Here is a 72,089-nt window from a genome sequence, read left to right as displayed (position 1 = left end):
CGCCGTCATCAGCGTCTCTGCCGCCACCGTATGTCGCTTGGTGGGTGGCTGGGTTCTTTCTACCATTAAAACATGTATGGGTGTATTTCTGTCGAGTAGGTGTGGTGTGGGGCTGTTTGGCCGGAAACTACAAGAATAGCCACCACCACCACCGTGAGGTGGGGGCTGCCACCATACACCGCCATGTATGTGTGTGTTTAGTGGGTGTGTACGTTTTTTTAGTTGAGATTTACCATTGTAAAGTGCACTACAAATTAAAATAATGAAAAGAAAACTGAAAACCACCACCGTAGGGTGGTGGCTGCCGCCACCGGTCGCCGTGTCGGGTGGCGGTGTGTTTTCCTTGTGAGTTTGATTCGTTTGGGGGTGCTTGAAACCCTAATGGGCCAAAGTAGCTCAAATGGGCCTAATAAAGCTTAACGGACCCTAATAAAACCCTAATGGGCTCAATGATATTCTAGTGGGCCTAACAAGCCCAATAAAGCCCTAATTGTCATAAAAGGCCAATAAATTGATAAATGAGCTAATATTTGGATTGGAAAACCCTAATGCCAATAAAACCTTAATTTGAGAAATTAATCGGGACACTCGGGAATTATTAATAACTTGAAATATTAAATAATGAGCATTGACAAGATTAATCTAAGCGATATTGGACTTAATGGATTAAGTCCTTATTGGGTTAAGTAGGAAACCTAACCCTAATTGTCATTTTATGTGAAACCCTAATTTCACTTGGGTATATTATTGGGCCTTTATATTGAGATAATAATGGACCATCCAAGAGCAAGCAATTGAACTAGAATTATTTAATGGGCCTAGGGTAAGGCCCATGTAAAGGGTTTAGGCCTAATTTGGAAAATTGGGCCATTGTTTGGGCCTTAATGATTATATGATGTTGGGCCTTAGAATGAGGCCATGTATAGGCCTAGGCCCAATTTGGAAAATTGGGCAATGTGTTGGGCTTTGATTCCTAATTGACTTTGGGCCTATGGATTGGGCCTTGGGCTTAAATAAGCCAAGCCTGGGGTAATGTAGTAATTATCCAAGTATGTATTATGGTTATGAGTTGGGACACAATTATTAATTGGGTGTTGTTTTGGTGTTGACAGTTCGGGAATATGTCATTCAGTAGCTGGGGTTGAGCCTGCGAGACTTTAACAGTGTGGGATTGTGTCTACGGGACTTCAGCAGTGTGAGGTGAGTTACCTTCCAGTAGCGGTGGGTCTACGGCCACAATGCCGGCCCACCAGTAGGAGTTGTTATTAGATGATTGTCTTTATGATAATTATCTATGTTTGCTACTACCTGATATGTTATATGCTAGCATGATATGTTGTATGTGATAGTAGTCGAGTTCGGTTGTTAGGACCGAAGGGTAGTCAGACACCCCAGATACGTCTGACAGTATGTGATGATGTGTTTGCATGCTGGCTTGTTATGTTATATGTGATAGAGGTAGTATGAGGGGACCAGTCCCCGTGTTCGGTTGTTAGGACCGAAGGGTAGTTCAGGCACCCCAGATATGTCTGATAGTATGTTTATGTTATTATATATGTGATAGTAGCAGTAGGGGGTGGAATAGTCCCCAAGGGTCGGTTGTTAGGACCGAAGGGTAGGTCAGCACCCCAGAATGGCTTGACACGGGTAGGTCAGCACCCCAGAATGGCTTGACATGGGTAGGTCAGCACCCCAGAATGGCTTGACACGGGTAGGTCGGGCACCCTAGAATTGCCCGACAGTATGTATGATACGTGATTGTATGGTATGTGGTATGATGGGGGAACTCACTAAGCTTCGTGCTAACGGTTTTCAGTTTTGGTTTCAGGTACCTCGTGTTTAAAGGAAAGGAGCCGGCTTGATCGCAGCGCATCACACTATGGTTTTCCGCACATGAGATCTTTGGGATTACACTCTGATATTATTTTATGATAACACATTTGATTATTTCTACTTTGGTTTTGACATGACATGATATTACAGATGTTTTATTACACTGTTGGTTTATAATGACGTATTTAAAAATGAAATTTTTGGCCTGTATTTTTGGGATGTTACATTGCTTCTCGTTTGTCAATTGCTGCCTTTACCAGCCTCTGTTTTGTAATTTGAAAACTCGAAACGTAGGATTCTCACACATGTAAATTAATATGGAATTAAATGCAACTACCATGAAATTAAATGCAACAAAAGGGTACAACTGTCATTTGATTTAATAAACTTAACTGTAATTAATGTTTCCTTAATTTGTGTGTTTTTTTGTGGACAATAATTCTTCTTTCTTCTCTTTTTCCTCTTTAGCTTTCAAGTGCTAGGGTTTGGATGTGAGTCATTAGAGACACGAGACTTCTGGTGCTTGCTTTCAAAGACAAATCAGGGAGGAATATTGTTTATTTGTTATAATAAACAAAAGGTATGTTTTTCCATAACCCTTTCATAATTTCGAAAATAGGAATTTACTTTTAGGATTCCTGATATTCAATTGTACGTTGCAAATCGTAGTGAGAACATAGATCCTTTAGGTTGCATGTGAACTTAGGTTTTAAGTTTTTCTGCCAAAATAAGATTTTTGTAACCTATAAAATCCATCAAGTCACCCATAGTGTTATAAAACTAATTGAGTGATCAGTAACATATATGAAACAGGAAACACCAAACAATAAGTCTTTGCAAGGCACCAAATCGGTCATGAAACATTTTTACAGTTGATCTATGGTGCATATATGAAACACGAAACACCAAGCAATAAGTCTTTGAACCATGTGTCATTTTGGACATCATTTCTCCTTATGAACACTACAGTAAGGACCTCTACCTAGACATAAAAATCCGCTTATAAATACATCGGCTATCTCTCATATGTCCTATCATTGTATAATATAAACTCGAGTCTTACGTTTTTCTCTCAGTTACCATGTCTCTTTCACTCGATATATCACTAACTCAACCATCAAATATAGATGATTCTTGAGAACCTATCAAAGCTTTTATTAATTGTTCGTTGTCTTGTTACTATATATTTCGGAGTTTGTTTGTAGACTAGCCGAACTCCTAGAATCCACTAAAAATGTTTTTCATATAAGTTGTGTTAAACTTTTATATGTACGAGTTTTACTTGGATTTAAGTATATGTTTTAGATTATTTCTCAATCGATAAAAACTAAAAAGATGTATCATATTAAAACGCATATGTTATTGAAATAGAGTGCGTTCGACAACAAGATTTTAAGAGCTTTTAGGAGCATTTAATATACCTTTTAAGAAAAATTCAAATATAAGAAAAAAAAATTGTTTGGAGAGTGCGAGATTAAAGTTTTTGTTTTAAACAAAAATCATCCCTAATAAATGAAAATAATTTTGTCACATGTCAATCTCTCATTAACTTAGACACGTGTCATTTTTTGGTATTTTTGATTAAATATTTTATCCATTTGTCATTTTCTTATTTTTTTTATCTTTTTTTAATTAACACATCATATTTACACCTCAATTAATAATTACCTTAATTGAAAATAATCAATAAATTATAATATTAATACTTATATAGTATTTAATATGTTTCCTTTTAAATTTTAAATTTTAAATTTTAAATTTCAAATCTAAAATTTCAAATTTAAATAAAATTTGTTTACATTTTTATATTTCATTTTTGTTTTATCAAACTCGTATAACATACGAGTCTCACACCTAGTCTTTCAATATAAAAGCTACTTAAAGTAAAGTTTAAGAGAAAGTTCTCGCATGATATAATAATTTCATTACGTTACCGTTAAAATTATTAATTATATATTTATTTTTTTAAACAAATATTATTTTATGTAATTTTATGCATTTCAAAAGTTTCAAACTATTTTTGTCAAACATTTATATACAAATAGGAGTTATAATCATTTATCACTGTATGGCTTCCAACTATCAACTAAGTATTGTTAAACATGTTATTGAGTATGGCTACGCATTGAGTACAGCTAAACGCATCCCACTATGGCCTTGAGTCTAAGAGTATTCACAATACAGGTAGTATAAGAGGTGAATAAGATGATGAGTAAGATTGAATAGGAGTTGAATGAAGTGTGGGTGATAACATGAAGTATAGTTGAATGGAATGGTTGAATGGTTCATTAGAAAGAATAAAATGGTAATTATAATTGAATATGTATTTAATGGGTTGTGAGTGATATTATATACATATTTAATGGATTAATGGTCGTGACAATTTATTAAAATCTATAAAGTTTGATGGACTGTGAATGTGCTAAATGTTAGCACCTAGAGGTTGCACAAACAAAACAACCACCAAAACTGCCTCATAGGTCATACCTTATAAGATTATGATATTATCCATCGTTTCCCGTTACACCTCATTCCATCAACAGCTGTCGTCAACGACATACACTGATCCAAACGAAAAAAACAAAATCGAACTCAACAAGTGAATGCATGTTTCACTGTGTGAGAGAGAAACAGAAGATTGGCATAAGTGTTTTGGTCAAAACTTTCGTCTGTGATTGATCAATTCAATGATATCAATTCAATCATATATCTCTTTAGTTTATGATGTTTTCGTCAAAACTTGATTTTGTTTTGTAGCTCTAATTTCTAAATAATACCTATCGACATTCAACAACTACGATTTAAAGGTCCATTGCTCATCTATCGTCAACTTTCCCTCTCTCTTCTCGTTCCGACATGAGCTTCCCGGAGTTCAGGTTGCTGGCGATGGTGGCCATCGTCTTCGCCGGAGCCATGGAAATTTCTCACGCATATGACCGGCCTCCGCCGCGGGAGGATCTCTTCGTATCACTCGCCGAAGATGCTGATTCGACCACTCCACAACAAGTACTAAATTACTACTTCTATCATTTCCCTAATTTCATCATCGAAAGAGAATATTATAATAAACGCCGTAATAACAGATTCATGTGTCGTTGGTTGGTGAAGACAGAATGAGAATTTCATGGATTACCGATGAACATACTCCAGCCATGGTAAACTACGGTACATCTCCGGGGAAATACGAACGTTCTGCTAACGGGACCATTTCGTCCTACGAGTATATAAATTACACCTCCGGTGAAATACACGACGTCGTAATAGGTCCATTGGATCCAAACACCATGTATTATTACTCTTTTGCCCCTGGTTCAACCCCTGAATACTCTTTCAAGACTCCTCCGGCTCAATTTCCGATCAAATTTGCTATTTCAGGTTACACAATTCTTACATCTTGTTTCGTCCTTCTGCAACTTGTGTTGTTTTGGGAATTAATTGAAAGTTTAAACGCATGCAGGTGATCTTGGACAAACCGAATGGACGAAAACGACGCTTGAACACATCTCACAAGCAAACTACGACGTGTTTCTGCTACCCGGAGATTTATGTTACGCGGATATGGTGCAACCCATCTGGGACTCATTCGGCCGGCTGGTGGAGCCGCTAGCGAGCAAACGGCCATGGATGGTGACACAAGGCAACCACGAGATGGAGATAATTCCGGCCACTCACCCAACTCCGTTCACTTCCTACAACGCCAGGTGGCATATGCCGTTCGAGGAGAGCGGGTCCACGTCGAATTTGTATTACTCTTTTGAGGTCTCCGGTGTCCACGTCATCATGTTGGGTTCCTACACCGATTTTGGACCTGGGTCGAACCAATATCGATGGTTAGAGTCTGATTTGAAGAAGGTTGACCGGAGCAAAACACCATGGCTCATCGTGATTATTCATGCTCCATGGTATAACTCAAATGTTGATCATCAAGGGGAGAAACAGTCGGTCGATATGAAGGAATCTATGGAGGGATTGCTTTATGAAGCTCGTGTTGATGTCGTTTTTGCAGGACATGTTCATGCTTATGAGCGCTTTGTAAGCCAACTAGATCTAAACCCTGAAATTATCGTTTTCTATCGATAAACAAACTGATCATGTATGTCACTTGTTATAAATACTTGCAGATTAGGGTTTACAATCAAAATAGTGATGATTGTGCCCCGGTTCATATCACAATCGGGGATGGAGGCAACCGTGGACGCTCTGCTGGGAAGTGAGTTGACTCAAGTAAAAATGTCGTCTTTTTTTCAACACACGTGTTTAAATATTGACAATTTATGAAACATGTTTTGTAGGTACGAAGAACCACAACCAACGATATCGGTATTTAGGGAAGTCAGTTTTGGGCATGGGCGACTTGAGATAGTGAATTCCAGTTATGCCAAGTGGTCGTGGCATAGAAATGACGACGATATATCAGTTCAATCCGATTCAATCTGGTTAAAAAACCTTGCTTCTGATCCAGCTTGTAATAAGTTGGAAATATAATATCTTTATGTTTTCATACCCAAAATGGATACTAAATAAAATAAACTACTATATTCTAATAGAAGAATATGATCGTATATCCTTTTATTTGACATTCGTTATGAGCATTTTGGTTTCAATACATTCTAAAAAGGATAAAACTATAAATTAGATGTTAACATAAAAACTTCTATGAAATAAAAATGATAATAAATTTCATACGTAATTCATTGGATAATAAGTTCATCATAAAGCGACTCCACTTCTAGGTCATTGTTAGACCAGACTTTGATCCTTAATCGTCTTTCCCAGTAAGTTGCTTCATGTTGACATGTAGTTTAGCCTATAATAGATGATTGTTCAATAAAATATATTAATAAAGTGTTTAATAATAATAATAATAATAATAATAATAATAATAATAATAATAATAATTGATACAAGCATATATCTTAATTAACATGTAATATGATTTGAGTTCACTTTTCAAACTAACAAATTTTAAGCTTTGACTATTTGATTAATATGTGAAGATAACAATGTTTTAGGTGTAGAATATTATTTTATAAACTAAAAACACTTCTCCATAAAATGTCCTCTTTGGGGAATTTTCAATCTACATCTTGAGTTATTGGAACACATCGAAATGGTTGTATATCACTACAAGAAATACAGCTATTAGCGGCGACACTAATATCGGTGATATGGACATTTAGCGGCGACCAAGATCCATGTCGCCGCTAAAGGGCCATGACACGGATCCGCCCTTTCACGTTCTAGTAAATTAAAAATGTTCGATCATGTTTCTAATCCAACGGTTGAGGTACTCGTGGAACGCACAAAGGCAATACCGGCGACACAAGTCGTCGCTAAATGTCGAATAAATTGCGCGACAATAATTCCCTCCGAAGTGTCGCCGCTATTGATAGAGGTCACCGTTAAAACCCCAATTGTCGCCGGTAAAAGTGTCATCGCTAAAGGTCGACGAAGTTAACCCAAAAAAATTGACGCCTTTTCCTTTTCTCTTATGTTCGCTTCTATCGTTGCTGCTGCGTTTTTTCTTTGCATCTTCTTCGTCAATTCACAAGCATCGTTGTTAGGCAAAACCGAGATTAAGGAATTTCGGCCACATAGAAGAAGATATTGGCGGGCAAGTAGAGATAGATCGGTGAGGACGAATTTCCGGCGACAATAGGTATTTCCAGCTTAGTTTCCTTTTCCTTTTCTCTTGTAACATCAATTTTTAGCATATTTTAGTGATTAATTGCAAAAAATTGTCAATTTTAGTTTTTGATTGAGTTTCCCGGCCACCATCGGCAACTACCACCACTACTACACTATTTCTTTGATTTCCGCCACAACATGTTCTATTTACTTCTATTTATTGTGAAATTTGAGTTTCATTGCAAAATATGTGTAGTTGTATAAATTAGGTGAAAATTGGCATATGTATGTGTAACGCTTGGTTCCCGGTACGTATTTAATTTATAATTTATTCATTTTCACATAGCAAATCGACGAGTTGGAAGCCACAAACTCTTCGAGTAGAGATTGTCAGAACTACGTGATTTAAGTGACCTACTCGAAGAGTTGAAAGGCCTCAACTCGACGAGTAAATCGGCTGGGATGAAACCTTAATTTACAGGGTTTTGCACCCTATTTAAAGGACTTAACCTTTTCCCTCAGCCTCTCATCAGCCTTCCTGAAACCCTAAATCACATTGTGAGCTCCTTGGTGATAAACTTGAAGTTTTGAGTGGATTTGTGTGTGTTTTTGTGCTTGGTAAAGGAGTTGGAAGAACTAGAAGTCATCGAGTTGGAGGAGAAGCATTCGATCTGGGATTTCGTCCGTCTTTGGCAGCTTTCTGAGGTAAAAAGTCCTTAACTTAATGATTCGTAGCTTAGATGCCTTTTCGTTTTGCTTTATGGGTCTTTTTGGCCCTATTGTGGGAAACATGGTAACCTTCATAGATCATATACTAAGGATTCCCATTTCCATTGATATTTGGACCTTAGAATCATGAAAAGGGTCTTAAACTCATTCTTGTCCAAGAAAAGACCGTGTCCATGGAAGTAGGTTGCTATATCTCGAGTTTGGGTCCGTTTGAGGCATGTAAAGCCATCAAGTTGTCAACTTTACAGAAATAGGTTATGGGAACAATATGGATCTGTATTCTGGAACCTTAGATCTGAGGAAATGGCTGAATAGACTAGAAATGCAAGGGACTCGGGGAGTTCATAGAGGAACTCGACGAGTTTGGTCGAACATTCCCGATTTTGTTCATGGAACTCGGTAAGTCCACAAGGGAACTTGATGAGTTGTACTAGGAAGTCCCGTTTCTATTGAGAAGGAGTAATTCGGCGAGTTAGAGGAAAACTCGACGAGTTAGATCGCGATTTCATGATTCTGATTCATGAGAACTCAACGAGTTGAGTCAACTCGGAGCGTTGACTTTGACTTTGAATTGACCAGAGTTGACCTTAAGGGTTATGAGTATGGAATGGTATCTAAGGGGTTCTTTTGGTTCAAGGAGTGAGTAGAGCTGATTTCGGGCATAGACGTTTCAGCTATCATCCGACAGTAAGGGGAGTTTCCTCCTGGTTTGAACGAGGCGAAGGCACCAAGGCCGACCCGTACATGTTATATGTATTGATTAGTAGCTAAGTGTGGGCAGGGCCCGTATCTCATAAATAGCTTAGTGTGAGTGTGACAACCCGAAACTCTTTCCGTTTCCATTACGCGATTTCCGTTAATAAAATTTCGAATTAGTTAACTTTTCCGTCAAACTTTTTGGTTTGGAAAATAATATAGTTATATTTAATTAAATTATTTGCATGTCGGAAACAAAAATTGCATGGAAACCCGAATATCTCGAAAAGTCAAACATTTCCGGTCTAAGTGAGATTACGACCGTAAACGTGTTTATGGCCGTAAACTCGTTTACGACCGTAAACCTGTTTACGGTTAGTAAAGAGTGTACCCCCACCTCACCCCTATAAATACGATACCTCCACCTTCATTAGAACTTTTCTGGCCAAAAACTCTCTCCTTCTCTCTCTAAGAACCTTGACCGTAAACACCTCAAAACGCCTTCAAACTTTAGAAATCATCGAGAAACCACGTTTGGAGTCACTTTGGAACGTCTGGAAATGATTATCTCTTCGAAATTAGCACTAGTGTTCTTGAGTTTACGGTCAGCCTTCAGAAACCGTAAACTCTGTTCTTGAGTTTACGGTCAGCCTTCAGAAACCATAAACTCTGTTCTTTGGTTTACGGTCAACCTTTAGAAACTGTAAACTCACCGAGCCTTCAGAAACCGTAAACTCACCAAGCCTTCAGAAACCGTAAACACCTTTTAAGTGGTGCTTTTGGCTGAAAACCCACTTTCATCGATTCGATCGAGTCCCGGTAACATTCCTCAACCGAATACAAGTGTTATTATGACACTCTATTTATCGAAATCGCTAATTTAGATATATAAACGTATTTATTTGATAATAGGATTTCGTTAAGTGCCACGTGCAACAACTCGGGAGTCTTCATTTCAGTCAACAACTCCACGCAACAACTGTGAGTTCATACCCCTACATTTTTCCGCATTTTTAATGTTATCAGGGGGGGGGGATACAAGCTAAGCATAAACATTTTCTTGAATATACATAAAACTTATGCAAATCTCATACTTTAAATCCCTTTTGTACTATGCTGAGCATAAGGGACATTTTCACAAAAAAATGCATAGTTTTTCCGGACACGCTATTCGCTACGTTATACATGCAAACTATAATCGGTGTAGTTTGGGATTTCTCTAAAACTTATCAGGCATAGAAACTTTCACTACTAAACATATGCATTGGAACAGAAACCGTTTATAGTTTACATCACTGCTTCATCATGATTTTCATAACTGTAATTATCACTATATATGCTATACATATGGATTTTCACTACGGTAGAACGCTACTGCACTACATGTAAACTAGATTGTACGATACTGTGAGGCGCTACTTCACTACTGTACCCTTAGGTGTACATGGATAAATCCTACCACTGTATAACCAGAGTCTCGTGGATGGAGAACGTGAGATTTTTTAATAGATCTATTCAGGACTGACAATCCCACATCTGGACTGCTAGCTACAGTTGGGCGGGCACACCTGAGATGTACAAATGTCATTTCACTCAACGCCTGAAGAACGTTGGAAAGGTCACTAGTCATATCAAGCATGGTTATACGACTCGCATTACGTATAAATCACCTTTAGTTTACCAACCCGACTTTCTTCAGCAGTTTTATTTATACCAAATAGAACTAAACACACTATGCATACTGGCCGAGCCAGGGTCTTCAAAACAGAATCATTTATGCTACGGTTTTACATATTAAATACTTATGCTTCATGATTAGCTTTAGCTAGTCACATGAGGTAGTATTTTCGCATATCACTACGGTTTTTCAGAAACGAACATGCATGGTTGTATACGAAATCGATAACGCTACGTTTTTTACTAAAGAAAATATCGGATTTTCTGGAAATTACACAAACATTTCGGGTCGTTCATCAACAAGTTTTCATTACAAATTACTGCTTATGAACTCACCAACTTTATGCTGATATTTTTGAAACTGCTTGTATTCTCAGGAAATCAGTAGACAGGTACTTGCTGGATTTCGAGGAACTGAAGCATTAAGAGTTTTTAAGTTTTTACTATGCGAAACTATTGGATGTAATTCAAACTAAATTTCAAACAAATGTAAACGTTTTATTTACTAAAGTATTCAATGTAATGGTTGTGTTGCTATGATTGTTGTTATTCATTGGTTGTGATGCTATACATGACGTCCTCCGCCCCGAAACGTTTCCGCCATCGGTTTCGGGGTGTGACAGATTGGTATCAGAGCCCATGTTTATAGTGAACTAGTATACCGAACCTTACGTGGTATACAACTATAAACAATAAGGGGCCAAAGTGCTCTACACTAAAAGTATACTTTCAAAATATAAGTATTTTTTTATAAGATGTATACGGGCATGCATACATAATAGGATTCGTATAACTAGTAGAGCAGAACAAAAGTATTTGGATGTTGGAACGCTACGGTTAAACATGGGCAGTTATGTAATCATGTCTAGGGTGAATATAGCCTGATCAACTATATTCAGTTGAGACATGACCAACATGTGTTTGGGAGTGACTGTGAGGCTATAGCAGGCCTAAAACTTACTAGAATCATCTCACATAAAATACTATAGGAGTATTTTCGCTAGAGCCAGACTTAGTACGCAGATTCACTCTAAGTATTGCTACCTTTCCTTCCTTAAAGTGATAACTTACTTGTGTTAGTAACCTTTCTATGATTATCGCTCGGTAGAATACTTTCATTATCAGGATGATATATATTTTATTCTTGTATATATCTCGAGGACTTACCATCATCTTCTTCCTGATTGTTTCTAGAACAAGACGCCTCCCCGACCAAGACCCATCAAAAGGAACAACGACACTCGGTCACCATCACCACCTCCTCAGTTTGACCCTGTCATGTTCCAGGCAGCAGTTACCGCCGCCGTGACAACAACAATGGCACAAGTGAACGCTGGTGGGGCTGGAGGTGGAACTGAACCACAAAGACAAGATGGAAGTCAGGGACATCAAAAAGAGTGTTCCTACAAGGACTTCATGACTGCGAAACCCAAGTTCTTCGATGGAAATGGAGGTGTCATCACCCTGACGCGGTGGTTCGAGAAGATTGAATCCATCTTCGAAATTTGCGTATGTTCTGAAGCCAACAAGGTGAAGTTCGCCGCCTGCACCTTCACTGACAGAGCCTTGACCTGGTGGAATGGTCAAGTCAAAACCCTAACCCTGCCAGTGGCTAATGCCATGGTTTGGGAAAGACTGAAGGAGATCATGCTTGCAGAGTACTGCCTGAGGCGCGAAGTGAAAAAGTTGGAACACGAACTCTGGAACTTGAAGATGAAATGATCCCACTGCTATTCCAACCACCCAATCTCCTACGGTTGGTTATGCTGGAAAGCTACCCCTGTGCAACAAGTGTAACTTCGATCATCACGGGCCCTACCATGAGTTGATCTGCAATAATTGTGGGAAAAAAGGACACACAGTTCGATACTGCAAGACACTGACTCAACCAACCAAACAGGCTCCGGGAGCGAGCGCTGGTCAAACTTGTTATGGATGTGGAGAGACTGGACACTTCAGGAGAAACTGTCCCAAGGCAACAACTGGTGGCAACACAAGGAGAGTTCTGGTGATGGGCCAGGAAGAAGCAGTTGTTGATCCTACTGTTGTTACGGGTACATTCCTCCTTGTCAACTCTTATGCATGCATTCTCTTCGATTCTGGTGCGGAGAGGAGTTTTGTTAGTCATTCATTTAAACATCTAATCAAGTGTAAATCCCAACCTTTTACCGAGACATTTACCATCGAGATGGCTAACGGAAAGAAGGAGAGCACTAATGACGTATTCATAGGCTGCACTCTTACTCTAGACAATTATTCGTTTCCCATCGACCTTATGCCTGTGTCCATCAAGAGCTTCGACGTCATTTTCGGACTGGTTAAGCTCCAATCATGCTGATATTCTTTGCTTCGAGAAAGCTATCCGCCTCAATCTTCCTTCTGGCGAAACCCTTATGATTTATGGTGATAAGCTCAGTTCGAACCCCCGTATCATTTCGTGCATCAAAGCTCATAAATATCTGCGGAAGGAGTGCCTTGCATTCCTAGCTCATGTTGTCGACGAAATGCGAAAAGTTAGAGACCTCGAGAGCATCCCCGAAGTCTGTAACTTTCCTGATGTCTTCCCTGAAGATCTCCCAGGAATCCTTTCCGAGCGTCAAGTGGAGTTCCGTATCAACTTGATCCCCGGAGCTACTCCTGTAGCTAAATCTCCATACCGTTTAGCGCCAGCGGATAGAGCGATTTTAATAGTTATGGTTATTTTAAGATACTTTGAATTGATACTATGACTTATGTTTTTGTTTGGAGTGATTTTAATAGTTATGGTTATTTTAATAAATAAAAATGAAAATTCTGGTCATGATTTTTGGGATGTTGTTGTGTGTATATTTGATATATGTAAGTGAATCTATATAAGTTTTGTGTAAATATGTCAATGTATGTGTGTTTGGTGTATATGTGGTATATGAATGTGAAATATGTGTATTTGGTATAAGTAGGATGTTAGTATATTTGTATGTGAAAGTATGTGTATTTGGTACAAGTAGGATGTTATTATGTATGTATGTGAATGTATGTGTGTTTGGTGTATATATGGTATATGAATGCGAAATTTGTGTATTTGGTATAAGTAGCATGTTATTATCTATATTTGTGAAAGTATGTGTATTTGGTATAAGTAGGATGTTATTATGTGTGTATGTGTATTTGGTGTATATGTGATATATGTATGTGAAAGTATGTGTATTTGATGCTCTTATGTATTATGTGAAAGTATGTGGTTTTGGTATAAGTAGGATGCTATAATTGAAAAAAAACCAAAAATAAAATGTTATAAAATTGTTTTTTCTTAAAAACGTTTTTTTTTTTCAATATTTACCAATTTGATTTTGATTTTAGGTCAATTGTTTTTAATATAATAATAAATTATTCTAAAATGCAACTAATAAGCTATGTTAACAAAAAATTTCTTTAACGAGTATATATAAAATAAACAAATATATATATATATATATATATATATATATATATATATATATATATATATATATATATATATATTAATCTAGACGGTAAAAAAGAACAACATAATAACTCTACTTTTATGGTGTATATATATATATATATATATATATATATATATATATATATATATATATATATATATATATATATATATATATATATATATATATATATTGTTTAAAGTATAATGTTATAACTGAAAAAAAAAAAAACAAAAAAAAATATAAAAAGGTACAATAGTAAGTTGCATGTCTTCGAAAACATAAAGTAAATCACTACAATAGAAAACAATAATATAATATAATTGTTTAAATTACAATGCTATAATTGAAAAAAAATATTATAAATAAAAAAATATAAAACGGTACAATAGTAAGATGCATGCCTTAAAAAATATAAAGTAAACCACTACAATAGAATACAACAACATAATATAATTGTTTAAAGTACAACGCTATAATTGGAAGAAAAAACAAAAAAATGGTATAAATAAAAAAATATAAAAATATACAATAGTAAGATGCATGTCTTCGAAAACATAAAGTAAACTACTACAATAGAATACAACAACATAATATAATTATTTAAAGTACAATGTTATAATTGGAAAGAAAACAAAAAATGTTATAAATAATATATATATATATATATATATATATATATATATATATATATATATATATATATATATATAAAGGTACAATAGTAAGATGTTATAAAAGTATAATGTTACAAATAAAGTAGGATGTTAATTTTTGTAAAAAAACCAAAAAAAAAAACAATGTGGATTGTAAGAAAAAAAAACAATGCTAATTCCGTACGCTAAACTCTAAACCCGAAATTATGTTTCGGCAACATCATATCAATTGATAAAAGTTGGACTAGTAATCCACATCGAAACTATCCCGAGTTCCAAGTAGGACTCAAAGCTTTTAACGAGAAGTCCAAGTCACGCATTGATGGTAATGGTAAAATCGTATGCGCGTGTCAAAAATGTGATAATCGTTACTTCAAGAACCCGACAGCAGTGGAACGTCATATATTTATAAATGGTTTCAGTAAGTCGTACACAACTTGGATCTATGATGGTGAATCTTTAATTCCTCCGGTCGTCTTGCAAAGTAACGAAATGGCCGATTTAATCGACAATGTGATGTGTAAGTCGATAGAAAATGATACCAACCTCGATGAAGAAACCTCGAATACAAGGGGTAGTGGTGTGAATGATGATTTTGCATAGTTGTTAGAAGAAGTGGAAACTAAATTGTATCATGGTTGCACCTTTTCTTCCCCTGAGTTTCTAGCAAAGTTAATGCATATCAAGGTGAACAACAAATGGACCGATAGTTCATTTGATCAACTCCTTGAGTTGTTGCAACCAAATTTCCCAAAGGCAAAAAGGTTCCCCTTTCACATTATCTAGCCAAAAAGAAACTGAAATCAATTGGTGGTCTGGGGTATAAGTCGATACATGTGTGCAAAAATGATTGTTTTCTCTTTTGGAAAGAACACGATTCATTCCAAGTTTGTCCTGTTTGTAAAGAGAGTCGATGGATCGATAAAAACACCAAGGGTAAGAAAGCAGCTCATAAGGTGTTACAGTACTTTCCTGTGACCCCTAGACTACGACGTTTATATTGTTCGAGGCACACTACCAAAAATAAGATTTGGCATAGTACCGGATGATCAGAAGATGTTGTGTTGCATCATCCTGTTGATGGGGAACATTGACGAGATTTTGATAAAAAATACCCTGACTTCTCGAGTTAACCTCGTAACGTACGCCTAGGTCTTTCAGCTGGCGGTTTTTATCCATTTGAAAACATGTGTAATCCATATAGCACATGGTCGGTCATGCTAACTGCATACAATCTGCCACCCTGGCTTTGTATGAAAGAGTCATCATTCATGTTGACTTTGTTGATTCCCGACCCAAAAGCTCATGGTAAGGACATGGATGTTTTCCTTAGGCTGTTGGTGGAAAAGCTTAAATATTTGTGGAAATCAGGTGTACGTTTTAAACATGCGGCGACAAAAACATTCTTCACGATGAGAGCTATGTTGTTGTGCACAATAAACGACTGGCCAACTCATAGTAGTCTATCAAGTTCGAGTGGGCAATGAAGACACTCTTTCGTATCATGCAACAAATAAGTCATATATATATCGGTCATCGTCGTTTCCTAGATGCTAATGATCCGTTAACGGGATGGAAGAGACAAGACCCGCTCTGAGACACTTTAGTAATGACGACATACAAGAGAAACTAGGTCGTCTACTAACTTGTAAACCGGGTAAGCATCATGAGCATGGAGGTGGGGAGCCAAAGCGGAAGATGGCGAGTTGAACTGGTCGAAACGAAGCATTTTCTTCGAACTCGAGTATTGATCTTCTCTAAAGCTGAAACACAACATAGATTTCATGCATGTTAAGAAAAATGTGGACAAGAGCTTGTTAGGTGTAACATCCCGAAAATCATAGGGGAAAATTTTCATTTTGTTTATAATCAAAACACTCATATAACTTTTATTCAAACATTTAAAAGCATTTCAAAATAAAACAATTATCAGAGTTCATTCCCAAAATCACGTATTGCGAAAAACACATGTGTATGCGCTGAGATCAAGCCAGGCCCTTCCCTTTCGAACCAGAAGTACCTGAAACCATAACTCACAAACTGTAAGCACAAATAATAGTGAGTTCCCTAAATACCACATACCATACATATCAAACGAGTCATGCATATCATGCATATCCAACAATCAATAAAAGTGTTATGTGCCAACCATAGTCTTGCCATTATGCTACCAGTCGTATCATGGTCTTCCTTGCCAGGCCAGGGGCCAAAACTCTAAGACTTACAGACAAGTGTTAGGAGCCACCTTCTGGTCTTCCATGCAAGCATCACAAAGACAACTAGCATGCAATTTACACTACTTAACTAATTAACTGCCAGAGTTCACAGTCTCGTCCTGCATACAATTTTCCAGGAGCTGCCTCCTGGTCTACCATACAAAATGCCAAGGGTCACCCCTGGGTCTTCCTATGATACATAAACCAAATGGACCGACATTGGTGTCTTCGACCCATACAACATTGAGGAGACTCACCTCGAATGCTGAAGCTCACTGAAAGAAATCCCTAGCTTGTAACACCCATAGAAATAAAGCTAATTTAAAACTTTTTAAATCATTCAAATCCAATAATTATTACAAATTTGTTTTCAAAATGTTTTCGAGTCAGAGTATCCCATAATCAAATCATAAAAATATAAGGAGGTGCACGATCACGCCTTCGCCTTCCCCCAATCATCAGAAGTACCTGAAACAAAATCAACAATTGTAAGCCCTAAGCTTAATGATTTTACCCCAAAATACCAACGACATACAATCAAAACCATATCATAGAAAATAAAAAACATGCATAATGAGCCATCAACCTGACTGGACCGCCTCGCAGGGCCATCAATATATCTGGAGCGCTCTCTGAGCCATCATCACGTCTGGATCGCCTCGCATGGCTTTCAGCCTATATGGACCGCTCGCCAGGCCTTCGTCCTAACTAGTATGCCCTAACCAGGTCTGCAGTCTATCCGGTCCGCCCTGAGTATGTTGGCGCAAGCACAAAGCATGACCGCCACAACCTAACCCCCAATCAAACAATCATGTGCACATAAATATCATACGCTAACTAGTATGTACAGATAGTCATACAGATCTAACAGATCACTAACACAGTATCATCCTATAACCACGATATCGAACTAACCGGTTACTAACATAGCATCATCCTATATACTAGGATACCGAACTAATAGGTCACTAAGCATATCATCATGCAGTAAACTCAGATACAAATCTGAAAAGGGCTGACATTAGTGCCTTCGACCCTGTTAGTATTGTGAGGACAACTCACCTAACAAGTAGCTCAGGATGATAATATCAAACTCCCCCAAATACAGCTCCAACTCAAAGACCTACATCCACCAATGATCCACTTCCATAAATTTCCAAATTACTAAAATATCCCCAAACATCAAACTGGTCAACCCTTAGTCAAAGTCAACGATCAAGGTCAACAGTCCATGTTGACCCAACTCGTCGAGTGTATCCCACTGACTCGTCGAGTTCTTTCAAAACTCGAGAAACCATGAAAACCCTAGTTGACTCGCTGAGTTTCCATACAACTCGTCGAGTCCATGTGGTGTCCAAATGTCGGGAAAAACCCTAACTAACTCGTCGAGTCATCTTACTGACTTGCCGAGTCCATGCAGAAACAAAAAACGACCAATCTTCATCCGACTCGTCGAGTTGACCTTGCAACTCGTCGAGTTCTTTCAGTCCATTTCTCATTCAGATGCTTTCACGTGAAACCAAAGCTTTAAACTGTAGATCTAGGCTCCTAGGGTGTTGTTATCATGTAAAGTTGCTAACTTTACATGCATGCAAGGCTCCAAGAAGCTAAAACCCTCATAACTAGCATTATAAGAATGTTTTGGACATGAAGGAGGGCCAAAGCTTCATAAAGCTTGAGGCTTTATGTCCATAAGGGCCTAGAGGAGTCCAGATCTGGAACTATGCCCTTGTGACAAGCTCAAATCTGAAAGCGACTCCATTTTTACACCAAAATGCTCATATTCTCACATAAGAAGAGATCTGACCAATGGAAGGCCAAGGTAAAGGCTTTTAACCTTCAAATGCAAGCCAAAACAATGTATATACTGGATCTAAAAGCTTCTTCTCATGCCAAGCTTCTTCCCAAATGCACCAAAAACACACTTTAGCTTCTCACACACTCAAGAATAGTGTTTAGATCGATTATGGTTTCTTCTGGCCGTCAAAAGGTGGTAAGGGGCTAGAGGAAAGGACTTAAGGTCCTTTAAATAGGGTGTAAACCCTAAAAATTAGGGTTTTCATGCATAGCCTCTACTCGTCGAGTCAGGGTCCTCCAACTCGTCGAGTAGAACACGCGGGCTGACTATGTTCGACACGACGAGTTGGGACCTCCAACTCGTCGAGTTCCCCCAATAAAATGAATATAAAGTTTCTAAAATTATACCTGGGAGTCAGGTTGTTACATAGTTGCTGCCTTGACGACTCCCAGAGCTTAAATGAGTTGGAAATGAAGCCAAGAGTCTGGATCTATAAGTCTTCCTTTAAACCACGAGCTAGCACCAAGCACCCTGTTAGGTGCATTTTGTGCACCTTTTGCACATCTTTTAACCCCTTTTATGCATCTATTTAGCGCAATTGTTCTTCATTTGTCTTGCATTTCATCATATTCATGTTAGTCTCTAGAACAACCTTATTTACACATTTTCATGTCTTTTTCAGGTAAACTGGAGCTTGGAATGCACTTTGGGAAGTGTCGGGAAGCATTGGTAAAGATTTTGGGATGATCGAGCGAAGAATGAAAAAGTTGAAAAAATCAAGTTTGGATTTGGAGTCAGATAAGTACACGACCCGTGTTGGATTTACACTGCATAATGGACACGAGCCGTGTTGACCAAAATGAGAGTTGTTGACTTCACTGAACACGACCCGTGTCAGTTTAGGCTATTTCGAAATGGGTCATGTTGGCCCAACTGAGCAAATTTGAGCATCGAACTTAAGGGTTGGAATCGAGGATTGAAGACCAAATTTCACTCAACACGACCCGTTTTGATTTTTTCTATTTTGACACGAGCCGTGTTCGACCCAAAAGCTGCCTTTTGGTAGTTTTTCCTATTTTTCATATCTCGGGATTAGGGTCATTTGGACAGGGGGACAACATATCAAAGCACATTTTGAGAGGGGATTTCGAAGGTTTTTTGCAAGGGTTGATCAGTAATCATTTGGAAACATTATTTCTAGTATTTGTAAGTTGTAATTGCACATTATTTCCATCTTTTATTCTTGTGATCTAGTTCTAGCCATGTGTGGCTAGAACCCTAGTTTCTCCAATTTCATGTTTTGACTTCTTGGTAGTGACTTTAATCATATAACATGATGTTTGTTCTTAATTTCTATCTAGTGAATTTGATTTAGCTTTAATCGAATGTTTGATTCTAATTGTGATTCTTATTGGCCATTTAAATTAGGGTTAGGTCATTCAAGTTATCTCTTTTACAAAATCCGTAATTGTTTTGTGAAATTGAACAAGTAACAAGCATTAAATTGATCTCTATTGAATGAATTTAGTGTAAATCTTATTCATACACTTTTACACTCTCGAGCTTGTGAGGAGTATTGGGTGTTGTTGAGAACATTTACATAAAGCTTCATGCAATCTTTTAATCTAACTCTAAGAGCTTGTGTAGATTAGGTTAGTAAGGTTAGGGTTAATCAAAGAGCTTGTTTTGGTTAATTAATGTGGTGAATGGGAAGTGTTAGAGCTTGATAACACTTTCAAGTACCAACTTAGATAGAACTGAACAAATATTGTGTCATCTTTGAATCACATTGTTAAGTTGTCATACATGAAGTTGGAGTCCTTACAAAATCTGAATTTAATTCACTCATTTAGCTGATTACGTATGTTTTTAATTTGTTTGTTTAGTCATTGCATTATAAACCCCCTCTTTACTGTTGGTGACCATAGTACCTTGCGCAAAGAGGCATAAACTAATTATCTCGTGTCTCTGTGGATCAAACCTACTTGCCTTGTACTACCTTTTAGTGCAATATAGTGGGATTCTTTTAGAGTATATCGTACTCCTTTATTTGTTGGGTTTGACACACCTAACAAATTGACGTCGTTTCCGGGGACGCGGTGTTACTAATTGTTTATGCCTAGATCTTTTCGTACAGGTACACCACTTCGAATTGATTCGGAGATAGAGAAAATTGCAAAGAAGTTAAGGAAGCAAGCTAAGCTTCGTAAGAAGCAACCGGGTTTCGGGACTTCTTCATCTTCTAATCCTCCAGTAATCAACATATAGGAGGATATACCCCTCTCAAGTGTGTTCGCATCCAAAACAGAAAGCCTATCACTCTCATCTCAACCATCCTCACCCAAAAATACCACTCCACCATCTTCACCTACTCATAACATCCCAAATTCTACACCCACAGAAACTTCAACCACTACTCACACCATGGGAGATAACCATGGAGGGAATCCACCTCCAAATCAACTAGTTGAGCAAAATCTCCGACAATGGTTGAGGCAAGAGGTTACTCAACAACCTCTGTGCATCACTTACCCAGTAGCCATCAACCTAGAACTAAAATCCGAGCTCATCCACTTACTCCCAACCTTTAGAGGCTTGGAAAATGAAGATCCTCACAAGTTCCTCACTGAGTTCCATGCTGTGTGTGTGGGCATGAAACCACACAATGTCACAGAGGATCAAATCAAGCTTAGGGCATTCCCCTTCGCGGTGCAAGATGCAGCAAAAGATTGGCTTTATGACCTCCCACCGAGGACGGTTACTACTTGGGTAGATCTTGCATGATTATTTTTGGATAAATATTTCCCTGAGATGAAACCTTCAGCCCTACAGAGGGAAATCATTGGAATTAAGCAACATAAGAGAGAAACTTTCCACACATATTGGGAGAGATTCAAGAAACTTTGTGCCCGCTGTCCTAAGCACGAAATTACTGAGTACCAACTTCTCCAATATTTCATTAAAGGAATGACTCCAATGGAAAAAAGGCTTCATAATGCTTCAAGTGGCAGATCTTTACTCGACAAGACTCCAACCGAAATCCGCAACCTAATCAAGAACATGGCTGGAGATTCTTAACATTCAAGCCATGATGAAGAATGGTACACGGATGCACCCCAAGGTGTAAAAGAGGTCCAAACTCCTCAATTTAAAGCTCAATTGTCCGAGCTTATGAAAGTGGTTATGATGCTAGCCAAAGACAAAGGTGTGCAGCCCACACCCCGCCCGTGCGATATTTGCACTCAAGTGGGGCATCCAACCGATATGTGCCCACAACTTCAAGACAAGGATTATACGGGAGCAAATGCTTTAGGAGGATATTCTGGGTCAAACCAAAGGGGATTTGAGCACCCACGAAATGACCAAAGATGGAACAACAATCAAGGTTGGGGAGGAAATCAATAGGGAAATTATCAACCAAATCAACCACATCAATACTAACAAAGACCCATTTCCTCAAAATCAATAAAGACCACCTTTTCAACCTCAAAATTTCCAACCAAGGCATCCACCACAACCACCTCCACAAGCGGGTTCATCAAGCATGTCACTAGAAGATATAGTCAAAATCCTTACCACTAGCACTTAAAGCTTCCAACAAGAAATGAAAGCAAGCCTTAAAAGCTTGGAGCAACAAGTTACACAACTTGATCAGTCCGTGAGTAAGATGGAATCACAAGGCAAGCTACCATCTCAAACCAAGAAGAACCCGAAACACAATGCATGTGCCATTACCTTAAGAGGTGGGAAAAGCTATGAAGGTCCAAGGATGCCGGATGAAGAAGAGGAAGAGAAAGAAATTGTGGTGGAAGAAGCCGTCAAATAAGAGGAAAGGAAAAATACTTCAAAGTCAAAGAAGCCAATAGAGACCGAAGTGAAAGTCACACCAACTCCATTTCCTTCAAGGCTAACAAGTACAAAGAGAGAACGGGAAGATGACGAAATCATGGCAATGTTCCGAAAGGTTGAAATCAATATCGATTGGAGTTAGAGGGTTGTTAGACAAAGACACTTATACACCTATTTTAGACCTTTGTATGTTTTTCAAGCAACCTTGTTCCAGAACACTGAAGGTGGAGGATATCAAGAAAGCAAAAGTAGACATTATTGCAATCTTGTGCAAGTTAGAATTGATTTATCCTCCAATGTTTTTTGACATTATGGTTCATTTACTTTTGCATTTATCTGATGAAGCGATTGTCTTAGGCCCGATATGTATGAGATGGATGTATCCCTTTGAAAGGTATATGAAAAAACTAAAAAAACTATGTTAGAAACAAGGCGAGGCTGGAAGGTTCTATAGTTGAGGGTTACATTGTTGAAGAAGCTTTATCATTGTGTTCGATATACCTTGGAAATGTATAGATTCAATTCAGTCGTCCTAAAAGAAATGAAGATGTTCTCATTGAAAAAACACAGTTTTGGATGTTTGAGTCTAAATGTCGACTGGCCAGCACAACTCAAATCAAAACTCTTAATTTAACAAAAATGTGTAACATGGAATGGTTTGTATTGAATAGCTGTGAAAAAGTCAGGCAGTATATCAAGTAACTATTCTTACCTCTAACTATATTCCTTAAATTTCTTTTATCTTTTTACATCTATATCTTTTTGTCATCAACGTAGTAAATTCAAATCTGAACATCCCCAAAGTGATGAAAAGAGAGAATTTCCTAATTGGTTTTGTGAAAAGGTAACACAAATTAAGAAACAAATTTGTTTCATTGATCTAAAGAATATATAATACATATTACTTTATATTTGCTAGGCTCATCAAATGAAAATAGAAAACTCTCCATAATTCCACAAAGAGTTGTCGGCTCTTGCAATAGGTCCGCAAATGAATGCTTATACTTACACTGTATTCATAGTCAACGGTGTTAGGTTTATGGTACTTAGTCGTGACGCACAACGCATAACACAAAACTCTGGGGTTTTAGCGGTGGGTGAGAAATGCGAGAAATATTATGGCCAGTTAGAAGAGATTATAGAGTTGCGGTATACACATGATTATTCAACAATACTATTTAGTTTCAAGTGGTTTTGATACTCGAACATGAGTTATTTCTAGTGATAATTTCACCATTATCGACACACGACGCGAAGCATACTAAGATGATCAACTCATATATGCTTCACAACCTAAACAAGTGTTCTACATCAGAGAGCCTTCTCGAACAAACCAAAACAATAACCATCACTGTGTTGTCAAGCATGTTAATCATCAAAGTATTTGGGATCTACCATCGAACGACGATCGTGTCCAACTTGTTTACAATGACTCTATTCAAAATGTTGCAACGACTCATACGAAAATGTTGACAAGGTCGACGTAGTTCAAAATATCTCTTCATCCAATGCTCCACTTTTTATCGATTTCAGCATGTACTTTCAAAACATTCCTAGAGTCGTTGTTGATGTAGAAAGTGCAACTGAAGTTCCTCCACCAACTGGTATAGTCAATGATGTTTTTGATTGCGAGACTGATTACGATGCGACCGATTCTGATTATGATTCCGAAGCAGACACTGAAGGATATGAGGAAGATTCTGATTAGAATAATTCTTATGTAATGCTTATTTGTAATATGAACTTTATTTGGATTCCTAGTTTAAATAGAAATTTTTATTCCAATGTAAATTTTTATTCCTATGTAATGTGTATTTGTAATAAAAATTGTATATGTATATCTTATAATTTTTCAGAAAATAATGTCGATATGGCTTTTGTTTGTGTACACCATGGCTGTTGTTATGGGTCGTGGACACGAGGGCGATGGAGTTGAGGACCCACCTTTCCTAGTTGGTAGAGGTGTTGGTCATCATAAGCAGGACAGTAAGTCCTATTATGAATTTTTAATAACTATTTTTATCCGGTTATTATAAATTAAACATCGTTTCTAATAATTTTTAATTATATTTGTAGTTGAGCAACGTAGGAAAGTCCAAGGCAAAGCCAAAAATATTAAGCTAGAAAGAGCGCTCTTACAAAATAAGGGCAAACCAATTAACATGGATTATGATAGGGATATGACATACGATCCCGTAGGATAGCCGAAAGACATGTTTGCACGAGAAGTTGGAAAAATAACGTGGCAGATGGTCCCTTTTGATAAACGGACTTGGAAAAAAGTTTCCCTTGCAATAAAGTATACAGTAATGCAACATTTAAGGGTAAATTATTTATATAAAAATATTTTATATGGTTAATTATGACTGATTTTTACTTGGTTAACATTTTTTGTAGACAAAGTTTGGTTTGGATCAGATGTACCGGGATCCAGACGCTCGTATGTTGACATAGAGTTTTCAAGCAGCTTTGTTAAAAGGTTACCGAGAGCGTAAAGCTGATGCAAAAGAATATTTTTTTAGAAGTCGGAGTGTATGAGGATATCCCGAGAGCATTAGTCAACCCTCCAGATGATATGGATGTTGATAATTGAAAGAAAAAAATTGAGTATTTCCAAACAGATGAACACAAAATTGCTTTAGAAAGGAACAAAAAAGTCAGTCAAATGCAAACAACCGTGAATCATGGGGGTCGATCTTGTATAACAGTACTTGATATAAGAAGGTAACGTACGATATATGTAATTATTTATTTAAAATATAATCTAATTTTTAATGTTAAACAGAACCTTAAGAGAGTAGAAACATTTTGCAAGGCTCATACCGAGAGGGATGGTGTATTTGTTACTGTCGAGGCGGAACAACAATATGTAAGTATTTAATTATAATTTTATCATATAAATAAGTGTTTATTTATAGGTAATTGTTACCCACTCTTTGGAAATACAAAATCGGTTAGTGGAAGCGCTCTTAGAACAAACGCATGGGCCAGAAGGTGAAAGAGAGTTAACACCCGCTCAAGAAAGAGTTGCTTTCGAGAAATTATTAGGAGAACGACGTGGCCATATCAGAGGCATCGGCCAGAAACCTTCTACTATCCCACCGATTTCACAGCCATCGCAACCACCACCACAACCATCACAGCCATCACAGGTAAAACAAGATTATTTAATTTCAATAAATACATGTTTGATTTGGTAATTTTTGTTTGTGGTGATTATTTTCTAAAAGCTTTGGTAATTGGTTTTTTGTCCCAAGTGCAACAAATAGCAATGTACTTTTGTTTTTTTGTCTTAGTTTAAAAATAACGATGTACTTTGGAATCACTAAATGCATGTTGATTTGGTAATTGTGCTTTTGTCCCAAGTGCAAGAAATAACAATGTACTTTGCTTTTTTTATCTCTAGTTTAAAAATAGAAATGTACTTTGACATCATAAAATGCATGTTGATTTGGTAATTTGGTTTGTGGTGATTATTTGCTAAAAGCTTTGTTAATTGGGTTTTTGTCCTAAGTACAAGAAATAGCAATGTACTTTGGTTTTTTGTCTCTAGTTTAAAAATAGCATTGTTATTTAGCATCATAAAATGCATGTTGATTTGGTAATTTTGGTTTGTGGTGATTATTTGCTAAAAGCTTTGTTAATTGGGTTTTTGTCCCGGGTGCAAGAAATAGCAATGTACTTTGGTTTTTTGTCTTAGTTTAAAAATAACAATGTACTTTGGCATTGATAAATGCGTGTTGATTTGGTAATTGTTTTTTTGTCCAAAGTGCAAGAAGTAGCAATGTACTTTTGGTATATCTTGTATGTAAGTGCAAAAAATAGGAATGTACTTTGGTAGTTTTTGTTTATGTTTGATAATTTAACTTATAAATTTATATATGTTGTTATTTATTATGTAGTTAGAAAATCTTCGGGCTATGCTCAACGACCTGACATGTAGAGAGAAGTTTTATGCGTTTTTTCAATCGGGAAATAATCAATGAGGAAACGATGGGAACGAAGATGGTGGTTTGTCGGATAATTAATTTGTGTGTTGTACATTAGACTTGTCGTCACACTTTGCTACTTGTTATAATTGTAAAACATTGATTGTTTATTTTGGTATGAAATTTATTATAACAGTATTTTGTATTCAATCGGATGTTGTTATGTAATTTTTTTTCTGTATTTAATGTTGTTATGTATCAATTTTTTTATAACCAAAATCGTTGATTAAAAAAATTAAAAAATGAAAAATGTTATTACTGTACATCATCATTAGCGGCGACAGAGACATTGTCGGCGACACAAAGTATTGCCGGCGACAAGAGAATTAGCGGCGATAATTATCTTTACCGACGACGTTTTGATCAATAGCGACATAGCAGTAGCGGCGACTTATTACCAACGATGTGTCGCGTCACTGCTATTACCATTACCGATGACTTGGTTACTCTTTACCGGTGACTTTTGTCGCCACTATCTGTCTTTTTTCTTGTAGTGGTAGTATATAGTTAAAATACAAAAGAACAAACTCTAAAAAGATTAAATGAATTAGATGCGGTGATGATATGTACCTATAATTATTTTCACCCATCTCTTAGATATTGGATCAACCCATGCTATCTATTTCATCATCGTTTGAGTTGGTTAAACATCGGCAACACTTCCACTTGCATCGATAATATATCGAAGATGGTAGGATTTTATAGGAAGATCTTGATTGTTGGTATCATTCCAAAATTATAGGTTTTATTTTTGGTTTATTATTGTGAATTAGTAAATTAATTCATTTGAAATTACCAAACTACCCTTATTTATTTATTTATTTATTTAATAGTTTAATATATTTTGAATTTTTATTAGTCTATACATCCACACAACATTTGTTAAGAATATGAATCAACTCGATCCTCCTATATATACTATACAAAAAATATCCTTCTTAAATTCTAAAACTATACAAAACTATACAAGAGAAAAACTTGGATACTTTCCTAAAAAGACCCCTTATTTAAACTAGACAAAACAAACTCCTAAAATATGAAAAGTGATTAATCCAACACGGTGGAGGATCTCTCGAGCTTAGGTCATGACGACATGCGGACCAAGGTTTTGAAAACCGGAGACCGAATCGGTCGTCTTCCTGATTTGATGGTTCAACTGATCGGACCAGTCTTAAAAACGGAAAAACCAAATGATGTCATAATTATATTATTATTAATTTTAATTAAATAAAAAATACAAAAAATGAAAAAAAAATTGACCGGTTTTACTGGTTCAACTAGACCGGTTTTTACCGGTTCACATGACGAACGGTTTTTTGACCTCTAAGAATCAGATATGGACCGGTTCATGGTTGAACTGGTCGGTTCGGTCTGATTTTCAAAGAATGGCTACCAACCATCTATAGTGGAAGTCAATATTACCTCAAGGACGTTTTGTTGGTTATTCTCATGATAAAAGCATAAACGCAGAAGTTTAAACTTTAAATCTTTAATCTCAAATCTGATTAAAAGAAACTTAAACAAGAAAAGATGATTACATACCTGATTCATTATGATTTTCAGATCTGGAGACTAGGATTGGTTTTTCAGTTGATCTCTAGAACTCTCTCTAAAATCGTCAAGATAGAGACCCACGAATTTCAGTTGATCTCAAGAACTCTTTCTTCATTATATGTATATATAGATGGAGATATACCCTAATGTGAGATATAGAAGGGTTATACATGATCTTGAGTCAAATCAGGAACTCAACTATAACATCCCAGGTTTCAGGTATTTTCGAATCTTTCTCTTGGTATTTTAATAAGTCAATTTTGGCCCGTGATGTTGGATGGATTTATCCCTAGTGGCAAATTGGTAATTCATGGAAGTTTTAGTTGTACGTTGGGCGTACATATGGGTACGCTTTGCATACTAGGGCACGCCTTAGTACGTTGGGCGTACACATATGTACGCAGGGCGTACGCATGTCAAGACGAAACCCTAATTTTTGGGTTTGTGGGGTATTTAAGTACCATTGTGGGTCATTTTGACTCACTCTTTCAGCCTCCAAGTCCCTTAGACGTTTTGAGAGAACTCTAACCCCCATGGTGAGCATCTTGAGCTTATAGTGTGATTTTTGTGTGCAAATAGGAGAAGATAGTGCATCAAAGGAGCTAAGGAAAGAAGCCAACTTGTAGATATGGGATTATCATCTTCTTGGGAAGCTTCTAAACGTATAAAGCTTCTACATTTATGCTTGGGTTGTTTAAATCTTGTTTTGGTTGCTTTTTGGTATCCTTCTTGTCCCAAAAGTCGTAATATTGTGCATGCTTTATTTTGGTTGAGTTGGGTTGTCCTTTCAGACCCTAGTGTCTGTTGGATTAGTGTCTAAGTCCATAACTATTTTGGTATGTACTTGACCCGATGGTGCATGGTCCTTTTAGGTTGCCTTCACCAAAGCAACTTGATAGGATGAATTATGGAGAAAGAAGATTAATTATGATTTATTAATATATTATGAGAATAATATATTAAAGGAGAAATCATATTGTTTAATATTAGTCAAGAATTAATTGATAATTAATTTTGTGGCTAAAAGAGATTAATTAAACTTAAGGGACTGGAACTGTAATTATAAGATAATTGCATTTGGGCTATGGATTACCTTGGAATAATAGGTTGGACGAATTCTATGGGGAAACCCATTAGAAATCGTCCAAGGGATATTCTAAAAGAGTACATGGGCTGCTTAGGGCTTAAGTAGTGAGATTAGGGTTTTCTAGTTGAAAACCCTAATAGCCTACATGTATATATAGTACCCTTAAGCTCCAAAAACGTGGCTAAGAGTTCCAGTAGGGTTTCTGGACGTTTTGGGCAGCCTCCTCTCTCCTTATTCTTCATCCTCTTGCTCTTGGTGTTTGTGAGCCATTAGAGGAGTGACACTTGTGACTCTAAGCTTTCTAAAGCCATTACAAGGAGGATTTGAGATTGTTATTGCTACATAGCAATCAAAGGTAATTCTCTAAACCCTAATTTCAGTTTATAATATGTTAGATCTAAGATTGTAAGTCTTGGATACATTGTATGTACAATAGAGAAACCTAGATCCAAGCATTAGGGTTTGCATCAGCACATAGGATGTTCTTATGGCCAAAACCCATCAGTGCCATGGGTTGATATCTCGTGACAATGTTGAACAAGAAGACAAAGACCATGCCACTGGAATTGCTTGCCATTGGGTTCAAAGGGGGGGGGGGTGTCCTAGCCCAATGGACGTTGTTATGCTAGTTGTTGTTGTCTAGCCGAGTCGCTGAAGTGAGTGACATTGAGGGGGGTCGTAGCTTTCTAGCTATACAATTGGTCGGGGGCTAGTGTCGCTTCCCTGATGAGCCCATGGCATGGCGAAACCATTTAGCGTGTCTAACATGGTAGGGCTGGTATCGGGGTTTTATGGGGGACCTCGATACGCCGCAAGGGCAAGGATTAATGATGAACTTGTGTCCGTGACAAGTGGTATCAGAGCCAAACGACGAAGGTACATGCCAATACGATCTTTCATATTCATGATGTCCGTAGAAGTATGGACTTGCTGGTGGGTTGCTGTGAAGGTACATGCCAATACGATCGTGACAAGTGGTATCAAAGCCAAACTTGGTAAGTATGAAAAGCATGCTTCTAATCACCCTTCCACTACTCCCCTGACCCTCCCTTTGTTTGGGAGCATTAGAACCATGGGAATTTTTCACAGATGACAAACCACTGCTTATCTGAATATGGTAGTTATTACTTAATTACTTATTATTATTATTTTTTCTTTTTAAATTAATAAAAGAGTTAGCCATAACTTACAAGGGGTATTTCCTTTTCTTTTCCCTTCAACAACAAAATCTTTTTTTTCCCAATATCAGGAGTTCTAGAAGAACCTTCACAAATTTATAAATATGTTAACAAATTAATTTGGAGAAAAAAGGAGTGATGAGTAATAATATATAATATACCCCGTCCTTCCTCCAGTACAACACTTCCAGAAACATGCTATTGATCATCACGTTTATGGACCTGAACATATGTTGACTTTTCTTTACCACTTCTACCCTTCTCACCAGTATCCCTTGGGACATACTGTTTTAATAACATTAATACCCATTAAAACATGTTAAATTTTTAATCTTTATTATGTAAAAAGATTCAGATACCATGATGATGATGTACCACTAACCCTTTTCATTAACTTCCCATTAGGCAATAACCTCTGGAATTTATTAAAATATAAATTGAGAATATATATTTTATTCTGAAGGAGTATAAATATAATATATCCTACCTGAGATTCACCCTCTGCTGCTCTTTTCTGGCGAATAAAATCCATTAAAGGAGTAACAATAGGCGCCTCCTTTAGCATTACCTTGTAAACCAAAGTTTAACTCAAATTAAATGTTAATTTAGATCTTATTATTATTATTGTATTTATTATTTCAAGATTTAAAACTAACCAACTCTTTCGGCTTCCTTTCTTTCCAATTGTATCTCTGCACTAGGAAGATTCTACGAATATCCCTGGAAATATGTCTAAAATAACGATAATACCCCTGGAAATATGTCTAAAATGAGGTTCAAGGCATACCAATTGCGACAAGTTGACAGTCTCACCTGGAAATATGTCTAAGATATGTCTAAAATGAGGTTCAGGGGCATAACAGTCAAAATGACGATAATACCCTCTTTTTGGAAGATATGCAAGGTGCTTATTTATCAGATCATTCAGGGGCAGTCACTAAGTTTAGGCACTATCTTATATTTTAATTTTTTCTTTTCGTTTAGTGATTTTAAAATAAGAGTCTATTTTCCTTCTCATATTGTCTTTGAGATGAGTTGAATATCTTCATGTATTTTTATAAATATTTTTTTATCAACAATGTTATAAAAATATGGGATTTTTCGTTGTCATTTGGTGATTTATTTTGTTTAAAATAAATGGTGAAAAAAAATCATTTCCAAACACATCCAACAAGGGGTGTTTGACACTCATGCTAACTATCACTCTAATAATAATAATAATAATAATAATAATAATAATAATAATAATAACAATAACAATAGCAATAAAAATAATAAGAGTAATAAGAATAAATTTTATAGCATGGATAAAAAGGGGGAGAGAGAGATACTTGCAACTGGCTCTGAATAACATCTAGCTTCAATTCCTGAAACAGATTACAACAATAAACACAATCATGTACAACAATTGTAATAATCACAATGAGTTTTTTAATTTTAACATTCTACTTTACAAATTTTAGGTTGTAGGTTTTAGGTTTTCAGTTTTGAATTTTGATATGAGTTTTTTAATTTTAGGTTGTAATAACCTTTGATTTTTTAACTTAACAGTCTCTTCTGTAAATACAAGTCTTATTTACCAAATGTAAGTAAGTTGTTCAACATATGATAGGTTATAAATCAACAGTGGGATTTCAAATGTGCAAAAGATGTAAACGCCCTCATCAAGCACTGTTTTAAATTCTATAGCAACTTATCATGTAACGCATGCATAGCAGTCATTATCTTTTCTAGGATATCCCCCACTGCCAATTTCTGCAAGATTTCATTCATTTTATTTTACCAATATTATTAAATACTCATATCAAATCAAGCCAAACAGATGTTACAATACATATCTATATATATACAAGGAAGCTAAAGCCAAGTAAAATGGTTAAAAGTATCTCTCACTCTAAATATTATGGACATGAATCCTCAAACATACATATATGCCTTCACAAGATCATGATTCGATAGTATAAAAGATGACAAACAAGTAGCATAATTATGTTCTTAAAACATTTATAGTACTTATACAGCAAGAGCAGATAGGATTTCATCAGTTTCATTGAATGAGTCAATCCTTGAGACTACTTATCATACAGAAAAACTCCTTTGTCAATCCCTACTACTTCAAAGAAATGAACAACCCCTAAGCTTATTGAAACTCATAGATTACCCCCTAACCTTAATGAATTTGATAATTTATCCAAACAAAGCTCATGAAAAATGCATATTCCAGCAGGATTTCAGGTGTTTGGTTTGCCGGATTCTATGGGATTTGACTGGATTTGGAATTCAACTCCATTCCAATCCTGCATTTGGTTGCAAATGAGTGCGGAATTGAATTCCAACCTCCTTCGCCCATCAATTTCAACATCTCATCTTAAAAATCATGACATGTATATTTCTATTCTTGTTGATGTGGAAGAACCATAACTTAAAGACTGCCAATTTGGTAGAAAGGTCTCTTGGTGAAATAATGACTTATTTTTCTAGAATTATATTGATTATTTCTAACTTTCAAATTTTAGTTCAAGTACTGTTTGGCTTTAATGTACAGTGCTCTATTTTTTAATTTTCCTTTACTAACGTCTGTTAATATATCTTTATGTAAAAGTTCATAAAATTTTAAAACAAACACATAAAAATATTCAAACAAGCTCAGATTCAAAAATTTAATAGTATAAACAAAAGACTAAACTACCCCTAACAACAAGCTGAAAAAGTAATATGAACAACATGCAATCCTAAAATACAACAAAAAGAAAACAGTGATTTATACTAATAACATGCTGAAAAAGTAATTTACTAAATAAATAAATAAATAAAAATACCTGGATGCTGAAAAAGTACAATTTTTTTGTAAAGGATTGGCCCCTGAACATGTATTTGACATCTAATTGGCCCCTAAACAGTTTTCTTTGTCAAGATTGGCCCATGTACAATTTTTTTGTCCCAGTAAAGTTTTGGCCCCTGTAAAGTTTTTTTGTCCCTATACAGTTTTGGCCACTGTAAAAGGCTATTTTTCTAGTAGTGCCTATAGACGAACGTTGGCAGTTATGGATTTAGTGCCCTATAGATGAGCATTGGCAGTTATGGACATAGTGCCTAATAGATAACATTGGCAGTTATGGATTTAATACCTGTTAGATAAACCCTAGTAGTGATGGACTCCGTGCATTTCCTTACGAAAATCCTTAGGAATTAATGAATGAAGAATATATGATTCTTAGGGAAGATTCTTAAGATTAAGGAAGATAACAGGGATTGGAAATTGGGTTAATTGTTTGATGATTAAACATAATAAATATATTATTGTGGGTTGAAACCCTATGTACTTACCAGGTTTCCCAACATGACCCACTCAGTTTATTGTATCACATGTATCGATGTGAAGATACATTACACTAAGAGATTAAAGGAGATATAAATCATTAGTGTAAATGAATGTAAGGTCTGTTTATGCTTATGTTTCTATATTGACCATGACATCTCAATGTTTTAATATAAATAAAATACATTTCTTCGGAAATGCTTTGATAATATCTTTATCATGTTTTCTGGGAACAAATTCCGCAATACTATTCTTTAAAAAGGGATACTCTGATTTTAAAATAAGCATAAATAAAATTTTTAAAAATAATCGTGAATTTGGGGATATCACACGCCCTCTCCAACAAAAGCACCTGATGCTACTGGTGTCTCTGCTCCAAATCCTGACTATGTTGCATGGCTTGAGTCAGATCAAAAGGCCTTTCTTATTATTCAAGCTTCCTTAACTGAAGTCGCCGTGGTTGAAACACTAGGCCTTACTACTGCTCATGAGTTATGGAATTCTCTCCAAGAAGCTTATCGTCAAGATTATAAAGAAATAATGAAAACACTCAGGGACACACTTATACAAATTCAAAAAGTTTCGTCTACTATCTCTGAGTTTGGTGCTAAGTTTAAGGGACTTTGTGATCAACTTTCAGCAATTGGTCATCCTATGAACGAAATTGACATATGTCATTGGTTTCTCTATGGACATGGAGCATCGTTTGAAACATTTTCCACCACTTATCTAGAAATCAAACCTACTCCTACGTTTCATGACCTGATCTCACAGGCAGAATCACAAAAATTGTTTCTCACCTCAATTCATGGCCTTTCCACTCCTGTTGTCGCCTTCACTACAAATCGACAGTCATCATCAGGATCTCACTCTCATGGAAACACCTATGTTGGTCCTTCCTATGGTCGTGTATATGGTTCTCAAAATGGTGATTGAGGTCGCGGACTTCATCCTCCACACTGTCAACTTTGCAGGACCAATGGTCATTACACAATCTCCTGTCCAAAATTGGCTTCATATTCTCGCCAAGGTGCCACTGCAAATACAACTTTGGCTCAAGCTTCTTAAACCCAGTGTCATGTCACTAATGAATCACCTGACTAGTATGTTGATTCAGGTGCAACAACCCACATGACTTCATCTCCAAATATTTGGACTTAACCACATCTTATGTTGGACATGATTAGGTTGTGTTTGGAAATGGTAATTCTTCTCTTATTTCACATATTGGTAATAAATCATTTTCTCAAGACCTTAAACTATCAGAATCTCTTGTTGTCCCTAATATTATCAAGAATCTTATCTCCATTAGCAAATTAACTAGTGATTCTCCAGTTGATGTTTTGTTTTCTAAACCATTCTTTTTCCATTTATAATCAGGCAACAAAGGAAATCATAGCAAGGGGAAAATTTGAGAACGAACTGTACGTACTCAAGCAAGGACATCAAGTTTTTCTTTCTAGTTTAAAGTCTTCTACATTACGTTCCTCTTATGAGTTATGGCATAATAGATTAGGATATGTTGCATTTGATACTACTCAATTATTAAATAAATTGGGTGCTTTATCTATTACATCTTTATTACCAAAACCACAAGTTTGCTCTTCATGTCAGATATCCAAAAGCAAACAATTGCCTTTTCAACTTAATACTTAAAGATCCTTACACGTACTTGATTTAATTCATTGTGATCTTTGGGGACCAATACATGTTCCTTCTAAAGAAGGATACCGATATTATTGTATATTTGTTGATTATATTTCGCATTTTACATGGTTTTATCCATTAAAGTTGAAGTCAGAATTTATCACCGTTCTTATTGCCTTTCTAGCATTTGTTTAAACACAATTTTCTTGCAAAATGAAGTTTTTTCAAAGTGATAGGGGAACAAAGTTCGTTAATCAACATGTTAGAACTCTTTTGATCGAAAATGGCACACATCATCGCTTATCATATGCTCACACCACACAACAGAATGGCCAGGCGGAACGGAAACATAGACTTATCGCTAAAATAGGACTTACTATGCTTTTTAATACAAGTTCACATGATTCACTCTGGTTCGATACCTTCAGCTCAGCCACCTACATCATCAACCATCGTCCTTCCAAGATTCTTTATTACAAGAGTCCACTTGAGCTACTTTATCATTCCATACAAAACTATAATGCTTTCAAGGCGCTTAGATGTCTAGTTTTCCTTATTTATGTAACTACTTTACCAACAAGTTGGCACGATGAAGAATCTCATGCATTTTAATCGTATATAGCTCTCAATAGAAGGGATATCGTTGCTTGGATTATTCATGAGGTCGTATCTACACAACTCAACATGCTTTTTTTTTATGAACGAACTTTTCCTTTCAGTAACATTACATTTAAATTTGATCGAGCAATAATGCTTTTCTTGAAATTTGAAGACTTTGCTTCATCATCTCTCCCACATAAAATATTAGATGCTTCACCAACTCCTTCCACATCAGTATCTATCTCTCCGTTTTATTTATGTCACACACCTGAAGTTTCCATTCATGTTTATGTTGTCCAATCATCGCCATCAGCTGCTACTGAACAATCATAACCAATAGATTTTGTTGAACAACCTTCATAAACAGCTCTACAGTCTCTAGTTTCTCCTATTTCCACCTGTATTCACAGCTACGTCCACTCAGCCCTCTTCTTCGATTCATCATATGCTCGCTCGGTCCAAAGCAGTCATTTTTAAACCACAACATCTGTTGGATCTTGCTTTTCTTGAAAAATTTCCCTTACATCAAGTCTTATTTGCTTCTAAAGAACCATGTGGGTTTAAGTCTGTTGCAAAGAGTATAGGTTGATTGTCTGCCATGGAAGACAAAATGAATGCTTTACGTTCCAATAATACTTGGGATTTGGTCCCTTGACCAACTAACTCCAATATTGTTGGTTTTAAATGGGTATACCACACAAAATACAACTCTGGCGGAATAGTACAACGCCTTAATTATCGTGTGGTAGCACAAGGTTTCAGTCAACTTCCCGGGATAAGCTATACTCACACTTTCAACCTTGTAGTCAAAGCTGCTACTGTTCGTATTGTCCTCTCTTTAGTTGTGATTCATAAATGGCCCTTACATCAGTTAGATGTAAATAATGTTTTATTAAATGGAAAGCTATCTAATACAAACTATATGGAACAACCTCCAGGTTTTGTTGATCCACACTTTCCTAATCATTTTTGTTAACTCAAGAAAGCTCTATACGGTCTCAAATAGGTGTCTCGTGCATGGATTTAACGACTAAGCTCGTTTCTTACAATCTTGGGTTTATGTGTAATAGAACTGATACATCTCTTTTTGTGTTTAAATGTGGTTCTCATATTTTATATTTACTATTTATGTTGATTACATCATTCTCACAAGGAATCACTATTCTCTTATTTCCAAATTCATATCCAAAATCCATGTTGAATTTGCTGTCAAAGACCTTGGGAAATTAAACTATTTTTTAGGACTTGAGGTTTCCTATACAAATAATGGTTTGTTTCTCACTCAAGCTAAATATGCCCATGATATTCTTATCTGTGCTAGTCTTCTAGAATCCAAACATCCATCCACTCCCTTATCCACCACAAATTCTTTCGTCTTCATCGGTTCTCCATGTTTGGATCCTTCAATATATCGTTCTCTTGTGGGTGCATTGCACTATTTGACCATTACTCGCCTGGACTTGTCCTATGTTGTAAATCAAGTCAGACAATTTCTTCATGCACCTACAACCGATCACTTTCAGGCAGTTAAACACATTTTACGCTATGTCAAGGGCACTCTATCTTATGGCTTACATTTTACTTGTCCACACTCATCCTCGTTCATTGGTTACTCTGATGCGGATCTGGCAAGGTGCATTGAGACTCGTCGTTCCACCTATAGTTATTCTGTATTTATTGGTGGTAATTTAGTTTCCTGGAATGCCAAAAAGCAACCCATTGTGTCAAGATCAAGTTTATGATTCAGAATATAGAGCCGTGGCTAACACATTAGCTGAACTTGTGTGGATAACTCATCTCTTGTGTGAACTTTATGCTTTACCTCCGGATTATGCAACACTATTATGTGACAACAAAAATGCTTTTTTCTCAGTCAAAATCCTATCTCACACAAAAGGGCGAAACACATCGATATTGATTACCATTTTGTTCGTGAATTAGTGGTCTCTGGGTGATTATACACATGTTTAGTTCCCACATCATTACAACTTGCTGACATCTTCAACAAAAGTCTCCCGCATCCTTTATTTGAAACATTTAAAGACAATCTACGTGTTGGGCCACCACCTCTACGTTTGAAAGGGAGTATTAAAGATATTAGAGATAATAAGGGGTAAATGTTAAGTTATATTATCTCATATATATATATATATATATATATATATATATATATATATATATATATATATATACACACACACACACACACACACGAGATCTTCAAGGTGAGTTTTCTAAATCCTTATAGATATGCATGTTTTAAGATTTTCACATAATAACGAAGTCTAAAAGAATAGTTAAAAAGCTGAAAAATTCCAACTTTGATATCAACTTCGGGAGATTGTAAGTCATTGAATATAAAACCAAAAACAATTAAATTATAGTCTAAAAACTCTAAACTATACGCTGAAAAAAAAAACCCACATGCCAATAAGGGGATAATGTCATAAAAAGCCTTAAGTTTGGCAGAAAATGTCGGTTTACCCTTCAGCAGATTTTTGGTTCATTTATACCGCAAACTTGTCAATTTTTTATTGGTTTTGCCCTTTTACCTGCAATAGCAGGTTGCCATAAATTATTTTTTGCGAAAAAACCCTTAAGTTTACAAATATTTTGCAAAAAAAACCTTTAAGATTATAAACATATAAAATATAAATATATATATATATATTCAAAAGTTTATAAAACTAAATATTTTTCTACTGAAACATATTTTTAGCTTTATGTACTGTAAATTTTATATTGGTTCGATATAAAGTTTTTATACTGAAATTTTTAAAAAGTTACCTAGTTTTATTAAAATTTGAATATATTTATTAATTAATACTTAAACTTTTCAAATCAACAATAAAAAACGTCTGATAGCTAATAACTAACTATGCTAAAATAGTTAAGCATACGAATAATATGACATTAGTTACATTCAATTAATATTTTTTAAAGGAAAATAAAAATATTTTATATGTTTAAAAAGTATGCATTTCAGAAATAATAAACTATCATATTTTTTATAAAAATAAATATATTTATATAATAAATTAGACAAATATATTTATATTTTATATGTTTAAAATGTTTATATTTATTTTTGATGTTTAAAATTTTTATGATATATTTTTTTAAAAATATGATAATATTATTATGTATTTAAACATATAAAAAATATGATACGTTATTATTTCTAATATACAAACCTTTTAAACATATAAAATATTTTTATTTACCTTTTAAAAAAATTAATTGAAGGTAATTGATGCCATATTATTGATATGTTTAACTATTTTAGCATAATTAATTATTAACTAATAGTTATTTTTTAATTTTGTTTTGAAAAGTTGATGCATTAATTAAGAAATATATTCAAATTTTGATCAAACTAAGTAAATTTTTTAAAATTTAAATACAAAAAGTTTATATCAAACCAATATAAAAATTACTGTATGTAAAGTTAAAAATATATTTCATTTTTGGTTTCATAATATAAGTTCAATAAAACTTATATTAATTTGATATAAACTTTTGACATTTAATTTTTAAAAAACTATTTAATTTTATCAAATTTTGAATATATATATATATATATATATATATATATATATATATATATATATATATATATTATATGTTTATAATCTTAAGAGTTTTTTGCCAAATATTTGTAAAGTTAAGGATTGTTTTGCAAAAATTAATTCATGGTAACCTGAAAACCTGTTATTGCAGGTAAAAAGGGCAAAACCAACAAAAAAAATGATAAGTTTGCGGTATAAACAAACCAAAAATCTGCCGAAGGGTAAAACCGACATTTTCTGTCAAACTTAAGGCTTTTTTGACATTAGAAAATATTTGTTTTTTTTTTCAAATCCGGTCCAAGCTGAGGAACAAACTGGACTTGACCCCGGTTTTGTACTCGGAACCATTTTGCTTAATTCATAGAACCGAGAATCGGCCGGATTCTAGAAAGAGGTCTAGATTCAAGTCGGGTCTACTCCATATGTACAAATACTCACCAAGTGCATGTGATCTATGATGTTATTAAGATTTATACATGTTAGGCCCCCCCCCCCCCCTGATTTTTTTAGCGGAAATAGTCCTTATATTTTAAGATTTATACATGTTAGGCCCAAAAATATAAAATTTTGACTGTCCCCCCCCCCCCCCCCCCCCCCCCCCCCCCCCCCCCCGCCGTTTACCAATTTTTATACAAATTATATTTTCGGCCCCCAAATGAAAGATCGAAGCTCCGTCACTGGAGCTTTCGGTATTGAGTTTAATAACACCCATAATGATCATTTATTTGTTTCTTGTTATTTAGACTATACCGATATGTCTTATTTTTATAAATGGGCCATAAATACGTTTTGGCCATTCATATTTTTATTCAGGACGCCTCATTTGCTATCTATCGAGTGATCAAAATTTGAGTATGCTGTTTGTGGTCATTTTAGTGATTAACCTTTTATTATATTCTAATACAACAAATTACAAATTATCATAATTTATTAAATACTTTTTCAATCCATTCTTCTAATACAAACCTAACATGTAATACAATCTTTTATTTTAAACAGACATGCACGTCACTGTCTTAGAGAAAGAAAATTCCAGCTGTTACGGAAAATGATGGTAATGAACATTAATGTTTGGACTATGAAACACCATGTTCCCATGGGGTGTGTGTGAGAACAAACACGACGACTCCCAATTACCAAAGCATATTCCATCTACGATACTTTCCCAAGAATCAAGAGTTTTGTACGATGATGATGATGAAGATGTCGATAAAAAATAGTAGTATTTAAAAAAGTACAAGATATTCTAGTTTAAGCATTTCAATACTATTATTCGTACATGTTATCGTTGGATTTTGCTAATATAGAGAATTAAATCTCAAAAACAATCAAAATATTGATTGAGTTGTATACAAATCTTATGGGGTTAATTTATACTATTTATTTTATTTAATTCGAATTGTTTTTAGATTTATTTTGATAAAACTCTATAAGATTTTTAATATCATAACTTATCGATGTCTCATAAACAAAATTAATGGATAATGCATGAATAGTTACATTATAGTGTAAGCCATGTCTATAATTTAAAGGGTAGGATTTTTATTTGGTTCATACAAGTAAGTATTACAGATTTTTTTTTAATCGGTAAAAAAGTTTATTTAATTAATACTTTACTATACTACGATAATATGATATAAATATTAAGACAAAATGAAGACTCTAAACAACTTAAGTATAAAAATTGTTATAAACATGTCCCGATATAATAGTGGGAAATGTAATTATATGATAGAGGTTTATGGGGTTTAAAACACATGCAAATAACAATGCCTGTTGGTATTATACAATTTTCCCCTCACACTGATAGGATATGACTGTGTGGTGTTGGATCGTTGGCTATGGTTACACCCATCTTTTAACTAAACCCATCCCACGTTAGAGTTCTATTTATAACGAGGTAAAAATCTATAAAAGGGGTCTCAGTGTTCAGCTCGAACATCAAAAAAAAAAAAAAAAAGGTAAACTGCATTACCTAAGTGGCCACACAAATTCGTCTATTGCCCAGCAACAGGAGGTTAATCATAGAGTACTATTAATATTTTAGGTATGTCAATTTTTAACTATAGATCTAATTTTTATAATTTCGCACATTAACCACTCGGCTTCCATTAATTTAGGGGCGGATCCAAGGGTTATCCCGGAATACCTTTCAAAAAAATTTCGGCAGTGTAATTTTTTTAGAAAATTTTCGTTTTATGTAGTGTATACAACGCATCCCTTCACTTATAAATACAAACAAACAACTAGTCTACTGGTTAGGGTGTTGGCTTATTGAAACAAAGGTCAAGGATTGATTTTTGCTCCTTACAAATCTTTTATTTACATTTCTTTTATTTTCTCAGCTATTCTATTCTTTTATTTTCCTAGCTAATCTATCTCGCATCGTCAAACATATGTAAACTCAATTATTTTTTATCTATTATATAAACTTGTTATCCTTATAGTTCATTTGATATTTATTTTGAGCCCCACATCGATTTAAGTATCAAAAGATACTTCAACTTAATGTTTATATAACAAGACTTGAAGTTAGCTAAGGATTCAATTAAGGTTTGAGTTTAAAACCAAAACCAAACTGGGAAACCCAAGTACAAACTGAAAACTGAAACACCGAATTGATGAGTTTGGGTTTGGTTTGATTTTAAAAGTTTCAAAACCGAGGCTGTCGGTTTTAGGTCAAAACTAACCCGCCCCGCCCCATGCTCAGCCGTTGCGATGATACCTCGGAAAAACAAAATTGGGATACTCATTTACTTTGAGCATGGCTCCGCTACTGCATTAATGGATATTTTGATGTACCTCTCATGTTAGTCGTGAGACCGATGAGCAGGAGGAAGATGGCATGTACCCCTTTGTCGTAAACATGTTAATTTATGTTTACTTAATCAAATATGAACTCAATATAATTGGAAGTTTCAACATTTGAATTCAAAATCCAGAGATGTTAAAATTCGGTATCTAAGATCATAAGGTTTTATAACTAGAAAAATAAGTTTATCCACTATTTTGAATAAAAATGGGAATCCAAATTGTGTATCCATCGTATACAAACAAATATATTTCTACCAAATATATACCTAATTTAGTATGTTTTACATAATTTTTATTTTAGGCTTAGAGCATCCACATCGTCATCTTTCAAATCCTTTTGCAATGCCAAATAATCAATTTTACATGTTATATATACACTTTTCTTTCGACTGTTGTAAATCTTTCAAACAATACAGGTGGCTCATCCTATTACATTATTACTTTTTGATTAATATATATATATATTAATTGCAGATGGACTTTCAATATATTTAAAGTGGAATAAGAAATATCAATGACACAATCCATATCATTTGCAATATGTAATCGAAAGACATAATCCATCCACCGGTGTGGATGCTCTTAATGTCATTCTCACCCAAACATCGATCCTTTTTGCTTTAAAAGATCCAATATGTTTTTTAGCCTACGTGCTCAAACTTGCAATTTACGGGTTAAAATGCCATTCCACTAAAAATGAAGGATGGTATCATTATGAGGGTAAAAGAGTCGATCCATCTACGGTTTTGGAAAGCTTATTAAATAAGAGCATCTCCGTAAGAGATTTTGTATAGCTTATTATTGTAGATTTTTTTTATTCATAGCCTTTATATATAACCCATTTTTATTTTAACCATATTTCATTTTACCCTTCTAATTATAGTTTAGTCTTATATGTTTTTTCTTTTTTTTTTCTTTTTTACTAACTAACTATTGCTATTAAATATTTAATGACATCTCCTTTATAAAATATAAATTTATGAGGATAATACAATATTTTAATGTTTTTATTTTATTTTGTAACTATAATATAATAATTATTTATATTTTTTATATATGAATATTTAACCAATATATTTGTATTAATATGTGTAACAATTGGTAAAAATAGGTTATATGTTTTTAGATACAAGGGAAGTTACTCATAATTGCACATGAGTTACTTCAAATTACTTGAAAAATAAAGGATCGTTAACAAATAGACAAAAAAATTCACAAAATAAATATTATTAATGCCCTAAAAAATAAAATTTTTGCATCAAGTATACTTGCCTAAAACAGCCCTACGCGCCGTCATGGCCGGTTTTTTCCAGCGATTGCTCCGATGCTCCGATTTTCATGTAAAAGGATTTTCCGAGTTCCTGTTGTGTTGATCGACAACCATGTGTGCTCAAATTGTCTAAAATGTGTCCTGGTTGAAAATAAAAAAAGACACAAAAACGACCCAATCTTTTAACAGACTTACTATACGCTTTGAGAGTGTGTTTCTACGGCCCCTCTTTTATATTTTTACGATTTCGGGGGAAAATACTTGAAATCATGTTTTGTTTCCATAAACTGGTTTTATTAACTTAAAGTTTACATGATTAATGTCTTGCATAAAATGTTAAAACTGACAAATCGTCATAAGATTTTCTATAAATGAGTTCATGCAAAAAATATCAAAAATCTACCTATATATATATATATATATATATATATATATATATATATATATATATATATATATATATATATATATATACACACACACACACACATATATTCTAACACATGTATCTTGCGGTACTTTATATCTTGCAATTATTTGGCATTTTAAGGTTTGCCACGACGTGATGGGAAGCACCATGATGTGGCGAGTTGAGATCAGGCTATGTATTTCATTTAAGTAGCCACAGCATGGCCGTATAGGCCACGACGTGACAACTGGCAAGTGGCAAACCTTATTTTTCAGGGTTTTGCTCCCTATTTAAAGGAATGAGGATGCTAGGGTTTGCTCACCTCAACCTCCATCAGCCTCCTTAAGACCTGAGAAACCCTAAATCCTTCCTTCTCTTATTTTGAGCCATTTTGGTGTTCTTTGAAGCTTTAGAAGGAAGAAAAAAGAAGAAGTGAGCTAAGATTCAGCAAGCTAGTATGCATCCTTATTTTTTGCATTCTTCTAGACCTTTGTAAGTGTCCAAGACTAGATTTTTATCATGGTAGATTGCTAGATCTTATGTTTTGTCCCTAAATCTTTATGTCTTTGTGAGTTGGAGTGATGGGATCTGATAACGTTTGCAACTTTATGAATCTATGGGATTAGATTTGCATAGAAAAACCCTTAATTTGAATCATTATGGCTTCAAGACATGCATTGGACATGCATGTCTACAAAGCACCAACTATTATATTGGTTTTGATATTAGAAATTGATCTTAAGTAAATGAGCTATGGACTTTTTGGAATAAGTGCTTAATGGGGAAAGTCATGTCTTATTTAGCCCATTTGGAACCTAGGGTTAGAGGTTTTGACCTTTTGGGTGGTCTTAACGGATAAAGTTGGAAACTTTATCCTTCTAGACCGAGTTTTGGACCAGAGTTGAGCTTTGGAGCTCTTATGATTGAAGGAACGATTTAATCCATTAAGCTACTGAAAACCTAGTGCCCACGGCGTGACATTAGGTTGCCACGACATGGCGATGGGGAAAACCGTAATTGGCTACTTGTTAGAGGACCACGGCGTAGCCATAGGTGGCGACGACATGACGGTTAACTAAATTCAATGTTAACTATTGACTCTGGCCATTGACTTTTTACTTGAGTTGACTTTTGGTCAAGCATATAGTTTGGAGGAAGAGATCCAAGTTTATTTGGTTTAATTGAATAGATGGTGCGTAGCAGTGGTATTCTATTGGTGAGGGCAGTAGCAATTGAGCATTTTCTGTTAAGTGAATCTTCTCACTACATTGGTGGGTTGAAGGCACCAATGTCGACCCACTGATTTTAATGTGTAGGATGTATGTGATTACGTGACTATTACTTATATAATTGTACGTTATATACATGGAGCTAATTTAGGCTTGAAGTCCTTATGGACTCAGGGTTGATACGGACCTATGGATTGATATGGACCCGACACAGCTATGTGTTGTTACATGGATTGATACTGATCCGGGGGTTGATACGGACATGACACATCCACATACTGTTATTATTTGTTCATGTATTTGATGTATGGGGTAGTTTGGGAAACTCACAAAGCTTCGTGCTTACAATTATGTTTATGGTTTTAGGTACTTCCAGTACAAAAGGGAAGGGTACGGAGTGATGGCATAGCATCTTCCCCCTCCATGTTTCCGCATTTATGATTTTTGTTACTCTGATGTTTTGGATCATTTGTATCGTGGTTGTTTCTGAGACATATGATGTAATGAATTAATGATTTTTAAAAAAAGAAAAATTTTATCAGTGTTTTGGAATGTTACAAGTTGTTATCAAAGCCTTGGTTTGAGGGATTTGGGCACACCTTTGGGTGTGTCAGAACTCATATTGAAATGATAATCTTTTCAAAAGAATAATGAATTTCTAAAAGATTTTTACAAAATGGAAAGGGGTGCAATGTGTCAATCAGCCAAGCTCAAGTAAGTGATTCCCAAAATACTCATACTTATGTGTTATGATTAGTATTCCTGATATATGAATTTCATGCTAGAGTAGGGCTAAGGATATCTTCAAGAACCGTATGATAGAATTGCCTGATTTGTGTGATGCCTTATAGCCTAAGAGAATTGGATGTTATGTGTTACTAGAGATTGATATCGGCTCAGTTAATTGCTAAGTTTATGCTTTAAAAGTTGTATACAATTAGGATCATATAGCCCCAGAATGATCGATTTAGCCTCATTTCTTATTCCTTGTTTGGTTGCGGACTTAGGGTAGAATCATTATTTGACAGTCTATGTGATCCCATTTTGTGCACAACTTGCATGCATAAGGCAACCATCAGTGTTGTATGAGATTCTTAGTATTGTAGAGGCGATCGAAATTCCTAGGATATCCTAGGAGATGCCATAGTTAGATTTATATGTAGTTTAGCATAGGACTGGTTTATGGATTAGTGTGGTAACTTATAGGATTCAAGATGGTTCTTGAGGAAAGTACAAATATGTGTGGAAGGTAGTATTTGTCCCGTACTACTAAAAGCACATGATCTATACTCGAGGCAAGGACGGTCTTGGAGATTCTAAGGAGGCCTATAGATTGGAAGTTCCCTCGAGTTTATGTTGATCATTTATATGTCTGTATTTCAGTTTAGTATGGTGACCACTCAAGGAGGAGCTTCTGGATCCGGTTTTGGCGTTGGTGTTGAATCGTTGGAGGAGCGATTACACGAGTTTATCATATCATAGATTACCCACAACTCGTAATTACGCGTCGTTGTAATGATCATGCCCTATTAAAGGCCTTGAAACTAGGGCCAACGGTTACTTTAAACCCTTCGCAATCTCAGCTGCCAAAAAGCGAACCCTTCGTTTTTTAGGTTAGTCTCTTTCATTTATGGGATTTTAAACAAAGTCATATGCCAGAATTGTGAAATCGTCAGCCTAAGTTGGTAATACTTAGAACCTCAAGGATTTCGTGAGTGCATGTGATTCAAACGAATGAGATAAGAAGCAATTAAAAAAAAATTGAGATTCTGTGATGTCAAATTTTATTGAAATGAAGCAATGAAACCCCGGGCAAAGGTTACTTCGTTAAATACTTTCAGAATTTTTCATGATGCATTCCTATTTTTCCCAGATTTTTGTATTTATAATGGACTAAAAACAGGAAAAATAGTTTTACTCATCCAAAAATTATGAAAATTTACCAGAACACCTTGTAGTACATTAGGAGGCTACATAAAATTTTTGATGATTTTTCTCTTCTGTATACTATTTTTCTCCTATTTTCTAAGATTAAATACACTTAAATACACAAAAGCGGATTTCGGTATATAAAAACCACATTTGATATTTTTCCGGATTATTTATTCTGTGAATGAAGTGTACAAAATTTTTGGTAATTTACTTTAACTTTTTAATAATTATTATTTAATTAATGATTATGGATGAGCGACTCGGGGCCATTCGGCCAGAGGTCGTTGCGGGAAAGATTAGAGCACGGACTCCATTATTTCGGGAGTTCAAGGCCTGTGGAGTTCAAGAGTTATTTGGGGATAAGGACCCCATCAGTAGCCGCCGCTGGATTGGTGACATGGAGAATGCTCAGCTGACGAGTTTTTGCCCCGAGGGGGCAAAAGTAGGGTTTACATCCTGCCTTCTGAGAGACCGAACATGCAACTTGTAGGATGGGGTCGGTCAAGCTGTGGGAACTACAGGGGTGGTGACCATGACCTGGGAGGAGTTTGTTAAGAGATTCTAAAAGGAGCTTGCACCAGCAATCGATGTGCAACAACTAGCGAGGGAGTTTCAGGACCTTCGCCAGACTACTGAGACTATGACGGAGATCACCGCCAAGTTCTGTAAGAGGGATTTTTTTTGGTTCCGCAGTATGTTGTGGATAAGGAGATGAACAAGACGAGATATCATGACATGTTGAGGGATGACATCAAAGATTCAAACTTTATACCTCCGGAAGAAAGATCAAGTTGAACAAGTTCTAGATCTACAAGCTCTAATGCAACCAACGCTTCTTCAATGAGTTCCTTCTTCTCCGTGGTGCACCAAGAACACTCCAAAGTACTTAAAAACACCTTCTTTTTTCTCATAATACTCAAACTAGGGTTAAGGTTTCAAGAGAGGATGTTGGAGAGGTGGAGGCTGAGAATAAAGTGGGTTTGGGGAAGTTAATGAGCTTAAATAGGTTTCAAACCACGAAAATAGGGTTTGGTCACTAATCGCATATGTCCAACATACTCAGGATACCCTAGTACGCCCAACATACGTGACTAACCCAAAAATTGTCATAACTTCAAATCATCATAACTTCTTCGTTCCAACTATGTTTTCAACGTTCTTTATATCCACGAAAATGTGTTGAAGAGCTCTACAATATTATCTAAATATCTTGGGCTAAAACTTCTCGAAAAAAATCTATATTTCATGCAAGAACCCGACCTATGACTTTTTCCCTTTTTACCCTTCGGCCCAAAAAAAAAACAATTCAAGGATTAGGTCTCTCAACCATCATTACCTCCTTCCACAAGGTCCAATATTTACCTCCTTAAGGCCTAAATATTTTACACAACCGACTTCTGGCCCACGACCCTGAAAGAAGAAATTACGGGAAACAGGATGTTACGTTTTTTCTTAAAAAAACCACTTCTGGCCACTTCTTGTTGCACCGCATAGCACACACGCAACATTTGACATTTCGCAACTGTTTGCTTTTTAAAAGACTTATGACTTAAAAGCTGTTGAGCGTGTACTATGCAGTGCAACATTTGACCCACATATTCAAACATCTTCTCGCCTTACTTAAAGTTATATTATTCAACATAGATTTATTTTTTTAACATGTTTATTATTTCAATAATATTATGAAGGATATTATAAACAATTCATGTATATATTATATAATTTCAAAACCATTCGATAAATTTCATATAAATACTTTTCTGTGTTACATTGTCTATAACAAAAAAATTAAAAAATTATAAAGTTAATCATTAAAATTACCAAATCTATTGAAGCTAAACGAAAAAATAACAATCGTCTAGGAAAATTTAACAAAATGAACATGTTGTTTGCTAAATTCACAATTTTGTTTATTGTTATTTAGCAATTATTATGTTTAATTATTTTATATAAACGTCTTTAAATAATGTTAGTAAAGTTATTTGAATCAGTTTTATTCGATGCGATGTATATAAATAGTGTTGGTAAAATGACTTCTACATTCGCTTTAAATACATGACACATCATATATGTTAAACAACAATTCGGTTGAGGAAAATATAGTATTGCAATGGACTGTGAATATATGACTCAGTTATGGGAAGAAATTGTTGAACATTTTATGCAAAATATGGAATGAATTATTTTAAATGAAATTGTTATTGAAAGACAAAAATTGTTATTGTAAGACTAATTTGGTTGTATGAATTTTATTTCAATGTTATAAGACTATAATTATTAAAATTTTGGTATTTGAAAAACTATTTTAAGTTTGTAAAATCTATTTATTTAAAGTTCAGTTTATTGCAGCAGTCTGTAGACGTTAAAAAACAAACAAACTTCTTATTACATGTTGTATTCGTTTAGTCCACCTCTTCTGTTGTAAAAGGATATAAATGTAGTCCGAAGACTTCAAACGTTTTCGAAAAAAACAAACAACACCTAAAAATCAATCCCATAGCCAAAATTGATTTAGCAATTAAATATATTTATTTAAATTTTAGTTTATTGCATCAACATTTAAACATTAAAAAACAAACAAACTTTTATTAAATGTTACAACATTTAAACATTAAAAGCAAACAAACTTTTATTAAATGTTATAGTTTACATCTTCTGATGTAGGTATACAAAACCTAAAGATCAATCCAGTCAAAATTGATTTAGCAAGGGGTTTTCTAAAAATACCCCCATTTTTTTTTCCAATTTCACCCCTTTTAATTTGATTTTTTGTCTTTTGTTGTTGTTTTTTTTTCTATTTTGCTTTTTGTTGTTTTTAATTTTTTTAATTTATTATTATTATTATTATTATTATTATTATTATTTATCATTATTTATTATTGTTATTATTGTATTTTAATAATATTATTATTAAAATATAAAAAATATATTTAAAAAACTGATTAAATAGCCGTTCGAATTTATATTGTGGTCTGGATGTTTAAATTTTGTGCGAAATTTATAACAACAACAACAACAATAATAATAATAATAATAATAATAATAATAATAATATAAATTTAAATTTAAAAAAATTAAAAATAACAAAATTGAAAAACAAAAAAACATCAAAAGACAAAAATAAATATCAAATCAAATGTCAAAATTTTGATTTGATTTATTTTAGGGAGTAAAAATGGTTAAAAGGTACTTATAGCACAACCCTTTAGCAATCAGCACTAGTATGATATGTAAAAAGTAAAAGTATAGTAATTTTTTGACATATTCCCTCATTTTGATATTTCTGTTTTGCAATTTTCTCATAGAAATAAAAGGTTCATAAAATAAAATTAATAAAACAAATAAAAAGTTTGACTCGTCTGTTAAATCCTTTACCATCATAAATTTGGACAAGGTAGTTGTCATCAATATCGTATGAATCGGAAAGAAATTTCAAACAACTGAACGAGATATACAAAACCATACCACCTGATCATCACTATTAGTTTTGTTTTGTAGCTCCAACTAATAACACCTATCGGCATTCATCCACTACATTTAAAAGCTCCACTTCCTCAATCCTCCATTTCTCATCTATCTTCAACTTTCTATTTTTTGATATGAGGTTGCCGGAGTTTTGGTTGCTGATGATTCTGGCCGGAGTCTTCGCCGGAGCCATGGAAATTGCTCATGCATATGACCGGCCTCCGCCAAGGCAGGACTTTGCTGTATCAGTCGCCGCGTATGCTGATCCGACCACTCCACAACAAGTAATCAATTACTCTTCTTTCATTACCCTAAATTCCTCATGGATTAACAATGGCGATTGTATAAAGCATTTTAGATCAATCTCGCATTTGACTTACGAAAACACTCAACATGGATCTTAATGTGTTACTCCAGTTTCTTTTTTCTTTTTTTCTTTTTTGGTGAGAAAAAAAAGGGTGTTCTACAGATTATTTTTTTTTGGAGGAAAGAGCATGGAAGATTTTTTATTTTTTATTTTTCTTTTTTTCAAATCCATTTCAATTTTGGAAAGTAATAGGATTAGGAAAAGTTATAACGACAGATATTCCTTCATATGTGATCTTGATATAAATATTAAATATTTACACAATATTGTCAACTTTCCAATCATGATTTTTCAATCCAGAACAAAAAAAAAAGAACTTTTTTAACTTGAAAATTATGAATAATAATTGTTTTGTTCTTTTCTGTCCTTTTTTTTCTATAAAAAACTAGAGTAAATAGTGATATTTTATTTAAAAGATCATAAACATATAATAATCTTACTTATTTTGCAATGTTTATTGTCCTTGTTTCTATCACCATTGTTGACATACTACTCGATAATATCAATGTTACATATGATAGTTTTGCTCACCAAAGTTTGAATATATAAGATGTCATTCCTTTATTATTATTATTATATCATATACACAAGTTATAATCACTATTTCATGACATTTTACTACGAAATAAAAACTATATTTGATAAATTTTCTTTCTCAAAACACCATGTTTTGTTTTTCAGTTATTAGAAAATACTTTGTTTTTCCAAAAAAAAAAATCTCCGGAAAATCACCTTTCTTTTGACAATCAATTTTTAGAAGTCGGATTTTCACACACTGACATATGTATACCCAAAAAGTTATTGTTGATGATAGAATTAAATTCGCATATTAAATGCCATCAAGGCAAAGTTATACTTGGACTAGAAGTCTTCCAAGTGCTTCAAATGTATAGGTCAATATGAAGATTTTGTTTCTTATTATCAACACAATTAAAAAAAAAAAAAGATATTACTACTACAAAAAAGTGATATATAATTATATATTATAATAAATTGTGATTTTTTTTTAACAGGTTCATGTATCTTTAGCTGGTGAAAATAAAATGAGAATTTCATGGATTACAGACAAACATACTCCACCCATCGTAAACTACGGTACATCTTCAGGGAAATACGAACACTCAGCTACCGGGGTAATTTCGTCTTACGAGTATGTAACTTACATTTCTGGTGAAATACACGACGTCGTAATTGGCCCATTGAACCCAAACACAGTCTATTATTACTCTTTTGCCACTGGTTCATCTTCAACCCCTGAATACTCTTTCAAAACTCCTCCGGCGCAATTTCCGATCAAATTTGCTGTTTCAGGTTACAAATTTCAAGCATCTTTTTGTTAGTGTATGATCTGAAGAAGTGGGGATTATTATTTATTATTTATTATTTGAATTTTAAAACACATGCAGGTGATCTTGGACAAACTGGATGGACGAAATCGACACTCGAACACATCTCGCAATCAAATTACGATGTGTTTCTGCTTCCCGGAGATTTGGCTTACGCCGATAGGATTCAGCCGTTGTGGGACTCATTCGGCCGCCTGGTGGAACCGCTAGCGAGCCAACGGCCGTGGATGGTGACACAAGGCAACCACGAGGTTGAGAAAATTCCGGCCATCCACCACACTCCGTTCACCGCCTACAACGCCAGGTGGCATATGCCGTTTGAAGAGAGCGGATCCACGTCTAATTTATACTACTCGTTTGAGGTCTCAGGCGTCCACGTCGTCATGTTGGGTTCCTACGCCGATTTTGGATATGGATCTGACCAAATTCGATGGTTGGAGTCTGATTTGAAGAAGGTTGATCGGAGGAAAACGCCATGGCTGGTTGTGATTGTTCATGCTCCATGGTATAACTCTAACTACGCTCATCAAGGGGAGAAAGAGTCGGTCGATATGAGGGTAATGATGGAGGGATTGCTTTACAAAGCTCGTGTAGATCTCGTTTTTGCAGGACATGTTCACGCTTACGAGCGATTTGTAAGCCACACCTTCATAGCTCCAGAACTGAAATCATTTCCTTTTTTTGTAAATCAACAAATAGATTGATGATCATCTGACTTCTTGTTCTTGCAGAATCGTGTTTACAATCAAGAAACTGATAACTGCGGGCCGATGTATATCACAATTGGGGATGGAGGAAACCGAGAAGGTCTTGCTTCCAAGTGAGTTGACTGAATTGAAATTAAGAATTTTGTGTATGTTTGCAGCTTTGATTGTTGAATAATTTTGGAAACTTTGTTTTTGTAAATTGTAGGTATAAAGAACCACAGCCAACGATATCGGTATTTAGGGAAGCGAGTTTTGGGCATGGTGAACTTGAGATTGTTAATGGAAGTTATGCAAAGTGGTCGTGGCATAGAAATGATGACGATGAATCATTTGAATCTGATTCTGTTTGGTTAAAAAGCTTTGCTTCTGATACAACTTGTAAAGCAAATAAAAAATGATGTCTTCATCATTATAAAAATTATAAAACTTAACGTTCCAAAAGAAATACAAAAGGTTTATAATGTTACTTCATGACAAAACCGAGGTTAAAGTGTTCCAAAATTATGACAACGACAAGGAAAACTTGATAATTAAGGGGTTTGATAACGAGTAAAAGGTTTATAATGTTACTTCACTAATTGCCATGTAAAGCCTATAGGATGGACCCTGAGCTAACTTTATAAATGAAGGTTAGGTGGCAATATCGGTGTTGTAATTTAGCGATATCTTGGTTACTACTTCCATCAACACTATCGGATTTATCTGTTCTTATTCTGTTATTCATCAACATTGACATCTTCAGGAATTGTTTGATCTAGCATATCTTCAACATCTTTACAATATCAAATACTCGAAGTCTCAAACTCAAAGCATGCAAAAAGAAAAATGTTATTCAACATACATATAAACCTTATGGTGTCGAAGTCTAAGACTTACATAACTAGAACCACATAAGAGCAAATTTAGAACAAAAAAATGACGACACTAAATTAATAACAAAGCACCCATTTTAGACCATTCAAAGCAAAGAACTAATTTAAACCATTCATAATTCATAAATATTACCGTTGGAACATATACTTCACGATTGATAAGTCCACCAATTCATAGATGTATATCTAGCTTTATTTCTTGTGTTGTAATTTTATGTTTTAAGTTATCAAACTAGTTTCCATTTTCCAATGTCTCTAGATCATCAATCTTGATTATTTTTTTGTTTTGTCTTACCTTCTTGTTTGTTTAGAAGCGATATTTTTTGATCAATTCTATTGGACATTCTTTTTTCTCAAGTTGAATTACAATATTACTAGTCGTATGCCTTGAAATTGCAAGAGTAAGAAATTTGGGTTACGGCAGACCGCAGAGTCTGATGTAGTAGATTTAAAAAAAAAAAATCAGGCTGTTTTTTACCCATCAAATTAAACACAGTTTTCATGTCATGTGAGGTCTTTATCATAGTAGAAAACAACAAATTACAGACAATACAAACTACACACAGTGCTGGTTTTCCTTCTCTCTCTTGTCTTCTTTTTTTTTTCTTTTTTTTTTCTTGAGATTCAGTAAAAAAGAGCAACGCAAAATTCTAGTACACTTCAAAAGAAAACATACATGCATTTCTATGTTATTTTTTTTAGGGAAAATGACTCTTGAGGGTAATTAACTTTTACGTTTGTACTCATTTGGTCTCTTTCCTTTTTTTTGTACTCAATATACAATCGAACTTGTTGTTTGTGTTCACCATAACCCTTTGACCGGCTATCACAAGTCAAAAGCCGGTCAAAAGGGCTATGGTAAACACCAACAACAAGTTCGATGGTATATTGAATACAAAAAAATAAATAAAAGTACAAATGCAAAAGTTAATTAGCTTGAGAATCATTTTCCTTATTTTTTATTTTTTATTTATAATTAATATTAAAGATGTGAATTGTAAGAATTGAGACTGTCTCAAGTCTTCACCAGAGGGACGTAACTAGATTTCACATGGTTGGTTGAAAAAGTTCAAAGCTTTATCAGTACACAAAATTCAGAAAACATGTATCCATACGTACAGCATGTTTTTTAGTAATTATTTTGTGATTGATGATAAAAATATGGTAGTGGATGCTAAATACTATTCAAACATAGTTATTTTTGTGAATTGCTAATATGTTACTATGTGGATTATTGTTTTAGATGAACTCAAAAGATATGAATACGCTCAGGATTCTGAGTACAACTTAACTCTTCCAAGTGAATGAAACCATCTTCTCCGCCATTGAAGATCGAAACACCAACGAGGCAACGATATGGAAGCCAAATCTGATTCTTCCTCTTCTTTCCTTCCAGGTGCTCTATTTGACGCATGCATCGTGGATTTATTTGTGTTTTTAATTTACTGAGTAAAGTTCATCAAGATCGGAGTGGATTTTGTTCCAATTCTGATTCCAAGCCATGAACTTTATCGAGTTCCCAAACATGATGATCATTAACCCCAAGTTATCGACTTTGAATTTCTCTCATATTTCTCCTACAGTTCTGATTTTATGACTCTACTTAAAAATATTTCAGGTATTATAAAGAAATCACTACTCGTCATCTTCGTTAACGGTTTTCTGGCATGGGCTTATCAAGCAGCTTGTCCACCCCCACCCAAAAAAACCGGATCTCCAGACGGACCTCCCATTACAAACCCTAGAATCAAGCTTCGTGACGGAAGACATTTGTCCTACAGAGAATATGGTGTACCCAAAGAAGTCGCCAAATACAAGATAATTTATGTCCATGGCTTCGATTCTAACAAGCATTTTGCTGTTATTGCCACGTCAGCCTCCTCGGTATCGTTTTTTGTTTCTCATTTATTAGTTTCGTTACTCGGTTTCTTGATTGATTGGTTGATTTTAACAGGCCCTAATTGAAGAATTGGGGATACATATTGTTTCATATGATCGACCCGGTTATGGAGAGAGTGATCCAAACCCTAACCAAACTTTAAAGAGTTCGGCTTTGGATATCGAGGAGCTTGCTGATCAATTAGGACTTGGATCAAAATTCTATGTTGTTGGTTTTTCAATGGGTGGTCAAGTCGCTTGGACTTGTTTGAATTACATTCCCCACAGGTTTTTCATGGCAAATTCCGTTTGAATTTTATGAAACCCAGAAGGTTGTGATCTGATGATAATATGTGATCATGGAAATAGGCTAGCAGGAGCGACTCTTATTGCTCCTGTGGTTAATTACTGGTGGCCACGTTTGCCATTGAAGTTATCACAAGAAGCGTATTCGAAGCAGTTTGTGGAAGATCAATGGAGCCTACGTGTTGCTCATTACCTTCCATGGCTGACATACTGGTGGAACACTCAGAGATTCTTTCCTTCTTCCACTCTCATTGCTAATAGCCCTGATATTCTTTCTCCTCAAGATATACAACTTTTGCCCAAATTTACAGCTGGAAGGGCACCATTACTTGAGGTACCTGCAATTTCTTCACCATCTTAGTTGATTAAACCCAGATAGATGATATGATATGATGTAAGTCTTTTTTGTGTGCTGAAAAGGGACAAATAAGACAGCAAGGAGAATACGAGTCCCTCCATCGTGACTTGAATATTGGATTCGGTACCTGGGAATTCGACCCGATGGATATTGAGAACCCGTTTCCAAACAATGAAGGATCCGTTGATATTTGGATGGGTGATGATGATAAAATTGTGCCTGTGACACTGCAACGTTATATTGCTAAACAGCTTCCATGGATAAACTATCACGAGCTCAAGGGTGCTGGTCACTTGTTCCCTTATGCTGATGGGATCAGCGATGCTATCCTAAAAGCGCTTCTCCTTGGTAAAAGTTAGCTTTTTGGGCTCGTTTTTTTCGCTATATTTAAGTGTTCGGGGTTTGGAAGATAATATTATTACTTAATGTTTGTAAGCAAGATTATGAGTGTTTGATCAAAAAATCGATGGCTAAGGTTAATGACAATCACCAAGAGGTTATTGATGGTTATAAAAGTCATTGCTCTCTATCTATCAATCACGATCATTGTATGAATTTCGTCAATGGTCAAAATTGAGTTTGGTGGTTTGCTCATATAATTTGGTTTTTACCGAACCAAACAGAATATTTAAAATTGTTTAAATAATTTAAGAAATCATAAAAGACAACCTCGGGGTACGTTGGTCATTTTAAATATATTTGAATTTAATCAACATGTTTTATGTATATGCGGTATATCCGTGAATTTCCTTGTGGGATTTTCATCAAACCATAACCACCGTATCTGTAATTTACTCAGAATATATTGTTATATTACGAAAATAAAATAAAAAGAATATTGTGATTTATAGCATTTAAGTGTAAAATTAATAAGATTGAAAACAAAAATAAACTTTAATGTTTGACATAAATGTAAAGTCCTAAATTCATGCAATCTTTAAGGTATATAACACGTGGGTATAAAACCAGTGTAATTTGGAGCGCCCTCCTGCACCCTTGTGCCTCTGTGTAGTTCCGATATGAACTTCCGTAACTTCTCGTTGCTGGTGACGGCGGCCGCCGTCCTCGACGGTGTGGTGCAAGTTGCCCATTCTTATAACCGGCCTCCGCCGCGGGAATCACTCGTCGTGTCGCCGGCAAAAAATGCTGATCCTACCACTCCACAACAAGTAATCAATTACTACTTCTCTCATTATCAATTATTTTTGTGTAAATTACTTAATTTCTCTTTTTTAACAGGTTCATATATCTTTGGTTGGTGAAGATAGAATGCGAATTTCATGGATTACAGATATGGATACTCCGGCCACCGTATACTATGGTACATCTTCCGGGAACTACCAAAATTCAGCAAACGGCACCGTTTCTTCTTACGAAATTTTCCATTACAAGTCTGGTAAAATACATGATGTAGTAATAGGTCCATTGGACCATAGCACTGTGTATTATTACTGTTTTACCCCTGGTTCAACGTCGGAGTTCTCTTTCAAGACTCCTCCAAAGCGATTTCCGATCAAATTTGCCGTCTCCGGTGATCTTGGACAAACAGAATGGACCAAATCGACCCTTGAACACATCTCACAATCAAACTATGATCTGTTGCTTTTACCCGGAGATCTGTCTTATGCCGACGCATTGCAGCCGTTGTGGGACTCATTCGGCCGGCTGGTGGAGCCGCTAGCGAGCCGACGGCCATGGATGGTGGCACAAGGCGACCATGACATTGAAATACTCCCGGACTTCCACCAGATTCCGTTCACTTCCTATAATGCAAGGTGGCGAATGCCATATGAGGAGAGTGGGTCCACGTCTAACCTGTATTACTCGTTTGAGGTCTCAAAGGTTCACATCATCATGTTGAACTCCTACATCGAGTTTGACCATGGTTCGATACAATACCGATGGTTAGAATCTGATCTGAAGAAGGTTAACCGGAGCAAAACACCATGGCTGATTGTGGTTGTTCATGCTCCATGGTTATAATTCTTACACTGCTCATCATGATGAGCCGGAGTCAGTCTACATGAGGAAATCCATGGAAGAATTACTTTTCCATCATCGTGTAGATATCGTTTTTGCAGGGCATGTCCATGTTTATGAGCGTTTTGTAAGTATTATTGTTACTACAAAGTTCAATCTAAACGATAATCAAATTGATTATATATATAATTTGTAAGGTTATTTTGCAGAATCGCGTTTACCAGGAAAAAATTACGATTTGTTCCCCGCTGCATATCACAATCGGGGATGGAGGCAATAAGGATTTGCTTGGTGGCATGTGAGTTGACTCAAATGTTTTTATTTTTTTTTCTCTATTGTATTAATTCAGGGAAAACAAGTTTGAGTATTGAAACATAAGAAAATTACCATTGATTTGTAATAGGTTCGTAGATCCGCCATCAGAGATATCGGCATTTAGGGAAACGAGTTTTGGGCATGGAGAATTTCATGTGGCAAGTGAAAGTTATGCAATGTGGTCGTGGCATAGAAACGATAATGATGAATCGGTTCAATCTGATTCGCTATTCATCCAAAGTCTTGCTACTGATCCACTTTGTAACAAGGTGCTCGAAATTTGAATTTCTTGTTACATGTTTAATATATCATTCTTAGCCCTTGAAGGGGTATTATTAAGAGTATGTTTGTTACGTAATCTATTAATTTTTTCGAATGCTTTTAGATTGTTTTATTTTACAAATCAAAAGTAGTGTACCAAGTAGTTTTTAAAATGCTATTTCCACTAACATTTAAGTAAGTTTATTGAGTTTTTTTAATTCACCTAAATCCACCATTATATTAATATTAAAAAAAATTACAAATTTAGCCTTTTTTTTGCTAATTACTTTGCAGATAATAGCCAAAAAACCTAAAGTTACAAAAATAACCACTAAAATCGCAGATGAATTATGCGATCTGCGATTTGACCTTCCAATTTGCGAAGGTACAAGCTGCTAAAGCATAGTTGTACATCAGGGACTTTTACGTTCGCAAATGGACGCAAATGGATTAGTCCATATGCTGCCACTTATAATTTTGTCTAAATTTTTTTGGAACATTCATTTTTGTTGATTTTTGTAAGGGAAAACTCTCTCTGCGGGAGCTATGAATGATTTTAACTTTTGAAATTATTACTATTATTATGTTTAAAGATAAATTGTATCGATCTATATTTAAAATTAATTTTTCTATTCAAACGCTTGAATTTATAAATCAAACATTTAGTTAGATACATATCACATGCAACTACATAAAACCAACATAATCAATATGTTTTCGGGAGAGGACATAGAATCGTCTATGGCTCCCTAAGAGAGTTTTCTCCAACAAAAATAAGAAAAATGAGTGTTCGAATTTTTTTTTAGGTATTTATACCCTGAAAAAGGCAAAATCGCAGGTGGTAGCTGCTGGACTAATCCATCTGCAAACGTACAAGTCCCTGATGCACAACCATGCTTTAGCAATTTGTACGTTCTTAGATAGGAAGGTTAAATCGCAGATATGCTTAATCCATCTGTGATTTTAGAGGCTATTTTTGTAACTTTTTTTTTGCTACTATCTGCAATAAATTTGCAATTTTCTCCAAAAAAATCTTAATCTTCTAAATGTCTTTTATATCATTTTATATATTTCAGTTAGCTTATCAACTACATCATTTTTTAAAGCTAAAAATTAATTTTTGTCATTAAATTAGTAGCTAGTTTTTCAGTTAGTCTGTCAAACGTAACCTAATTACAACAATTTTATCATGTAAATGACTTTTATCTTTTGACTTTTGATCAGGATTTTAATCATTGTTCATTGAAGCATCAAACACCCGGTTCATCAATTTAGATCCTCCAACGTTGTCTTCACCCCAACAGTCATATTCTTCATCTAATCATCTTTTTTCAAAAGAGAACCCGTAAAACTCTTCCAATTATCTACCAAAACCCAAATTGCACGGGTAAGGCAAGAGAGGTATGATGAAAATAGTGGTAAAAGATGTATGAGCTTGAGGTGTTCAAGATCATAGCAGAATATACAAGATCATTGCAACAAGGCCATCATCATTGTTTAAGATCATGGAAACTAATGGAAACTCAGATTTAGACCTAAAAATAGATCGTGCCACCACCATGTTTTTATATTGGTATTAGTGGAGATTTGAGATGTTCTCTCCCATTAAAGAGGTCATTGAAAGAGATATGTGAATGGCGAGATGAGGATTGTTCTACAAAGGTTAGTAGAAGGCAGTGAGGATCCTGACCTACAACACATACCAGTGTTCATGATTTTTTCAAAATGCATCGACACTCTCATATTCAAATACTACGAAAGAAACTAATCTTTGATTCTATAACCAGGTTCCTTATTATCTACCAACATTTAACATACTACCCTATTATGTGTGTAGCTAGATTCAACCTATTTGCTCAATCTTTCGTGTTGCTTTTATCAAATACAAAGGTACCCAATATAGGTAGGTCACGAGCTTCTTCTAGTGTTTTGGATATAGTACTTTGCCTGTTTGTTGCTTACCCAACTGGAGTGAAAGGGTGATGTTCGTGGTAGCAAGCTTTTCGGTCATTAGGATTCAACATGTTCAGTTTACTTTAAACCATTTCTCTTCTATTGTTCACGTGAACCAAGCGGAAACGATTGTTTTGAAAAGCAAACAAATGGCACACTCAACATCACTTGTTCTTCACTAATGGACTGGTTTCAAGACGGGCTTTAGTTTTAGATCGAGCATCATCTTTTCCAAGATTGATAAGATGTCACTACAGAAAAATCTCTTTGATTGTTAAGGATTTATGTAAGAAACATGGGTTGCCTTATGAGAGATGGAAACTTCAAAATAAGACGACGATGTAGAAGAAGAAGACCACAAGTGTTACAGGTGGTGGAAGGGGTGAATCTGGTCATGGGTTTATAGGAGAAACGAGAGATGGGTCATGTCAAAAGAGGTGTGGCTTTTTCAAAGTCAAAGTCTATGTGACAAATGGGTAACCGGGTTACCCCTTCCGTTTGTTCAAAGTGGCCAAATAGACCCCACAAAAACAAGTTTATTCATTCATAAAGTACGAAAATAAGTTAAGGGAAAAAAGAACAAATGTGCAGTACATTGTAGGTCTAATGTGTCATTCTCCCTAATAAAAATTCAACCAATCCAATCCCATTACTATCCAATTTGACCTATCCCAATTATAATCCAATTAGTATCCAGTTTCAATTATCAAAAACGATTAATACAGATATTTAATATACTTATAAATTTGATGAAATTTGGATGGATCCAATCCGATGGAAATTAGATGAAACTTTGATATATTGGATGTCCAATATTAAATATCCAACGAATAAAACCAATCCAATTTAATTTTTAATTATATAGGTTCGATTCAGTTGTACAATTGTATTAGATCGGTTGTATAAAAAATATGAGGATTTCCAATGGTGAACAACCCTACTTTATATATTTGACATGAAAATCATTAAATGCACTATATTGTCACGATACATAATAGTGGCTTTAGGAGGCGGGGAGTGAAGCTCTCTAAGGAAATTAAGTAATCTTCAACAACATTGACGAACCAACGATATTTGGCTTCTGGACCAGGAGATGGCACTCCTTCTCTTAGAGGACCGGTCTATAAGATTTTGCAAAGAACACAATATCCTAGAAGTAGATTGTTTTATTGTTGGATATATTCTCATATGTCGTATTAGAGTACGATATTCATAGAAGTAGAAGTGAGTATCTAGAGCCAGAGGTTAATAGTTCCAATACATATTGTAAAATGTGCTTAAGAACGCCAACACGGGCCTCAAGAAAAATCATTCATAAAGAGACATCTATGAACATAAGTAAGATCTAGTCTGGTAAAGGTAAAGGTACTAAAGTTTGTTGTGATGAGGACATTGTACAGAACACAACAGTTTCATCATGTTCTCAAAAACTTAAATAGCTAGTAACAAACCCCCAAAAAAGCATATTTTAATCTAATTTTTACCAATAAGTAGTTCTTTTAAGATCTCGTCACTGATCCCATCAGCATAAGGAAACATATGACCAGCACCCGTGATCTCATGGTATTTTATCCATGGAAGTTGTTGGGCAATGTAACGTTGCAGTGTCACAGGCACAAGTATATCTTCATCACCCATCCAAATATGAACGGATCCTTCATTATCCGGAAACGGGTTCTCAATCTCCATCGGGTCAAATTCCCAAGTACCAAATCCAATATTCAAGTCACGGTGGACAGATTCATATTCTCCTTGCTGCCTCACTTGTCCCTTTTCAACACACAAAAAAAACAGTAACATTAGATTCATATTCTCCTTCCATGGCATAAAAGAATCAAGTAATTGTAATTGAAAGTACCTCAACTGCTGCTCTGCCAGCTGTAAACTTTGGCACGAGTTCTTTATCCTGTCTGGAAAGAATATAAGGGCTATGAGCAATAACAGTTAGAGAAGGAAACAGCTTCTGAGTGTTCCACCAGTATGTTAATGATGGAAGGTGATGAGCAACACGCAGACTCCATTGATCCTGAATGAATTGTTTTGAATACGCTTCTTGTGATAACTTCAATGGCAAACGTGGCCACCAGTAATTGACTACTGGAGCTATAAGAGTTGCTCCTGCTAACCTGTGAGGAATGTATTTCAAACACGACCAGATCACTTGACCTCCCATTGAAAAACCAACCACATAGAATTTTGATCCGAGTCCCAATTGATCACCAAGTTCTTCGATATCCAAAGCCAAACTCTTCAAAGTTCGTTTAGGATCTGGATCGCTCTCTCCATACCCGGGTCGATCGAATGAAACAATATATACTCCTAAATCTTGAATTAGATCCTGTGAAGTCAACGAATTGATCAAGAAACACAATAGCGAAACTAATGAATGTGTAACAGAAAACGAAGAAATCATACTGGAGAGGCCGATGTGGCAATAACAGCGTAATGCTTGACAGAATCGAATCCATGGACATAGATGATTTTGTATTTTGCGACCTCTTTTGGTACTCCATATTCTTTATAGGACAAATGTCTACCATCGCGAAGCTTGATTCTTGGGGTTGTAATGGGAAGTCCGTCTGGAGATCCGAGTTTGATGGGTTCGGGTGGACAAGCTGATTGATAAGCCCATGCTAGAAACCCGATAATGAAGACTAATAGTATGAAAAACCCTGAAAAATTCAGCAATTGATGCGAGTTTGAATAAGTAGAAAGAGAATTAGATTATTAATTGATTGAAACTGGAGTAGGTAGCTACTTGTGTGTATATCTTAATTACTAGTTCAATCCTTATTTGATTTTAGTTGCTCAAAACATATGCTATGAGTGTAAATGGTATATTATCCGAATACCTAACCTAAATTGCAGATAAAAAAATTAACTGATTTGACCAAAAAAAGTCAGAAATCAAATCTATATTAATGCATAATGAACCCATCTGCTAGAAATTGAATTCAAGCAAAATCAGAATTACAGTTCGGAATTAAAAGCTTCGATTCCAAAGGGTAATTAAAGTCTGTAAGTTTTGATAACGAGAAGTAGATGGGAATAGAGCACCTGAAGGGAAGGAAGAGGAAGAATTGGATTTGGAATTCCTGGTATGGGACCTAGCTGATGCTGCTGAAATCTTCCTCTTTACCTCCGCTGCCATTGTTGTTGTTTCTTCGATGGCTGAATAGGATTGAGAAAGAGAAGATGCTTTGATTCACATCATCACATGGAAGCGCTGTAGTCAAACTCATTGACAACAAATGTGGCGGAAAACGATTGAAATTAGGTAGCATTGTAAATTTAATTTGGGATTCTTTTATGAAAGTTAAATTAATCTGTCCTCATGCATGGTAATAAAATATTGATTTTGTATATACTTTTAGTTATTATTATTTTTTTCTTTTGTATGATTTTTATGAGAAAATTATAAATTTAGTCATTTTCCTTGATTAATTTGCGAAAAATAACAAAAAAAAAATCAAAATTATAAAATTAGCTACCAAAATCGTAAATGGATTAGAGTCATCTACGATTTCAGCATTTGATCTACGAATGTACAAGTGTTTAAAGTGTGGGCGTGCATGTTAGTTGTACGTTCATAGATGGATTTTGTTAATTGATCTACGAATGTACAAGTGTTTAAAGTTTGAGCTTTCATTTTGCAAAGTTTTTATCGGGAGAACTCTCTCTGGAGGCGAAAATCGATAGCTATGGAACATTTCATGTAAAATCGTAGTCAAACCCTATCATTTTCATAATCAAAATTATTTAAAAATAATAATAAAATTACATAAAATCGCAGATGAAACATCAGAGGAAATCATAGATGAACTAAGTTCACCTGCGATTTCCTCTAATGTTCCATCTGCAAACATACAACTGCTAATACACGCCCACACTTTAAACATTTGTATATTCACATAACATATGCCAAAATCTTAGATGACTCTAATCCATTTACGATTGTGGTGACTAATTTTGTATTTTGGTTTTTTTAGCTATTTTTTACAAAATAATTAAGAAAAATTGTTAAATTTATAATTTTCTCTACGTTTATTGTTTAAAACATTATTTTTATATGATATTGTAATTCTAGTGGTTTATCTATTTAAAAGAAACACCATTTGTTGTTGGATAAACATTATTAAACTCAAATTTTTGTACATTGTTTCCTAATAAATTGTCTTTTATACATATTTTTATCTTTTCCAAAACATCATCATTTTTCGGTCATATTCTTCCGCTAATAGAATTTCAAAAAAGCAGAAAATACTTTTTTAGGTGTCCATTAAAAAAAAACATCACAAAGTGAAAGTGCACAATCTCCTCGTTCTCCTATCTGGTGCTAAGTGTGTAGGCGATAAGTCAATTTCCTTTTTTGTGTGTCCGACATTCTAAATCACCTCCATAATACTTCCTATGGTTTCTTACTTTCTTTGGTTCCTTACATAACCATTAGTTTTCACACATCATTATCATTATCATACATACTTATAAAGCTAACATTTTTTCTTGAATTTCATGCATTTGAAACCCCCTTTTTTAACTTTCTCAAACCACATTCATTTGAAACCCCCTTTTTTAAGTAATGCAACTCAAAAGTTTTCTTAATTAATATAACACTCAAAAGTTGTATAACTTATATTATGTTTAATTAACATTTAGTGAAAAGTTTACTATAAAAAGACAAATCTTTTGTGTTATATAAAATCTTACATGTAAGAAGGATTTGAAGATGTTGTGATTCAAAAGTTTTCATATAGTTGAAACATTTATGATCCAAATATGATGATTTGAAGAAATGAGTTATGTCACATCGATGGTAATTGTATTATGATTTTTTCTTTTCAACCAAAACAAATGAAACTTTTCTATTCTTTCTTTATATTCAGTTTCTCATTTAATCTTTATATGTGATTTGTGTGTATTACTCAATCTTGAATGTGACTCTCCAAAGATCAATGTTTTGCTAGGAATATCTTTCTGGTTCTTCTTTTTCAAGAAAAATATTTTGAATGCAGGTTAGTGAAGAATTATCATCAAGTTTCTATGGTTGAATGGTGTTAAATGAAGAAAAAAGATTCATAAAATGGATATAAGTTTTTTTGTTTGAGCAAAGTTGATGAATGTTAGTTTTTTCTTTTGATTTAAATGTATGTTTATGTAATATTTTTATTTATATATTCAACCACCCAATGCTCTTATTTATTTGATTGTAGTTTTTCTATTTTGATTATGTTTATTTTATATTATTTTTTTGTTGGCTTACACAACATATTTAAAAGACAAAATAATTTTGAATATTTGATATGTAATTACGATAGACTTATCATGATATGTTCTTCATATGAAAGTAATTTATCAATATTACTACCACAAGAATTACATATGATATTTATGAATATATATATATATATATATATATATATATATATATATATATATATATATATATATATATTATGTGATTTGTTTAACATGTATATGCACCTATGTATGTTATAAGTTTATAATTAAATATCTTTATGTTTAATAATTGAAGGGATAAAAATGATGCATCAAAACCAATTATTTAGAAGAATATAATAATAATAATAATAATAATAATAATAATAATAATAATAATAATAATAATAATAATAATAATAATAATAATAATAAATATACATTTATAAGTACCGCATTCATTTGAAACTCACACTACAACTCAAGAGTTTTCTAATTTATGTATATTTATTAGTTAAAACTCAAGAGTTTTTAACTTATAATTATTAATTAGTAATCACTAATAACTATTTATTTCCTTTCTTTTATAAGGTTGTAAAGTTTTGCTCATTAAAAACATTATTGTATTTGAAAAGATTTATGATTTAAATATTAAGAGTTAATATAAATGTTATAATATATGTTTTAGTGTTTTTATGTTATTAAAACTTATAGTGTTTATTTTTCATATTTTTTATTATTCGTTGTTTATATATCTTTTTTAATACAAATGTTATAATATATGTTTTTCTATTTTTATATTACTAACAGTTGCAGTTCATATTTTTGTTCATACGTTTTGTTACCCGTTATATTATCATTCATTTCATATATAATTGACACAATTTTAAATGGTTTATAAAATTATCAAATAATTGTATATATCAAAATGACTTAAAAGGTAAACTATAATGTTTAATAAAACTAATATGTTAACTGTATGTTTGCTTTACTACTAACATTTTGTTTCAAAGTAGAAATATTAAATAATAATTTGGTAAAAGTTATTATTTTAACTATATAATTTTATTCTCGCGCAACGCACGCGGATTCGTTTAGTATACTTATAAAGAAAACATTTTTCCTTTTACCACATTCATTTGAAACTTCCATTCATTTTTCTTTCACCACATTCTTTTGAAACTCCCATGACTTTTCAATTTCTTTCTAATAATGATTATAAGTTGGTTAATAAGGTTAAATAAATATAAAACTTAAAGTGTAATCATATATAAACTAAATTGCAATATAAATAGAATATATTTTTCTACTTATAAATTATGTTTTTAATTTTTAACATATTATACTTAATTTATTAGGTCTAATGTGACATCCCCAATTTCACGGCCAGAAAAGACCGATTTGTTTATGCTTTGTTTTATAAAATCAGAGTAATCTTTTAAAGAAAACAGTTGCAGAATTTGTTCCCAAAACAAAATATGATAAAAATTATCAAAACATTTCTTTAAAGAAATGTATTTTCATTATATAACAAAATCTCGGGATGTCATGTTCAATACAGACCAAAAGCATAAACAGAACAAAATAGACCTTACAACAGTTATTCATAACTACTGGCCTATAATCCAAAATCTCTCGTCAAGTCCACCAACTTATACTCTCGTGCCAATACTTGTAATGCAAAGAAAACTGAGTGGGTCAGGCTTGGGAGCCTGGTGAGCATATAAGGTTTTCAACCCACAATAATATAATTATTATTTTTAATTATCAAACAATCAGTTCAAATATCCACCCCCATTATCTCCATTTATGTCTTAAAGATTTATCCTAAGAACCGATTACCCCTCTCCCATTCATTCCTAAGGATTACCCTAAGGAACTGGCACAAAGTCTAGTGCTGCCAAGGTTCTTAGATTACCTCTGGTGAACACGCAATTCACAATAATTAATGAACACCTAGTTCAAGAACACCTAATGAACATTTAGTTCCAATATTACCCAATGAACACCTAGTTCACAAACACTTAATGTATACTTAGTCAAATATCCCTGATGAACACTAAGTTCAAATATCTAATGAACACTTAGTTCGAATATCCCTGGTGACCCCAATCACCTAAGGAACAGAGAGAATGAAAGCTCTTAGTTCATACAATATTATAATAAAGTATATCTCGATCCTGCGAAACCACTAATGTTATAAACATATATAAATTATATTTCTAAAACAATATATCCCCTCTCGCCGATCCCCACATACTGACCCTATACGATGATCTTACGAGATCTAGCCTAAGGAATTGATATGAACCACAAACTGACGAAGTTGCTTCGGAAATTCCCTGGCAGCAAACGAGGATCAATAAAGACATCAAATAAGGGGAATGGAATAAGTTTCACCACGAACCTTCGTTCGTAAAAGAAAGAACCACAAGACATTTTAAGTCAGGGGTAGTTATCTAGATAATAATGCCTAGGCGTGGTCCGACTATCATGAGGTATTATACCCCCAGACTCTACCTATCCCAACATCGAACTTTGCCTAACAGTGGCCTGAATACATGAGGTATTTCACCCCCAGACGCACCTAGGCCTGTCAAATCGGGCCGTCGTGTCGTGTTTTTGTCTGACACGACACGACACAACAATGTTTTTTGTAACACGAACACGACACGACACGATGTCGTGTTTTTTTCACCAACACGAAAACAAACCAATTAAAAAACGACAACACGACACGACACGACAAAGATAATATTACATAACTGTTATTTTATTTAATTCATATTTAATCATATATACCACGATAAAAACGAAAAACACGAAAAACATGACAAACACATGCTCAATTGTGTCAATTTCGTGTGGATTTGTAAACACGAACATGACACGACACGAAAACGAATTCGAATTTTGATTTCGTCCCAATTTCGTTTCGTATCGTGTATTTTTGTCGTGTCGTGTCATAAATTGACACCCCTAGACGCACCCTATCCAACAATATAACACCAGACATACCTATCAGTGGTCTATTACCGACACACTTTATTAGGCAGTCTACGAAGTTCCCTTAATTACTTCGTGAAAGAAAACACTGACATATGAAGCTTGGTCGATCACTTCATAAAAGAAACGCTGACTCCAAAGCTCTCTCAAAATAAAAGTATGGGGAAATATTACTAGAGTACTCTCGTACGCTCCCGTAGCCGACACACAAAATTGTCAAAAAGACTTTGTACATGATAGTACTTCTGGCACATTATAGTACTCTGGTATGCGAAAGAATCGTACCCGAGAACATAATAGTACCCTGGCACAAGCAGCACCCAAGACACAAAGCTTTGAAAAAGACTTCGTACATAAAATGTACTTCTATACGTAGGACGTACTCCACCGATTATCAATCTCACAACACACGTACTCTTAATAAGAGGCTACCCAATGTCCAAACTTAATTGAACTAAACATCTCAATTTAAGTCTTAACCCATCACTAGGCAAGCCTACAATGCTTGTAATCAATTTTCGATATTAACTCCGTTTAGGCAATGCTAACTAGTGTATACTTAACACGGAGTTTTAAGTAATAATATCATATATTCACATCTTAACACATATTGAACCATAACTGATTCGCACGGTGTATATCATCAAATATATCTAACCCGTATTTCGGACAATAACAAATACTTTACATACATATGTATATTTCATACTTTAATCAATACACGTATAAAATTCACGTTCCTAAAAGGGATTATACGCATGATACCTTATCGTATGAACATATAATTCAAAAATACATAATCCGTACTCTCGGATCTAAAATTTACCTCCTTACCTAATCCATATTCCCAGATCTAAAACTAACCTCTTGATTTGATCCATACTCTCAGATCTAAAACTAACCTCCTGACCTGATCCATACATCCAAATCTAAAACAAGTTTATCTCTTTACCCTTTTATCTCCTGGTCCAACCCATCTTTTATCACCTACCAACAACCTCATCTACTCATGTTCTACCCAACATATTTTTAGATACAAAATACATATATAGTTTAACTCATTAAAACTTATATAATTTATCCATTCCACAATCATCTCGAATAAACAACGATATATTATACACATAGCACGTATATCATAGCAAATACTTAATATTTATGTGTAAGAAGAAAGTGACTATACACTCACTTGATTAGAAGATGATCGGACCGCACTACGACTTGTAGAAGTAGTATTCTTCGGTAGATCTGGAAGATCTTCACAAAAACCGGGCTTCTCGCAGGCAAAGCTTCGGCTCGGAAATCTCACTTCTCGGGATCTTCGGGACTTCAGAACTTGCTTCGGGGCTCGGGAATGATATCGGGGCTTCGGGATATAATTGGCACGCAAAACGATGCAAAACATATAGAGAAAGGAAGAAAAATGGCATAGCAAATGGCTGATCTCGGTTTCTATTTATAGGCTGCTGGGTCTGGGATTACGCTGGGCGTAATTTTGAAGTACGTTGGGCGTAATCTTCGGATAAGCTTTGGTATGCGTGCCACGATCTTCAAAAATTCATAACTTTCGCATACGAGCTCCGTTTTCGACGTTCTTTATATCCCCGCATAGGTGAGATTATGCTCTACAACTTTCATTTAGACTCCGTTGGCTAATTTTGACTTTATTTTTATTATATTATTTTTAGTAGGCCGGGACAGGAAAACTCCGTTATAAATTCATAACTTCTTCATCCGACGTCCGTTTTCACCTATCTTTTTATCGTTTCACTACAATTGACGAGATCTTCGATTCTCATTTAGATTGTTTCGGATAAAAACCGCTCGATCTCAAATCGAGTATTCGGGCTGCATACTGCTAAGCTGAAACTTAGAAAAATCATAACTTCTTCATACGAAGTCAGATTTGGATGTTCTTTTTATACACGCTCACGCTTTAACGAACTCTACGACTTTCGCTTAGATCTCTAAGGCTAAATATCGCTCTAACGTAAATTCACCATTTACGTCGCGTTGTGTCGTGCCGGTTCTGTCGCAACACTTCGACAGGTCATAACTTCTTCGTTATAACTTGGATTTCGGCGTTCTTTATATGTACAGAAACCTTGTAACATATACTATAACTTAGTTAAGATTATTCATTCTAAATAATCTTTCATTAAAAATCCATTTTTTGACGCCTATCCTCTCTAAATTGACAAGCCCGGATCTACGGGTGTTACATCTAATATGTTGTTGTATGTAACCATTGTCATTTCAAAGCTACAAATTTTGAACAATTTGTATAAAATACTTAAATAGTTAATTTAAATATAACCTTACAGAATCAACTTAAATATAAGTTTTAGTTCAACTTAAATAACCTAAAGAATATTTTATAAATAGTTAATAGTGATAATTTGTATTGTCTTTCTAATAATGATTATAATTTGGTTAATAAAGTTAAATAAGTATCAAACCTAAAGTGTAATCATAAATAAACTAAATTTCAATATTAAAATAAAATTTTTACTTCTACTTATAAAGTTACGTCTTTAACTTTTAACATATTATACTTAATTTATTAGAGTTAATATGTTGTTGTCTATAAACCATTATTAGTTTCAAGCTACAACTTTTGAACAATTTAGACAAATTACTTAAATTGTTAATTTAAATATAACATTATAGGGTCAACTTCAATATAAATTTCAGTTCCACTTAAAAAAAACACAAAGAATATTTTGTGAATAGTTAAAAGTGATAAACTGTATTGCCAAAATGTAAAAACTAAATTGTAATATCAATTTAACTAAATTGTAATATCAATTTAACTAAAATATTTTCTAAAGATATTTTTATAATCGTTAAAAGTTTGCAAATAAATAGCTTAAAATAACTTACAATAACTATAGTTAAAAATAACTATATATAAATGATTATATTGTTACCTT

The 72,089-nt window shown here is 34.6% G+C and overlaps 4 protein-coding genes and 1 pseudogene across 8 annotated transcripts; 4 read left to right on the top strand and 1 right to left on the bottom strand.

Moving 5' to 3' along the window:
* The first annotated feature begins 4,608 nt into the window (after window positions 1-4,608).
* Window positions 4,609-6,412, top strand: LOC111905029 (probable purple acid phosphatase 20). Of its 2 annotated transcripts, none has more exons than XM_023900712.3 (5): window positions 4,609-4,839; window positions 4,917-5,208; window positions 5,291-5,865; window positions 5,955-6,043; window positions 6,126-6,412. In XM_023900712.3, the coding sequence occupies exons 1-5, from the start codon at window positions 4,690-4,692 to the stop codon at window positions 6,316-6,318; spliced, it is 1,299 nt and encodes a 432-aa protein (XP_023756480.1). In that variant the 5' UTR covers window positions 4,609-4,689; the 3' UTR covers window positions 6,319-6,412. The 2 variants fall into 2 exon arrangements, with proteins under 2 accessions (XP_023756480.1, XP_042757011.1); XM_042901077.2 differs by having other exon boundaries at window positions 4,700-4,839; window positions 4,942-5,208.
* Window positions 6,413-50,613: 44,201 nt separating this feature from the next.
* Window positions 50,614-53,489, top strand: LOC111905030 (probable purple acid phosphatase 20). Its single transcript, XM_023900713.3, has 5 exons — window positions 50,614-50,874; window positions 51,971-52,268; window positions 52,364-52,938; window positions 53,035-53,123; window positions 53,216-53,489. Exons 1-5 carry the CDS (start codon window positions 50,725-50,727, stop codon window positions 53,406-53,408), a joined length of 1,305 nt encoding a protein of 434 aa, XP_023756481.1. The 5' UTR covers window positions 50,614-50,724; the 3' UTR covers window positions 53,409-53,489.
* A 1,419-nt stretch (window positions 53,490-54,908) lies between these two features.
* LOC111905031 (uncharacterized) lies at window positions 54,909-57,531 on the top strand. Of its 4 annotated transcripts, none has more exons than XM_023900716.3 (6): window positions 54,909-55,046; window positions 55,126-55,278; window positions 55,501-55,766; window positions 55,837-56,048; window positions 56,130-56,400; window positions 56,487-56,939. In XM_023900716.3, the coding sequence occupies exons 2-6, from the start codon at window positions 55,239-55,241 to the stop codon at window positions 56,781-56,783; spliced, it is 1,086 nt and encodes a 361-aa protein (XP_023756484.1). In that variant the 5' UTR covers window positions 54,909-55,046; window positions 55,126-55,238; the 3' UTR covers window positions 56,784-56,939. The 4 variants fall into 4 exon arrangements, with proteins under 4 accessions (XP_023756484.1, XP_052626535.1, XP_052626534.1 ...); XM_052770575.1 differs by lacking the exon at window positions 54,909-55,046 and adding an exon at window positions 57,394-57,531 and having other exon boundaries at window positions 55,056-55,278; window positions 56,487-56,772; XM_052770574.1 differs by lacking the exon at window positions 54,909-55,046 and adding an exon at window positions 57,367-57,504 and having other exon boundaries at window positions 55,056-55,278; window positions 56,487-56,772.
* On the top strand, window positions 57,444-63,098 carry LOC111905032 (probable purple acid phosphatase 20; annotated as a pseudogene).
* LOC111905033 (uncharacterized) lies at window positions 62,228-64,127 on the bottom strand. The gene is made up of 4 exons (XM_023900720.3): window positions 63,991-64,127; window positions 63,349-63,605; window positions 62,792-63,271; window positions 62,228-62,703 (listed from the first exon to the last, which is right to left on the bottom strand). Exons 1-4 carry the CDS (start codon window positions 64,082-64,084, stop codon window positions 62,407-62,409), a joined length of 1,128 nt encoding a protein of 375 aa, XP_023756488.1. The 5' UTR covers window positions 64,085-64,127; the 3' UTR covers window positions 62,228-62,406.
* Window positions 64,128-72,089: the final 7,962 nt, after the last annotated feature.

Source organism: Lactuca sativa, chromosome 1, assembly GCF_002870075.4.
Source record: "Lactuca sativa cultivar Salinas chromosome 1, Lsat_Salinas_v11, whole genome shotgun sequence".
Taxonomy (NCBI): Eukaryota; Viridiplantae; Streptophyta; class Magnoliopsida; order Asterales; family Asteraceae; genus Lactuca; species Lactuca sativa.
The sequence above is the reverse complement of the archived record's forward strand: the minus strand, read 5'-3'. Positions and strand labels throughout refer to the sequence as shown.

What these genes read in the sequence shown, in the direction of transcription:
- LOC111905029 (XM_023900712.3), top strand. Translation starts at nt 4,690, where the DNA reads ATGAGCTTCCCGGAGTTCAGGTTGCTGGCGATGGTGGCCATCGTCTTC. An exon ending in ATTCGACCACTCCACAACAA is followed by an intron (nt 4,840 to 4,916) that starts GTACTAAATTAC and finishes CCGTAATAACAG; the next exon opens with ATTCATGTGTCGTTGGTTGG. An exon ending in CGTGGACGCTCTGCTGGGAA is followed by an intron (nt 6,044 to 6,125) that starts GTGAGTTGACTC and finishes CATGTTTTGTAG; the next exon opens with GTACGAAGAACCACAACCAA.
- LOC111905030 (XM_023900713.3), top strand. Translation starts at nt 50,725, where the DNA reads ATGAGGTTGCCGGAGTTTTGGTTGCTGATGATTCTGGCCGGAGTCTTC. An exon ending in ATCCGACCACTCCACAACAA is followed by an intron (nt 50,875 to 51,970) that starts GTAATCAATTAC and finishes TTTTTTTAACAG; the next exon opens with GTTCATGTATCTTTAGCTGG. An exon ending in TTCACGCTTACGAGCGATTT is followed by an intron (nt 52,939 to 53,034) that starts GTAAGCCACACC and finishes TTGTTCTTGCAG; the next exon opens with AATCGTGTTTACAATCAAGA.
- LOC111905031 (XM_023900716.3), top strand. Translation starts at nt 55,239, where the DNA reads ATGGAAGCCAAATCTGATTCTTCCTCTTCTTTCCTTCCAG. An exon ending in TTGCCACGTCAGCCTCCTCG is followed by an intron (nt 55,767 to 55,836) that starts GTATCGTTTTTT and finishes TGATTTTAACAG; the next exon opens with GCCCTAATTGAAGAATTGGG. An exon ending in GAAGGGCACCATTACTTGAG is followed by an intron (nt 56,401 to 56,486) that starts GTACCTGCAATT and finishes TGTGCTGAAAAG; the next exon opens with GGACAAATAAGACAGCAAGG.
- LOC111905033 (XM_023900720.3), bottom strand. Translation starts at nt 64,084, where the DNA reads ATGGCAGCGGAGGTAAAGAGGAAGATTTCAGCAGCATCAGCTAGGTCC. An exon ending in TTGCCACATCGGCCTCTCCA is followed by an intron (nt 63,272 to 63,348) that starts GTATGATTTCTT and finishes TTGACTTCACAG; the next exon opens with GATCTAATTCAAGATTTAGG. An exon ending in CTGGCAGAGCAGCAGTTGAG is followed by an intron (nt 62,704 to 62,791) that starts GTACTTTCAATT and finishes TGTGTTGAAAAG; the next exon opens with GGACAAGTGAGGCAGCAAGG.